Raw genomic sequence first — 72,089 nt, forward strand, 5'->3', positions numbered from 1 at the left:
TTTCTGAATCAAAACAGCAGACTTAATAATCCAACATAACTTTAGATTCAGATAGGACAGTAATTACTTGGGCCCTAACCCACAACATCATACAGGTTGATATATTCCTGTTGACTCCATTAGGAGTTAAACAGCTAGATCTCTCTATGGATCTACCTTCACTGATATACCATTCTTAATATTCACATTTTAAAAAAATACTTTTAAATCTAGGAATCAGGTGATTTATACCACTCAGAAAATATTAAACTTACACATCCTACAAAATAAAAGGGTGCATGAATCTGGTTTTAAAGTTTTCACAACTATCTTCTCTCTTCACTTGCAAGAAAAATGATGTGACCATGAGAGCTAGAATAGTCCATACTCCTCATAAGACTTACTTAAGTTGGCAAATAGCAGATCCTCTTTATTCCGTCACTCCATACATGAGATGAAAAAAAATATCAGCAGCACCACCCCACAAGGGAAAACACTCTCTTCCCTCATAGCCACCTGCTTATCAATAAACATTTTTCTTCTTCTGTGCCTTAAGCACTTACGATGCCACTCGCTGGCCCAGGGACTAACACTAGCTACATGAAAAGCTGAAAACCAACACGAGGGCCACCACAAATACTTTTGCCAAATTCTTCTTTCTTACTTTCTTACTTTTCCCTCGTTCATTAATGGTCATAGTGAAAGGGTGCAGTAGGACATGAAACAGAAACATACTGAGAAAGCTGCAAAGAGAAGAAAGAATGGAAAAACTGAATAACGTCTTACTGTGCCTTTAAATTTTTATGTTTTCTATCCTGTTTTCTGAGGAAATGAAGAGTCATAACTGTATTGTCAGAGCACCCCCCTTCCCAAAATCTCTTGAATCTTACCTTTAAAACCAGAGGAAATTCAATAGTGAGTCAATAGCCTCAGTGGTTTCTAAACACTGAATTTCTCAAGGTTTCATGGAAACAGAAGCGTAGAAGAGACAATGCATCTGCATGACTCTTCCCTCAATAATCCTTGCCTTTTTTCTACTAATGACAGAGAATCAACACAGGAATTTAAATAAGAGAACCCAAGCTCATTAGGACTTCCACCTAGTCCTAATCTAGTTTAAAAAGACATTTTCTAGAAATATGTGCTTTGATGTTTTGTCATTAAATAGAGATTCAATAATGGAAAAGAATTACTAATATATTCTCCGAAGTTGTATTAATTGGAAGTGTTCATGATTACATTGCTGTAAGGCATTACGATTTTTAAAATCTAGTAAGGAGTACCGCGTAGAAGAGACCCTATGTATATACACGAAGGAGTACAGAAGAGCTGCCAAATATGAATACAATTAACCTTGTAGTGAACATTCAAGAAGATACTAGAAAAAAATAAGAGCATTGTATACTTCTGAATGCTTAACCACACTACATCAACCACATTAAACTTTAAATAAATGCTTACTGCAAATTAAGAGACCTGCCAAGTTATTCAGGTCTTCTCAATACCTGCCTGCTTCAGCTAGTATGAAACATTCACAAAGTAGTCGCAATCTAGCAACAGAATACATTCTGATTCAAACGTCTCAGGCCTGAAGAAAAAAACCCTCTCCAATTAAAAAAAAAAAAGGCACTTTCTTAACTATGAACACAAGCCGAAAACACTGTGTAAGATATTATAACAGTGCACTGGTGGCTGGTTTTAACCCTTCCTTGCCTTCTTTCCCTTCCCCAACGGTAGCTGATTATCCATCTACTACATAAGAATGAGAACACTCTGCTAAACTCACAGTCGATCTTGCTCCTAGGCAAATAAAAAATAAGAAGTTTAAGTGGACATCAAAACAAGTTCCAAAAGCTACAGCACTCAAACAACTGTATGATGAGGAAAGGTATGTGGTTTTACAAGACCATAAGAAAATATTTCAGGGAAAAATTAAGAGAAAACATTTCTAACAAAGGAAAATCTAGTATTGTAATAAAACTGTTAAATCGCAGACAGTAATTAAATACCTAGCCAGATCTCCCTTATTCCCGAGAAGGTACTTCAAATTATTAAGTCCAAATATCCTCTACACATGTATGTTCTCATTTTTCTTCGTGGATTCCAATGGAATAAGAGAAGAAAATGCAGAGTAAGGAATCTAGTCAACCTTACAAGAAGCAGACTAAACTAAGCCCCTGAGTTAAGCAAGCAGAAGAGTCATCCTTTCTTTCTGCATACTGTAAAAGAATGACTTTTCACAAGTTGTACAGGCTTTTAAAAGTATGTGGACAGTTTCCTTAGACTACAAAAATATAAAATGCAATTCTTTTTTACTGAGTTTCTATAATACACTCAGTAACTTGTTAAACAGAATTAGACTACTCAATATAAAATGTTTCTTAAAATTCTTTATTTTAAGAATAGCTCACTGTGCATAAGAATCAGATACCTCATATTCCACAAAACTGTATTACCAGCTCAAAATGTGAGTTTCAACTATATCTTTATTAAAAGATTTATTAAGAAAAGCGTTCAGCAGCTGTTTTAAAATATCAGATTAGGAACAGATATGATCTTAATTTAAGAAGATATTTTTACATAATGTACATTTCCAGACTTCTGACAAGTTAGGATGACACTCATCGAAAGGGAGGAGGAAGTAGCTTGGCACTCATGCCAACTGATCTTCACTATTTGTACAGGATCTAACTTCAAAAACATCAGCTGTGCCAGATCTTTTATTATCCATAACATGCATCTGTCCACACCAACTGCATCAGAGACCACCAACTTGTCTCATATACCACATCAAACAAAAGACCAGCTTAACAGTTGAGTGCTATTTAGAATACAAAGTATGTATTCTTTCCCCAGAACACAGACGTTTCAGCCTATTTTTCAAAGTTATTTAGAAAATATTAAGACATTTATAAATAAATCGAAGCCAAGGCATTCAATACACTAGTTTCTACAGTGATTGTTTTGAAAGCCAAAATTTTGTTTAACTAGTAAATCTACTTTCAACGGCTTGATCTATAATGGATTTAGTGGAACCTGCATTTTTATTGCTGTTCTCCTTTAAAAGTTTCACACTTCTAATAATAAATGTCACATTGTACCTGAAAAGTGACTATGGTATAGGCATCCCTCTGTTATTATGGAAGAAATAAGGTACGCTGGAAGTCTTCAAGGCAAGTGACACACATTTTAATAGTATGCATGAAGTGTATGAAAATATACATTGTAAGATTTTAAAATTAGTTTTTTTAAAGAAACAGCAAAATAGTCATGAGATAGACATCAATAAATACTTCCACACGTGCAAAAGCTGGCTCGCAGGATCTCACATTAGTAAGAAAACACAGAAAAACATGTTTTGAAATTCCAGTGGTCTGTTTTCTAGCCTCTGCTTTTCTTTAAAATAACCTGCAAAAAGAAAAAAGTATATTTATAACTGCTTTTATTACTACAATCCGGGCTGCAGTAAGAAATCCAGAATGCTAGGCTGATCAGACCAAAGCTTCACCTAGCCAAACAATCCGCTTCCAGGAGTATAGCCACCAAGGATAAAAGACTAGGGAAAAGGTTAGAAACAAAGCACATAGAAAAATGCAGTATCAGAAAGTTTGGTGGGTTTTGTTTGTTGGGTTTTTTTGTTTGTTTTTTTTTTTTAATAGGAACATTCATAATCAAGAACTCTGTAAAAGAAAAGGCTTATTTTAAAAATGAAATGCTGAGAAATACCAATAACACTTCCAAGCTCTCAGCATATTCCTTGAAGCTCTTACCCTGTTAGGCCTAGACAAAAAGAAAAAAATAAGGTTTGCGATCATATGGCTACTACGCTCAATTTTTGTTTGTAATGCCTTATTTCTTTCTATATCAAGAGTGCCCAGACCCTTGGAAGGACATTTTTTGGTTTGGAGTTTAAGTTGAAAAATGAACTTCAAAGCCCAAGTGGGACCATTTAAGTGTTAACGTTATTAAAATACAGGCAATTTTTCCTTTCTTCTCATCTTAAAAAAAAAATTAATAATAAATGGAGCACAAAAATGTTCAAATAATGTTAAGATTGCAGTTAAAAAGAAATCACAAATGCAATTCCAACTGTAACATTCACTTGGCTACCCTACACATCCTGTATATATTTCTGTTACTATAGTAATACAAAGTATCAAACTAAACACTTCACCAGAGGGAAAAAAAAAAAAAAAAAAAAAAAAGAAGATAAACAGAATCCAGGGGACCCAAATATCAGATAACACTGTTTTGTTCTTCCAGTTTGCCCAGCAGTAAATAGGTGGCTGAACAGACAACAAATTAAAGACCGAGTTCCTTCATGAAACCTAAAGCAGATACATCCTAGCGAGTGAAATGAGCTACGGAATACGAAGGATTTCAGTCATACTTTGGCACTACTCAAATCCCTTCTAGAGAAAGCTGCATAGTAGCTTCCTCTTTCTCTTCTTTTGCATGTACACAAAACTTACCATGCTCTGTAATTCAAAGGGTTCCTCCTTCACAGATATTCATAGAGCAATTTTTTGTTACGCTTAACTACCCATATAACAACCCACAGTTTAATACTCGCTTAGTCCTTCGCTTGCCGAACACATCACACGAAGTATCTCTTCAAGTACCATCCACACAATGCTGCAAGAAACCACTTCAAACATCTTTCAGACTAAGCAGGTAAGAACTGAAGGTGTAATGTATTTGAACCTCTTTGAACTATTTCTCACTTGTTCCGTAAAGCTTCATCTATGTTACTGGAGTTAAAACAGAATGTTTCCTTGATATAGTACCATCTGAACTCCAACTTTGGAATTTGCTCCTATTCCCTGGGCTTTCAGGATGCCTGCTGGTAGACTACTGTGTAGACTTACCCACATAATGAAACTATGAACTTAAACATGGAATAATCAAAAATAGGGCTATATTTATTAGGGCAAGGAGAGTTAATTTGATGTCTTGGTAATTGTGAACTATGCCAACAATGGATTAAAGAACATTAAGTCTCTGCAGGTTTTGGACTATAAATCCAAACACATAAACACTAACACAGAAAACTTTTGCATATGCTTTTGTAATACATTTTTACATTAAACAAAAAAAAGAAAAATATTACAAATGCTTTATTACCTTTGCTGCAGCTATAGTGTGCTCAGGTTTAATTATTTTACTTCTGTTCTCAAAAGCCTTTGTCCTGGCTTCTTCTGCTAGCCGATGGAGAAACAGCAAGAAGCTCAAGTGTACCTTTAAAAGAGGGAAAAAAAAAAAATTATCAAGAAGGGTTCAAACTGCTTGAGTTTTTTTTAAAAAAAGTTCATTGTTTGAGACAGAGGATTCACATATCAGACTGCTTCCAAATTCCTGAAAGGTGTTCTCAGGAAAATGAAGTACTACTCAGTTCAAGTCCCAATAAATTCCCAAGACATTCCTTACTGCAAGACTCCGGTAAATAAAGTTTAAATTTGGTATACTTGAATAGTTGAAGTGCTCTAGAAATGATCATACAAACAACAACTGATCTAACAGAAGTCAAATCTGATTTTTATTAGTATTTTTATAACAAAATATAAATATCATAGAATAAGATGAAGCCTTTTTTGCTTACTAGTTAGTATAGTCAGTTTTCAGTCACTACAATGGCCAGACTTTTAACGAACAGCAAATTTATTCCTGCCTTATCAGCAAATGGACCACAGACAAGTTCAAGGACTTCTGCCCCTTTCCAGTGTAAAGAAGCACTAACATTAATTTCTCCAGAACAAAAAATTCTCCACTGTCAGCAGGCTCCATCCATTTTTTTCCCAGTTCATTGCTTACTTAACCTTTTTACATGAAAAGAACTGATAGGGCAGTATTCTGTTCAATACAGAATGCTACACTGCTAGTACAGAGGCAGCAAAAATTTCAGCAGGCAAGGAACTGCTCTAACGTGGACTAAGAACTGCCAGCCAAAAGCACCCCTGTGCAATAAGTGACCTGTAATACAAATTTTTAGCATTATACAAACATTATGTGAACTGTTCTAACAGTCCAACCTGAAAACTGGTAATTGCACCTTTTGTAAATTAAACTTTCAAACAATATTAACTTTGCTATGTGAAGTGTACAAAAATACATTTTCAATCAAGAGTGCATAAAAATAATTCTGAAATATATGAAAACTGTATTTATATAAATTTATATACTTATTCTGCCATACCTCATCTGCAAAGCCTAGAAATATATAATAAGTAACAAGTTAGAGTGTATAGGAAATACTTTGGCAGTGGGTTTGCAGCACAAAGAATCTGTTAGAGGACAGGCATTTCACTGTCCATATGACAAGCAATTTAGGGTGGTTTTTTTTAATCTCCTGAATTAAATGAAGCCAGCATGCTATAGATAAATTTACATAATATTTGGCATCATTTGGGAGCATCTACAACACAAAAAGCAGATGTTCTTGCAGATTTATTTAGGCAAAATATCAAAGCTATTTTTAAACTACTCTTTAGTTACACAGAAATAATCTCCGACAGAATCAAGCAGTGGCACTAAAATAGTGTTCAACATTAGAACGCTCATTATTAGACTTATCAACATGGAGGTTAGGTTTCTGGAAAAAACTTGGGGGAGAAAAGGGACATGGAACAAAAGCTTCCATACTTGCAAGTCCTCCTGCTGAGAATCCTAAAGGCAAAAGTATTAATTTTAAGACTGCCTTTAGGAAACACGTCTTCTCTCAGAATCACTGTACCTTTATCTTGCTATTTTCAAAGCGAATCGCTGCATGTGGAGAAGTTTCCCCTGCTATAGATTTAAAAATAGTCACATAACTAAGATCAGAACGTTCCACAATAAAGCACACATGTTAATAAATATTCCAGATTATTCAAGGCAATTGAGAGAGGCTAATGAAAGGCAGAATGACTGAATAGCATGAACAGCAGTTACTGACAAGTACCTAAGTGATACTGTATTTGTTTAAAGACATTGCTTTACTATGTATTATTGTCCATCTACATAAAATTTAAAAAGTTTTGAACTACATGTGAAAACTACCTTACACAACAGAATGCTTATTTCCCATAAAAAAAAGATTGCAAAGTTTTAAAAATGTATGTAAAAACTCACAACACTGCTTGCACAGCAGGTCCCACACACCTGTTCAACAGAACTAATGAATAGCAGGGACAAGCACTGTAATTTTTTTTGCTGCCATAACTTTAGAACAATTCTTTAGACTGATATTTTGCCTTCAGTCATCATTCTGTGCTGGTAACCAAGAAAAAAGGTGTCATTCAGTGCAATACTTCAAGCTTTTCCTGCAATGTAAATATAAACCTGCCCTTACAGAATAAAACAAGCAGCTGAGCTCTTGCTTTTCTTCTGTAATTTCAAGCAAGAGCAAAGTCTGCAGCTTTTTCTTCTCAGGCCGTTGAGGAGGAGGGAACAGCTGAACTTCAGTACTAAAATCTTTACCTCTTATTTTCAAAAAGGTAACTAACTGAGTTCTAATAGCATAGGGAAAACCTTAAAAGCTATTCCTATCTCTTCACTCAAAAATATTATCACACTCCTTCAAAAAATCAGCTTCTTGATAAATTTTGATGAAATTTGTTAGCTACGCTGTGCACAGAGAAAGATAACGCTTAAGAAACAGGTTCTGACAAAGCTTCAAATTGCAAAGAGATTTGATTGAAAGAATCTGAAAACCGAAGAAGAAACATTCAAGTATTTAATAAAATTGTCTGAATTCTTATGTCTCTCAGACTTGTTAGTAACGATGACATAGATAACACTGATTTATTGAGGAAAAATAATCACTGAAGGCCAGGAAAAGGAAAACAATCAGATTAAGTCATAAACTAGGTAGGAAGACCTCCTCATTAGACTGGTTAAGCACCACAGCAGATTCAAACACAGAGCATGGATCATTCAGGAAGACAACCCAGAAACCAAACTAGTCGATTCTCTATTCCCCCACAGAAGACACAAGCACTTTACTCAAAATGTATATGGTTTTGTCATGTTAAGATAGCTACTGTATCAATTTCTAGAGTATGCCATCACTCTTACAAGGTTTGTAGGGAATAACAGACACACTAAAAAAAACACTCCCAAAACTTACTACTTGTCTAACTACAGAACTAAACTTTCCCCTCACCCTTTTTTTTTTTTTTTAAATAAAGCAAAACTGCAGCTGTGTTAGTTATTTATTCATAGAAATAAAGAGCTAAAGAGCTTTTAGCCACATGCTTATTTGAAGAATATATTGGGCAATCCCCACCCCTGGGCATTCCTGTTTAAAGGTAAAATAAAATAGCCAAGCCTCCTAACATAAAAGGCCATTTAATTTTACATCACCTGAAGAGATAATCCATGCTTCCACCACATTATTAAAATTCATTCTTATCTCATCCTTTGTGTTAGAATGAGTATTTGCATAGCTATATTTTAAGCTAGGTCAGATTGTTGTTGTTTGTTAGTTTCAGTCAATTCAATTCACTGATTGTCTTTGCAATCCACAGGATGCTGGTGCCAGGACAAAGAAGAGATGGGAACCAATGCCCAAGATCTGGATGGATGTCCCACTTACCCCTTTTCAGACAGCTACACTACCTTGAAGCCTAATTAACATGACCATGGAAACACAGACCAACTGTTACTAACGTCTACAAAAGATGTTATTAGTGATTATGTAAGTTTGATTGGTTGACAATAAATGACACTGAGTAAGCTTTGAGTAGGTGTGAGCACAAGCAGCAAGGGGCCAGGTCTTTAGTCCATAAAATACTCCAAAGATAGCGAAAGAAGTAGGAAAAGATCATATTTTTATTAGACCAATTAGAAAAATATGTACAGCTTACATTCAAATGTAAATCCCTTCATAATTAGCATATTCATTTCATTTATCTTTTTTTCAATTTTGTATATCTACATTTAGCCTCATATACCCAGACACCAACCTTCAAGATGCTGCAAGACAACTTTTATACACGTAAGAAATACAGACTTACAATTCAAGTCAGGTACCATACTAGTATACAGCATGCATTAATGTTCTGAGAATCACACACATTTGTAAACAAGAGGGCATGACAGTTCAGCAAGTCAAGCCTATGAACACACTTCAAAGAATACTTTTTATGCACAGATACTTTTTTTTTTTTTTTAACACAGCAGCTACCACAAGATCTCTTGAGGTCAGGTATTCTTGCTGTACTCAAGTAATTTCTTGGTGAGACAAACCCTTCCTGTGCCACAAATCCCTTATTGCAGGTCAGAAGGAATCCAAATTGGTTGACCTGTTGTCTGAAACTTGTTTTGATGTGGTTCTGTTATGTCTAAACCTTTATGACAGGTGTTTTAAAGCAATGAACAGGATCTCAACACCTTATTCTCATTAGATAACTAACAAGACTTGTCATTCCTTAGTTTTGGGCAGATTACTTAGATGTCCTTCTACAAAAGTAGGATCGATTATTCAAGATGACTTAATGGTTTAGCAACTCGTTGATCACAATTAAGTTGATTGATATCCGCACACCCGACCTGCCCTACATAAACAACAAACGTTACAGCCACGTAAACCAAATTCCCATTTCTCAGCCCGTTTACATAGAACTCTTCGAAGAGCAGCGTGTACATATAATGACACAATATTTATGCATCAGCCTGTCCCTGAATCCCCAAATTCGGTCAGAAATCTACAATACAGCAGGCAGAAAGCTGCAGCCACTATTTACTAACGTTTTATTAGGCTAACCCGCCCTCCATCTCCCCACAGATTTTGCGCCCCTCTGCCCGTAGGTCACCGCAGAAACACCCTGAGCAGTAACGTGACATCCCATTACACACAGCAACTACAAAGCGCTCCAGCACGCACAATCCACCGGCCCGCGTCTTTCAAGCAATAAAACGTTTCGAAACTAAATGTCCCCACTTAGGGACACCTGTCCCTAAGCAGCCAACTGCCCCCCCCCCCCCCCCCGCCCTGCGCTACCACCCCCAGGCTCCCCGGGAGAGCGCGGATGGAGCTGAAGGACTCGGCCCTCGGGCTCCCCACACGGCCGGAGCGGCCAGGGACCGCGGCCAGCCTCCGCCTGCCTCGCCGGTCAGGGGCCGGGGGCAGCGCCGAGGGGCGGAACGGCCCGCATCTCCAGGCCGCCCCCGCGGCGCCCGCCCCTCTCCTTCCTCACCAGCAGGTCGGTGTTAGCCGCCAGGCGTAACTGAGGCTTGTGCTTCTTGATGATTTTCCGCAAAGTAGAGCGGGGCGCCGTGCGCTTCATCCTTCCTCCTCCTCCTCCTCCTCCCGCCGCTGCCACGAAGGGGCCCAACGGCTCCCGCCCGCCCGCCGCCGCCGTTCAAATCCGCCGCCCTGGCGCAGGCGCGCGCCCGCCGTGACGTACTTCCCAACGGCCGCCCCCGAGGAGGGCGGCGGTGGCGGGGGCCGGGACCGGGAGAGGGGCCCGCTGCCTCCCTCCCGCCTGCGGCGTGCGAGCGGCAATCGAAATCGTAGTAATCCGGGGAGACCCTCCTGCCCTCTCGGCGCACCCCGCAGTGGCCCGGCCGCTCGGGGCAGAGGCGCCGTCTCACCTGCGCTTGCGGCTCGGCGCCTCCGTGCCCGGCGCCCCAGCCCGCGGCGCTGCCGGGCCCCTGGGGCGCGCTCGGCCTGGCCCTCGTCCGGCCGCCGGTGAGGGGCGGGGGCTGTGGCGCCCGACTGCAGCGATCGCCGGGGCGAGGGCCGCGGTGCCGCGGCGGGGGCAGCGGGCGCGGGACGGGAGGAGCCCGCCGGGCGGGTGCCAGATGGACGCTGCGACAGCCGTTCCTTCGCGGTCCGCTGTGTGTCACACCGCTTCCCCCGTAAGCTCGCTGAGACTTGGGTTTAGCACTAGCTTTAGCAAGCTGATCAAACCTCCGCCCAGGCCTTTTTTAATCAGCGGGAAAGAAAATGGACGCGGCGGTTCCCCGAGTGCCTTTACCTGGTCTTCAAATCTGGCTGCTGCCAGGTGCAGAGGTTTCCCGAAAGGGAGGGAACATGGCACCGGTGCAGTGCCACCTGAGCAAGCCCTAGGCCAAGACCTGTGGATTTTCAGTTGGCAGTCATCTCTTGAAGTGTGATAGGATTTATTTGCTGCAGAAGCAGAGGGAGCTGTACAACACACTTTTTCTCTCCTTCGTTGCCTTGCGTGACCTTGCTGGGAGATGTGACACCAAATGGGCTAGTCTGGGCCGACGGCAGGACCAGGAGCCTAATCAGCACCGCAAAGCACACTAAAATGAGCCCAGAGTGACAGTTATGTTCTGCACATAAATCCGCATAAAATACTGCGTTAGTACAAGCATGGCATTGCCTTAATGGTACACAGAAACACACTCGTTCTGAAATCCGCCACCACTTTGAAGTGTCATCCTTTCTCTAGTGTCTGTCCCTACACTTCTATTTTGGCTGACGGATGCTGCTGACTGAAATACAGGTTTCCCCACAGAGGGGCCCCTGTAGCTTGGCATTCTCAGTGTATTTGGACTGTGTGTACTTAGTTGGAGAAGGGGTCAGGATTTCATACTGAGGTATGGGGTTTTTCGGCATATTTATTAGGGTTTTTGTTTTCTTTGGCGTACGGAATGTTTGCAAATTTAAATGTTAATAAGATAAATATATTGTCTTAACATACTCAAAATTATAAGCACCCAGATGTGAATCAGTTTTACTGAAGTATGTTCTTAAATTGGTATGATTTGGTATTTTAGTGAATTTTGCGATATGCACAAAATGTAGTCCAAATAGAAGTATGATATCTGACAGCACAAGAGAATTTAAGATTTGCCAGTTCTTCATGCTCTGTCAGATATTTGAAAACCATGCTTTGTTCTTTCAGCTTTGACTGTCACTAGCCATTAATCATCAACAGTGATGCAGATCTTAAAATCAGAGTTTTAATATTTTTTCTGTGAAGGGATAAGCACACTAAAATATGGGGGGGGGGCGGGTTCTGCAGTTTAATAATAATCACTGTTAATAGTTCAGCAGCACTGCTGGAAGTAAACATTTGTTTTTTCAGTTACCTAGATGGCTATGACTCGGGAGCTACATAGGGTCACATAGTGTAATGCTTTTAATACACACATAGAAACTTGCATTGGGTTCAGCCATAATTCAGTGTGTCAAGAGATTCAGATCTACAGCTGGGATAAATCAGTAACACCACTGGACCTAACTTGAGCTGAGAATCAGGCCTTGCGATCTCAGACTCCGGGAAAATGGTATGGGCAAGCATTTTATAAACTGTGTAAGTTGCAAAAGTGCCTCCACTATAGGTCTAAAACTTAAAATACATCATACAAATTTGAAACTGTGCAGCAATGTGCATAAAATGACAGATACTGTGACTCAAGACTAGTAACTATATATATTTAGTAATGCACTTGCTAGATAGACAATGACTGAATCAAAATCTATCGTTAAATAAAAATTATTAGACTTTTGTTTGTTCTGATAGTTTTATATTTCTAGTAGACTATTCTTTGGGTTTAGCTACAGAAAATAATAATTGAAAGTGCTGTCTCAAATCTACTTATTTACCAGATTTCCTTTTCTCTGATGTTTGGAAAAATTTATGGCATCAGCTACTGCAAGCAATTGGTAACAGAGGTCCAATGTAAAAATGTTAAATTATAGGTTCTGATTTACTGAGCAAACATGAACTTCAATAGCTAAAATTTCTCATTGAATATATATGTTAATCTCTTTATCAGTAAATATTTCTGTAAATATGATTTTTGAATAGTTTAATACAGGAATATTGTAGAACAAGAAAAAATTATATCACTGTACATTATACATTACAATGGACAATTTTAACTAAACTAAATCACAATGTTTAAATTATTTGATTTATATTAACACATGAATTAATGATTACATTACAGTGAATCATAGAAAACTGCAAATTCACATTGTTTCTGATTTTGAACATGACTTTTTTGTCTCTCTGATAGAATCCATAATGTTCTGTTATAGTGCTATTATGCAATGTCATTTAAATAGCTAAAAGAATAATGTGAAATGTATTTTAAATTAATTTTTGAAAAGTTGAAATTGTTAATTTTGTCATGCTCATGCAGCATTACAAAAAAGGCAGTTCTGTGCCTTATAGCCACATTTTCATGTTTCGCCTCTTCAAAAGCTGCAGTTTTCTGCATTTTCTATTTTCTATTTTATATCTGCATTATCCATTTTCTGCAAGCAGTTACCTTATTTTCAAATAGTGTTTCAAGAATTTTCCATTTTTAATGTTTTAACTTGCAGGTTTTAATCATGCATTAGTTCATTTTGTGAACTGGATGTGTTTTCGTGGCTTCAGCTGCAGCACAGCATCTTCCCAGTTTTCCAGCAATACTGAACTGTGTCTTGGAACTAAATAAATCATCTGGTACTGACGATAAGAGCTAGGAAAATTCTGCTATTAAAATGTCACCATCCAGCTCTAACTTCTTCAGGAAAACAAACCACCTTTGCAGTGATTTTGAATAAAAGCAACTTCATTGACATTGTTTTGTCACTTTTACTTCCAGATTATGTGGGTTTCTTGAAAACAGTTCCATACATTTTAGTTACTAAAAAGAGGCCAAGCTTGAGGCCATCACTGCTGAACTGCAAACCAGTAAACATTTTGTCCTCCGTTTCTGTAAGGAAAGAGATTAAATTAAAGACTATTTTGTCCACTCCTCTAATACACTGTAAATTAAAACAAGGCTAGTATTTGGAAATTAAGTTAAAAAGCAGTGTTTCCTTTCTGACCTGAAACTTTTATAAACCCCTCTTAATTTGTTGAATTGGGTCTCCCAGCTTGTCCTTTGTAACTATTAGTTTAATTGTTTTGTTTGTAGATTTTGACATTATCCTCAGTCAGACTCTTCATAAATTCTTCACCAATTCATAATTTTAGAGCCAACCTTCCCAAAGAACATTGAAGAATTCCATTTCAAATGTGTGGTATCTTGAAATTAATAGATTTATAGATTTTATAGATTCTTACTAAGCCAGAGGTCCCTCAGTTTTTTCTCTAGTGAGGTAGACTGTTAAATACTTTCTGGTGCTAATCCAGTTTCAGTGGTTGATGAAAGACATTGAAACTTATCCTGGATATGAATGTCAAAGCCTAAAATCTTTTGATGTTTTCTTCAGTGATGAAAAGATATCTTTAAAACAGAACATAACAATTCAGCAAAAGTAAACTCTTCTATAATATAGTTGATAGGCTTGATCATAGTGGTTGGAGTACATAGACTGACTCTCCTGTTACATCTGTATATTCTTTCTGTTTTATATAGGGTAATTCAGGTGTGGTTGAGTACTTTTGTAAAGAAACGGGAAAAGAGAGAATACAAAGGAGGAAACTGTATATTTCCCTCTCCTCCATGGAACTTAAGCAAATCTCTTGCTTGAAAAAGAAGGTGGAAATGGCAATTTTAACAAGAAACTTTCCTCCTGTGGCTGTTGCTATTAATATAATGGCAGTAATTTTATTGCAATAGTAAATACTAGAAGCTCAAAGATTTGTTTGGCATTCACCTTTTATTTTCATGAAGAAAAGAAGGAAGTCTGTAGGATCAATTGTTTTTAAAATTTATTTATTTATTTACTTACTTAGCTCTGTTTCTATCTGTTTTCAGGCCCAGTGTTGAACAGTGAAAAATAAGAAAGGCAAAACACCATAAACTGTATTTGAAATTCAGACTATTCACTGAATTTAGGGTTTACAATTTAAGTTTCAGTCTTGTTTTTGTAAAAGAGAAAAGGCATATAAATCACAGCTCAGCTGTCACTTTTACCTTCAGAGGTATTCCTCATGCACTTGGCATGCCATCAACTAAAAGTGTGTCAGTTTCACTGCCTTTGAACTAATTTAATGCAGGATCAGGTTGATATATATGTCCAATACCTAATTATGTAACAGAAAATTGTTTATTTTTGGTGTTTCCAATGAAATCCATAAAGATGAAAAAATAACACCAAAAATAAGTACTTCAGATCACTACTTCCTCTGCGTTCATGTAACTTTTCCCAGTACTTTTTTAGATTTTTACATTGTTTACATTTTACTCTCGGATCTGATACACCCATTTCATGCCAGTCGTATTTCTTCTCCCAAATTCCAGAAGGAACGGTGTTATCCTCTGCAGAGGTCATCTTTCCATGACTAGCTACAAGCCAGAAGGATCTTCTGGCACCTCTACTCTGATCAGCTAATCCAGACCTGCCAAAAGGACCACGTTCTCTGAGAAACTTCTACAAACCTACACGATACTCTGAAAAATAACTGTTGTCTGCCATCCAAAAAAATATGTTTTATGCAGATGTATTACAAACAGAGAAGAAAGGAGATCACAAAGCTTAATGACATTCCCTGGGATCTTCACTGAAAACTGGTCTGATTAGCATAAAATATTTAGTAGTAATGGGCATCAATGGAGAATTCAAGCAAAGATTAATAAAGAATACGTATTACCCAACTGCCAACTTTTTAATCACATTTATCAGGAAGAGTAGATCATAAGTGTTGACCACAAGAAGGCCTGAGAGTAATGGTTTTTCTCCGCTTTGTTTTTCACATGAAGGGCAACACCACCTTTTAGCCCCCCCCCTAGAAGAGACATTAGCTTTCGCCTTCCACAAGGACCACATTTTTTCCCCATTGACTTCTCCTTCAGTCAGAAATAAACCCTTAGAAGTCTGATATGCAACAGTGTGTCCCCTACCTCTTCACTGATTTCCTTCAGGTTATGTCAACTCTGAAATGCCAAATGATGTGCTACAGAATGGCCTGCTTAGCTGTGCATCTTTCCACCAGTTTTCTGGCCGTGGCTGCAGAGGAAGATGGGTGATACCAATTTGAGGTGTCAACATCTGTAGCAAAAAAATTAGCCTCTTGCTGGTGTTCTGATTGTCAGTAATCCTCAGCTCTCCTAAAGTAGTTGAGGAAGCAGTCTTGAAGCTGCTGTAAATGAAAAACCCACTTCTTGCCTGGTACTGCCTGAATGCCCTGTGAATGTACTAAAACAAAGGGGCATATATGCATATTTGTTAACATTAATGCTAATTAGACAATGGATCACATACATATCTCAGATCAAAAACATAAATACAGTTTATTTGGGTTTTATTAATAAACAGCAGGTGATAACCAGCGGGATGCCTATCTGCCAGCTGATTTACCGTGATGCCCCTGATGATGGGTTACAGCCAACAGAATGCAAAGAGGACCAGTAAAGTGGCAGAGAGGTTGTGTTTCAGATGAGGTGAATTGATTGCTGGTTACTTAAATCTCACTTCATGTGACAGAAGCCAAGCCATAACAGTATTGTTATATGGGAACATGGCAGAAAAAAGAAGAATAGCAGCAAAAGTGGAGCAAGAATTCAAATACTGACTTTCAGGTGTGTGGAATACACCTATAATACAGTTGGAGTGGTCTTGAGTGCACAAAGTTGCCATGTATTCTGCCATCAAGAAGACAGAAAGGGCAAAATTAAGTAATTTCTATTCTTTATTTTACCATTATAGCCAGCAAGGAAGTTAAAAAAAAGATTCAGATAAAATATGAATAATTCAGAATAGGCTGTAGTTAGAATATATTTTTTCCATGCAGGTGTCCAGAAGTGAAGAAGGTTTCACAACTGCCAAAGGGAACATGCAAGCACCTGAGAATGAAGTAGTATAATTTATGCCAGTTTACCACAAATGGTTCCTCAGTGATCCACCTTTCTTTAGCAAGCAGACATAAAATTATTGGCCCTCAAAATTATTTTAAGAAATTAATGATCTAACACAAGTTGTCGAGATTGGGATGCATGGAGTTCAACTATACTTTTCTGGGGAAAAAAAAGTGTTTGAAAATGTTAATGTCAGTTTGTATTAGTAAAGAATAAACACTCTGGAGAACAACAGAATTACTTTTTAGTTTCCATCATTACAGAAACAGTTGCATTCCTTTTGAGTGCACAGAAATCTTCCTGAATTGACTATGTCATGCTTTTTTCAAATTTGCAAACACCTTTTTAAAACAACAATAATAAGCAAAATGTAAAACCGTCTGAATATTCCAGATTATATTGAGAATCAGTAGCTTTCTGAAGGTACCTAAAAGGAAAAGGTAAATTTTAAAAAATTGCTGCTGCTGTAGCATAGATGAACAAAAAATACTTCTTTGGAGAAAATCACGAAGTATAGGAATTACTAAATCCTTTTCCTTTCAGTTAGTTAACTGCAAATTTTATTCTTAGGAATGTAGGTGTGGGGTTTTTTTAATATCTTGCTATATAATGTGTAGAAAGGTTTCAGATATTAATTACCCATTGAGCTAAAATATCTCTTACTAGCTTAGAATCATTTTGCCTTCTGGGGACAATAACATTTGCAGTTTCAAATCTGAGTAAATGGAAGTGGTAGTTTACAGAGTGAAAGACAGTGTATGTACTTCTTTCAATGTAAAACAACACCACTAAGTATTGCTTAAATAAATATAACTTTGACCACAATTTTGTAAATAAACAACTGCTGATACAATCTTTTGCCTTTCCTACAGAACAAACACACTTTCTTCAAACAGTGCTTGACAAAGAAAAATAGCGAGGGTGTAATGCTTCAGGTTAATAAAACTAAAAGAGCAGCTGTAGCCGCAGCCTTGCATGGAAGCAAGACGCTGCTCTCTGCTGTAAGAAACTGCATTGGAGCCTTAACATAAGAATAACCATATTGTCTGTGGAGAAGAGAAGCCGTATCAAGTTTTCTTCATCGCCCCCAAACTGCTATTTAAGCCTATTGTTAAAACAGAAATGTACGTGGAAGCACAGTAGCTAGTAGAACTAGTTTAAGAAGTGGAGGTGCCACTCTGTGTTTCTAGACACAGGGAGGCTACCTGCCTGAGCTTGCATAGTGTAACTTGAGTACCACAAAGGTAAGAAAAAGGTATTATATGTTAAGCTGCAAGTCACCCCTCTTGCATCAGCACAAATGCAATTGTAAACTAACCCATAAAAACACAGAGTGAGTCATAACACAAATGCAAGATTTTTTGGTTAGTGCATACTATAACGTTAGCTGGCACACTTGGAAAACAAGTCCACTCTGAGGTCACCTTTATCCCAGGTATTGCAGATAGGCAGTTTGTATTTATACTACCTAGCCTGAGTATTAGCAAATGTTAGGCTTGGTGTTTCAGTGTACAGTGATGTTCTTCATAGTAGGTAAGGTTGCTGTGAAGTTTTTTAAGTACCTTTGCCTGGGTATGGGCTGTGGCTTCTTTATATCACCAGCGATGCACCAACATCCAGATGTACTATGGAACAGTTCCATTAGAGCAGGTCAATAGCCTCAAACATCTGCTTGTTACCATCCTGACTGATGGCACTTCATCCCTCTACAAACCAGCTACTAGTGCTGCCATTAAAGAAGGTAGAGGGAAACATAAAATTGCTGTTGAGAAGCAGCTCTTTGCCTAAAAAGGTGGCAGGTGTGTGCTTTTTGAGATTTTATTTTTTTTTTAAAATGGTAGTACACTGATATTGAATGCTGCCCTGCCTTTCAGAGCAAAAAAAATATGCTTATGCTTGACATCAGGACTTTTTTCCCCAGCATGTTTTTCAAACTAGTCTTAAGATATTTGCTGTTTTGGAAGATTTGTTTGCATCTCTCTAGCATTCTTCCCCCTTTTATCTGATGATGTAGTGATATCACTAGATCTACTTTCATGGGCAAAGTGTCCTGGAAAAGAGCCATCAGGAGAAAGATAAAAAAAGTAATCGTGTACAAGAATATGGAAAGCAGGGCCTAGAGGCAGGGTTTTTTTGGGGTGGTGGGTGGATCTAGTATAAACGTCATTTGGTTGAAGGCCCACACTTACGGTATGCTCAGCTGTTCTGCAGTGCTACAAGTAAGCGAAACAGCTGTAAACCTAGCTTAACTCTCCAATTAAGCTGAATTTATGACATCTTTACAATACCAGTGCAGAACAAAGCAGCTGGAGACAACAAGTAATTCTGATCCTAACAATCCCTTTTTAGGCTTTATTTGGCATTCTTTAGTCAGGCAAAAGTTTGCCAGTTTGTCTAAGATTAAATTTAGAGGCCTTTGAGAGGACTCTGAAGATTAAACAAAATTATACCATAGAACACATGTTCATAAATGCATAGACTTTAAATGTTTCTTTGAAACATTATATTTTGAGCAGATTAATCCAATTTGGGTGCTTTCTGAACTCAGAACTCTCACTGATTTCAATAATTACCAGTATTGCACTTGAATTAGTTTTGCCTATTACATTTCTTTTACAAAGAAGTAAATTGAATTTTATTTCCAAAATAAATTTAACAATTGCCTTCTGCCACAATTCTTACACTTGTGAATTCTGTGTGTGGATGAAAAATCTTCATTTGCCTTTAGCTACAAGGGTCCCAAAATATGATCCTGAAATACGTGTGTTTGTATAATGAAGCCACAGGCATCAGTATCTGGATGTGCAGTTCACAACCTTACTACTTTTTGTTGTGATTTCCAGCACAGAGGACAATTTGAAATTGTTTGTTTGGGTGGGGGTGGGGGCGTGCTGCCATCTGTTCTCTATTTGTGAGTCAGTTGTCTTTTTTGATCTCATAGGCTAGATCTGTACCTATGAGTATAATGTTAGGCCTAGTCTTGGGTCTGAGAGTGAGAGGCACGCTGCACCTCAGGTGCCTATGCCTAAATTGTCTTCTCCCTAAATACAGGTTGATCTAGTCAGTCCTCGCTACTGGGGACAAACCCTGCCATGCACCATCCTCTGGGCTGTGTCCAGGAGTTGGCTGGGACAGTGCTTGTTGGCTTGTTGGAGTTGTGCCTGCTAGTCACATACTTTAAACATAGTAGTTACTACTATTGCATACCAGACTTTGTGCCTGTCTCTTATCCAGTTTAGTATGCTGTACCTGTAGTCAAGTAATGCAGTAATGACAGCAGAACATTTGTCAGTGAAATTTAGAGTCCTAAACAAGAAGTTTCATGTCAAAGTTAGGAAAGCTCAATAGTCGGAACGTACAAGGAGGCTGGTCCATGTCAGGATTGTTTCTGCATTTTATTTTGTGCTTCAACTAGCCTGGACCAGGGTCCAGAACATGGATCTCCTCTGTGCTTGGAGACTGTCCTTACCACTGGCCTACAAGATCACCTCCTGGCACTTTTTCTTTCTAGTCCTGAATCATGCTGTTTGCTATGGCATTTCAACAGGCAGGATAGGAAGCAGATGTGTCTGCATGTCCACAGCCTGGTGGCTAGGGCATGCTTCTGGGAGGTAGGGAATGCAGTCTTCAGCCCCAAAATTTAAGGAGAAAAAGTACTGAGGATCCTTCTCCCAGGACAAATGTAGTCACCACAGAGGTATCATACAGAAGAGTGAGTAGAAAGTACCAGTTGGCAATTGGGGATACAGAGTCTGGTCCACAGGCACTGCCCTGTTCTTCATCCATTGTAAACAGTTATTTTTGTTTGCTCATTGTTCTGCCATAGTTTCATTTAGTAGTATCAGTTGCAGAACTAAACTATTCTTAGTTTTTAAGCAGAGCTACAAATTGTGTTGTCTGGCACTCAAACAGTTGCTTGATGTCAGGAGACAAGCACAGGGTAAGAAATCTATTAAATCTTCCATGAAATGGTTTCATTTCAAAATTTGACTTTACCTTATTCCAATGGGAAATAATAGTGCAGTAGCACAGCAACAAAATTAAACCTGCAAGTAAATGGCTACAGGTCTGAGCATAAATTTGTGGGAGAATGTGTTACATGTATTTGTATAGCTGTACACACAAAAGGTCTGAATTCACCTAGCAGCAGTGTCCGGATCCAGAGCTTTGATTTAGATTGTGTTCCTCTAGGAATGCTGTTCCACATGTATATAAAACTGAATTTAGCAGTTAAATGGGAACTTGGGCATTCTGGGCCCATGAATACCTACTGGTAACAAAGTACAAGACTGGGTTCGGAAGTTCTGTCTCTGGGAAGGTTTGATTCCGGATTTCCTGTTCTAGCATTTCTGATAGCTTGAAGTCTGCAATATATGAGTGTGCTGTATTATACATAGAAAAAAGTCTGACTGAACCCATCAGCGATATTAATTGCTATATGCATAACTAGATTATTAATGCAGTTTTATACAGCATTACCTGTATTCTGGCGTATCATAGATCAGTGGAACCAAGTACATGCATTAATATCACAAATACTGTTTTTCCAGTAACAGCCCTGATTTGTCTGTTATCTGTTCAAGTCAACAAATCTGTGTACACAGGAACAGAAAAGCCTCTCCTTAGGATACCTCCAGAAAGCTGTTGGTCCAAGTGGACAGAACCTCTAAATGAAATTTTAATACCTTAATACATTAAGAGCATCATGTGATTCCAAATATTCCTCCAGTTTTTAAAGTTTAATAAGCATCTGAAAATTATTACTGAAGTTCTTACGCTGTACCTACACAAAAGTCAATAAGTATACTGAGGATACTTAGCTGCTGGATAACTTTTCCACTTCCTAGTTAACACTTCTTCCCATCAGGAAATACATTGGTAGATTGTATTGGGTATTTTCTAATCACTTGCAATAGTTTTTTCATATACTTGAATTTTCCTCTTAGATGTAAACAAAGCAAGCTACAAATATGACTTAAGACATAAAATACCCATGACATTTAATTTTGTGTCTCAGAAACTTGGACTTTTTCAGGTGATACAGTTATATAAAGCAACATGGTCAGAAGTTAGTGAGATACAAGTTGAATACACGTTTGTGTCTTGCATTTCTTGTTAATAAAATTCATGTTTGAAATACAACAAATCTTTTTTGTTGCTTAAATAAAGGTACAGTCTGTAAAAGGATCAGAATCTTTTCTGATTTCTGTAGGATTAATTGCAACCTCAGCATCTATTTTCTTTGTAAACCAGTATATGTAATATGTTAAATAAATATAGCTTTTTCAGAATGTCTTCTCCCACTGACTGCCAACTGAAGTACAACAAAAATGTTTTAGAAATCCTCAATAGCTGCCTGAGTAGTTGCCCACTTACTCCAGAGATCAGTAACATGGTTGTCAAGGAAAACATGGACTAAGCCCTAGCTCTCATTCACATATCAAAGCCAAAATAGAAAGCATAGTTCATAGCGGAGTGCAAGGACAAGACTGCTGGAAAGGCATTTTTGCAAATATGCATTACAAAATGATATCATTCTCCACCTTCTCTGTTGTTGCTTTCACATACAGCTCAACTACACTTCAGTAAAACAGTGGGCCCAAATGCAACTCAGGAATGTGTGTGTCTTCTGCTATGAACAGATGCAGAGCCAAACACCAGCCCCTCTATCACTGCATGGACATGTTGCACAGGTGGAAAAACAATTGCTGCTATTAAGAAAAAGTATGTGTTTTTCCTACCAGGTTATCTGAAAGCTTGATTTGTAGTGTGAAAGTGTGTTTTAAACATGATTTTGACCACATTAAATTTTGCAAACTAAAGACAATGTAAATTTAGTGGTGGCTTTTAAGCTCTCTGAGGTCTTAACTCAATGACATACATTAGCAGTCAAAAACAGGTGATTAGTTCAAAATCAAGTTGTGTAGAGATCTGATTTGAGTGATTTAAGAGATTTAAATCACTTCCTGACATGTGGGTACCCACACACTCAAAAAACAGTGGAGGGAGCTGAACTCTATTACCTGCCTAGGAGTGCATACTACGCTGTCAAAATCTCTATCTAGAGGCAATCCGCGGTGCATAGCGTTGGTGTGGGAGCGTATGCAGATTTTAGGGAAATGGGATTTCGAAGAGAGACCTTAAACATTTACATACATAAAATCTACTTGTTTTCTAAAATCAAGAGTTACTGCTGATCTAAGTTTATATTTTTTAAGAAATTGGAAAAACAGAATGATTATTAATCCCTTCTGAAATAAGAAAATTGAAGGTGCTTCAATCCTGTCGTGAAATCTAGTCCTTTCCCCCCCCCCCCACACACACACACACACACATTGATGGCATTAGCACTTATCAGACCTTTACAAATACATATCTAGGCATCACAAAACTACAGTAAAGTTGATACAGAAATCATGATCCTCACTTTTTGGACGAGGTAATTGACTCTAAGATATTAAGACCATACTGTTACCCTAAATTTGATCACCTGCAGACATACTTAATAACAAAGAGGTGATGTAAGAGTTATCAGGACCGAAACCATCAAAGTACTACTTAAGGTCTGTGGAGGTAGATGCCCAAGTCTGAAAACACTGTGTAATTTCATGTTTAGTTTCCAAACATTTAAACCGTGTAGAGTAGTGTTTATTTATCTGAATGTGTTTACAAAGACTTCAAGTTAATTATTTTTTTAGAATTTTTTTCCATGAGACAAAGTTACCCTTATGCAGTAGATTTGCCTTTTGCTTCTTCTAGAAGAGGAGTTACTTCTGGGGTAACAAATTTCCATTTAATAATGCATTATTTTTTCTCTTATGAAGCTAGATAGTTTTTCCATCACTTGTACTTCAGTATTTCTGAAACCAGGTGTTAATTTTCAGGGGGATAGGAGGTTTCCAGGCAGCTGCCAGGACTAATATAGCAGCCAGCAGTAAACGCTGAATAAGCTTAGGTACAAAATCTATACCATCTGGTTTCAGCAGTCCTCAGCCAAAAACTATGAGGCCAGTTCCTTTCATGTCCAGAAATCTTCCTGTTCATTGGGAATTGTGAAATGGATCTTACCGTTGCATTACCTTTTAATTCACAACTCAGAGGAAGATTCAAATAATGGTCTTAAGAAAACATTGCATAACTGTAAAATGGGAAACTAAGTAATGTGCTCAGGTTTCATAATAAGAAAGATGAACACTATTTGACAAGCTGTGATCAAAGTCCTTGCTCAGCCTCACAGGAGTACAGTTTTCCAAGCTGCTGTTTCTCAAAGTCGATGATAGCTACCAGTCTCAACACAGAAACAAAGTCCCTCAGAGAAAAGGTCTCCCTAGACCAGTAAGTCAATAAGGAGACAGAAAATGAAGCCCTTCAGTTTGATTTAAGACCAGGGAAGTAAGAATGAGGTCCATCTTGGCTGCCAGTGAGGAAATACTTCTGGTTCCTTAGGTGTCTGAAGACATTAACTATGTTCTACATGAAAAATTGCTATACTGAAAATTTTGATAAAAGAGTACGTTAAGAGTGACTTTGTTCACAGTCATGAGTATGAAGGCATAGATACAGCTTGGCCCACTCTATAGATACCCAAGGAGATCTAAGCAACAGAACTTCCACTGAAGAAGTGTGGAAAAGAAGTATTTCCTGCAATTTTAAAAGTCCATATCATTTCACCCTCTCTCTCAGACAGTCATTTACAGCTATACGTAATCCACAAGGTCACTTTCTTGTTAAAACCCTGAAGGTACCAAGCTATCATCCCAATCCAAAGAGTCATTAATATCTCTTAGCTTTTTGTGTCTGGGTTATACATAAAAAAATACATATCATAAGAAACCATGCAAGCCTGTTTTTCTTTTACTATCATCACTGCTTTCAACACACTGATTAAATCATTGCCTTAACTGGATGATTAAACCCTTTTGAGAAGGGACTGCCATGTTACTGTATTTGGCTAGAACAGAGTATAGTAATTTCCCAGTCCATAGGCACTATCACAATGCAGATAAAACAGCAATGAGAGTGCTGTTGCATTCCTGGTAACTGTGGGTTTGCCTACGCAGCTGTATAGTAAGATTGCCCTGAGCTGCGTACAGCAAGTTAGAAAAGCTCTAGCAACTGATCTAGCAGCAGGTTTAACTGGAGACACTTTTAAAGATAGGCAGATGAATGCAGATCAGACTAAACTGAGTTGGAAAAAATGTAATTTTAAAAGCCTGATGTTTCTCCAGAAGACTTCATGTTCTGAGGATTCATTCTGACTCCTTTGTGGCTCGTTGTCAATATCTTGTTTTGTATCTGTGTCTAAGTAATAGTAAAGTGATGATCCTTCTGATCATATGCACTGCAATAGTGTTTGATCTTAGATTCCAGCCAGAAGGCATTCTGAATTAACACGCATAACCAGACTATTTTATAACACACTGTTAATAATAATTTCAGTAAAGGCAATGATTTTGCTGTGTTCATGCCATGGAACAATAGTGCTAGTATAAATCCCAAGGTAGCACTCAATGTACTTCAAGAGAGAACTTTAGTCACCCTAAAAATGTTTAAAAGGCTGTGGTCCAAAGTTCCACTTATCTCTGAATGTATGATAAATTGTTGATCCACAGACAGAGAACTCTCCTGTATTTCATCCATGAAGTATCTATAAGTGGTAACTTATGCAATCACAGTGCACTGATATTTTTCAAAATGGCAACAAAACACACATCAAAGACCATGTTTAGCTTTGTTTACCATTGCTAGCTGGCCATTATATTCCAGAGCAGTGTTTCCTCACTGTTGAAGCTGTAGGCTCTACACATAAAAAGTACGACTAGCCCAGAGACTGCAAAACCACTTAAAGAGCAGACATGCCACAAAGTTCTACCAGATCCAACAGGCTTTCCTGTAACTAATTTCATCCATTTCATTATTTGATGTATTTATTAGGATCTTCCTATTTGACTATTTCTGATATTATGAAAGGTTCAGGGACTAAATAATAACAAAACCCATGGATCTTTATTTCACATTATCTGGTCTAGTTCCCAAAATAAGCAAATCACTTTTAATAGCAAAGAGAAAATATTTCAGTGAAAGCAAGCACATGCACAGCCTCTATCCAAGAAGAAGCAGCAGCAGCATAAATTTTATCACTCACTCTTCTTCAGTGTTAACAGCCAGAGGGAATACACTCTGGAAATCAATTTTCTTTTACAGGAACTTGATGTGGGTAGTTGCTTGATGTGTTCAGCTTCTGTATGGCCCCGATTCAACAAGACACTTAAAAGTGTGGCTGACTTTATTCATGTGGGTATTTAGGTATGTGCTTAAGTATCTTGCTGAATTGGGGCTTATGTTGGGTCATAAGTATTTACTAGGTTTTTTTCCTAGTTACACTACAGATAAGTGCAGTCACAGCATATATTTGGAAGTGCCTGCAATGAATTTATCAGGTGATGTTACACAAGGCAATGGAGAATACATTTGTTCTGTTGGAGAAACATATTAATTTGCCTCCTCAATACAGACCCGGCAGACTGCTGAGAATCTACATGAGCCAAACTTCAAACATACAGGATAATAGAGTAACAATTTATTTAAATATTTATGCTGCTGCGGTATCCAACAGTTGAAGCCAGTCTTATGCCCTATTGTATTAGGCGCCATAGAGAAGCTTGAGGTCCCTGCTCCAAGTAATTTACGTTCTTAAGAAGCATTGCACGCTAGGGCTAATAGGAGAGCCATACATTTGCCACAATGAAACACTTATCAAGATAAATCAAAAAGCAGATAATTTAGGAAGGAAAAGTTAAGTGCATGACTGCTTTTTTCCTCTTTAACTCTGGCTATTAGCCCAGACATTAGCCTATCTAACCCACAAGTGAATAAGTTGTTTAGGAAACATGGTGATTCCAAGCACTGAGGGAGTATCACTGAGCAATTTTTTTCTGTTTTCTTGGAAGAGAAGATGTGATTAAGATTGTGCTCTAGTCTGCTCATCAGCCCTCCCTCACTGACTTCTTACTCCATGGCACATTTTAGACACAAAGATATGAAGTTCCCACGTGTTGTTTGAGATCCCGTGGCAGAAGAGTAGATGATCCTTGCAGCTCATAGTTGTTGCAGGCCCTGCTAGCAAGGCATAGAGCTTGGCTGGGAAAACTGATGCCTTGCTCAGGCTTTGACAGTGTTTGAAACTCATACTTACTGCAAGTGAACCAGGTTCTTTTCTCTTCTCTGCCACGGTGTATATTTTTCCCTGCATAAACTGCAGTATCTCACTCTGCACTTTCCTGGCAAAAATACTTAGAAAACCTTGAATTAGTGCTCTCTCTGAATAAAAGACTGTTACAGCTCCACCAAGAAGATGTACCCATCTAATCAGTCTATGCATATAGAGGAGCCAGGCGGTGCATGCCTGGCTATAACGGAGCCTGAGCACATGGGAAAGAAAAACTCAGAGGTATTGAGAGGGAGCTGCAGTCCCCCAGGGAGAATAGAACAAAACCTGGGACACAATTCCTTGTGAAACCAGGTTTCACCAGTTCCATTGCTCACTTACGCATAATTATCTTCCTTGACTTGCTTTCATCCAGCTGTAATCAGCAGAAGTGTTTCTTGGTGTCTTGATTTTACCTCAACATCAAGACTTCAATAATTTGGTTTTTCCAGGGAAAACTATTTTGGGACTGATTGCTCCTAAGTAATTCAGCAAGGTTGAACATTGGTCTTGTGAGTTGTTGTGGTGTCTTTTTCTTTTTCTGGAACCAGCTCCTCCCCAGTCATAATATGCTGAAGTTAACTTTGTGAACTGAAATGTCACTCTTCCAATTTTCATTCAGACTTTCTGTAAAATTTGATTGAGAGAGTCAGTTCATGTTATAAGGTTTATTCACATCCTAGTGGTATGAAAATTGTTTACTGTTTGCAAAAAGCCACAGATATAGCGTCACGGATTTTAACAGAGGTTAGGTACTGTTAATATTGACAAAAATAATTAGTGGAGATTATTTGAGCCATGTTTCTTTTTTAGTGTAAATTTGAGACAGTGCTGAAAGAGGGGAAATCATCATCAGCTTAGCTAAACTCCTGCCTTATATCTCACCCATTTTCACTGTGTTTTATTCCACTAATGGGTTCTGTATGTATTTTGAACTCTTAAGACTAATATAAACTGTGAACGTCTCTTCAGGAAGGGGAACACACAGCAATGAAATGATAGAACAGAAAAAGAATGAAGCTGAAAATTAGGCCAGAAGATTGAAATCAGGACAGATTTAAATCATTCTTTGCTATTTTATTCATCTTGGTTGTCTGATAAACTACCAGGCAGGACAAAGTTCAGGAGACTTGATATACTGCATGTTAAGTCTTTGTTGTTATAAGGTGAACTCCCTTACTCCAGCTTGCTCTCCTCGTCTCCCACACTTGTTGTTTTAATACAGAGGAAAGTTCAACTCCGCCTGCTTAACTCCAGTACCTCTTAATGAGGGAAGTGTAACACTATCCAGTCGTCTCACCACACTGCAGTCAGAATTTCATTGGTTTGCACAGCCTGACTTATGACAAAAAAGATGGTTAAAATTCACCCAAGTCCTGGAAACCCCATGTTGAGTTAAACAGACAGCATCTTAGCTACAGGAGGATTTTTTGTTTGTTTGTTTGTTTTGTTTTTTTAAATGTTCAAAGGACAAGAAGTATTATTTGCAAAAGGTCTTTCACATACCTGGTTCTTAGGATGCTGGCATCAGCAAGATGATTTGCATATCATATAGTTACAGACACAAGCAATAGAGCTTCACGTGCCAATAAAAAGATACACCATTTACAAAAAGTACAGTCTGATCATACAAAATGGGCCCTTTAGCCTATTGTGGTTAAGAAAATCTCTTAGAGCATCCTAATATATTATCTTTGACAGTGTGGGCTTTACAGTAACAAATGAGCAAAAATCAGAACAGGAGGCTCAAGGCCACTAGATTTGAGTCACAGGAGGTAATGTTATTTACGGGCAGCAGCACTTGAACCACCATTTCTGAGGCCTTCAGGGCAAACCTCCTTGGAGGCTCACATGCACATTGTATGGTTATTGCAGTTTCTGCAAGAGAAACACGACAAGCAAACATTTGCAGGCACTTGGCTTATGCTTGCTGTAGCTCAAGTTGTACCTTTCAGGAGTTTTTTTTAGACGTGCTCTTTTCTTTAGTATGGTGCTTCAGTTAAACTGAAAACCAGACACAAGACAATGCTCTATTAAACTGTGAAATTATTGTATTGCATTACAGGAAGCCTCCAAGTCTGCAGAAATAGGAATGGCTTTATGGTATAGGGGTAAAAGATTCTTATTACCCCTGTTTACAAGACAGTTCAAAGGATATCATAAACAATTACCTCTGAAGTGACAATGCTATGGATGTTTTTCTGTGTAAGTAGAGTCAGCACAAGGAGATGACCTTTAATAGTGGTGGCTCTACATCCATGACAGATTAATTATCCAGAGAAAAACATAAAATGCTTATAAGCAACAGCCCTAGAACCAAAAAGCAATTTTTTTTTAAATAGTGGCTCATTTAAAGATCATTCAAAGGTACAGGGAATGACTGAGTAGGCCAGTCTTCTTTGTTCTGGAAAAGAGACCACCAAAGGAAAATATGAAGAGTTTAAAGAATCATAAGGGCCACAGAGGTGAATAGGAATCAGCTGCTCACTATTTTCTCCAGTGCAAAACCAAGAAGGTGTCAAGGAAAGACTGTAAATTCTGAACCAAACACATGTGAGAGCGTGATTCTTTATGCAACATGGACAGTAGTGATGTTGTACACAGATGGGTTTGAGGGGACACTAGACCAGTCAATGGAAGAAAAATCCATTACAGGTGAGTAATTACATAGAAACTGCATCTGATTCAGGAAATCTCTCAGCTGGTGAAAGTATAAAACTGAGAGTCCTCAGGGCATACTCATATTTGTTTGCTCTGCTCTTGTTTTCCTTAGGCATCTGCTTTTGACCATTGTTTTCATTGGATTTCCCTTTCCAGACTTCAGATGATGCCTAATACCAGCTACACAGCCAGAGTAAAGTATGATGAAATTTTAAAATCAGCAAAAAATTACAGAGACATCAAAGAGAAAGGGAGTCAAAGGTTCAAAAGTAGAAAAAAGTAGAATGTGTGGATGGGGCAGAAGCAACCCCAAACAACTCCAAGAAGCACGTGCGAACAGCATCACCACTCCTTCAAGGCATCCCGCTCAAGGCACCCAAGGAGATAATTGGTATTGCTCAGTATTGCTCTTCCCAAATGGCAGGGACAGAACCAGGGAACACAGGCTCATCCTGCACACACCAGATCCCATCAAGTTTCCTTCCACAGAATCTGTGAATAGCCAGCATAGACAGGTCCAGGAGGAGGTTGACAATAACGTCTTCTAACTTTGTGGGTCTTCAGGTGAGGAGAGTATGAAAGAGAAGCTGAGGGGAGAAATGCAGCCATAACCTCAAGGACTGAAGGACCCTGAAGAACTACAGGGTTGTGCACTCAACATACACGTATGCCAGAGCCCCGCTCTCACCACAAGTCTGGGACCTTATGAACAACTTTGTGCAATGCTAATCAACATCCCTGTGCCAGCTTGCTGTGCTCCATGAATAGAGCATTCTCTGCTTTAGTATTTACCAGCAGTTCTTTCAGCTGAAATATCTAAGCACTGATTGGGTACAGACTTTATGGACAGGCTGCCCATCATCCATCCCAGTTCTGGTTCTCTTGGCACGTTTCACTCTCCGTGTCTCTCATGAGGCAGGGCTTACACCTTCTGAGAGGTGTGAAAATTGTGATACTCATTAGCATGGCCAACGGTGTCTGTGCAGGGGAGGAAGAGGTCCTTGTAGCACAGTGCACACTGCTGATGTGCAGCAAGGACAAGACATATCCTTCCAAACAGCTGAGACTCAAGTAGTGTAAAGTAAGTTAATCTGACCTCATTTGATCAGGAGGCACTCTTTGGTGTGAATATCACTGGTAATATCAATGTCGCCTATAAATAAAAAGAAAAATATAGCAATGCAGTTCCAGCACCTCAGAGTTCAAAACTCAACATTTAGACAAGGTAGACAGCATAATTGCATGGCAGATAATTGAGGTGAGTCCAAACAGTGCTGTCCAAATAGCCAGTGCTTTTAACCTTTACCTCAAATGCAAGTTCTTCCACATACCATACATATTACCATAGTTAATGCGGTAGGGAAGAAAACTGCAGCAATTCCCTTGTGCAATCTGTGTGAGAAAACTTGGACTTCTGGGTGTTCTTAGGGTGTAAGAATTATGGATTTCTCTCAGAGGAATCCAGCTGCATGTAGAAGGTATCAATGACTTGTTATGTGCAAATATTGAAAACTTGTTTAACGTTATTTGTTGGTCTTTGGGTATGGTCTGTGCTACACAGATTTATGACCCACAAAGCCACATGGTCTTAGGGCAGGCCCAGCTGTGCTTTCAAGGACAGTGTGATGTCAGACAAGAAACTTTAATGTATACAGGCTGTGTTTAATTTTCTACAGGCACTGCAAACACTGGCAAACTTGTTTTCAGAATGGGAGAGCCATGTTGCCCAACAGGTTATATCCATCTATGTCCAAGGGCAAGGCTAACTGTTTGTCAGGGCTCTGCATGCAACTTCTTTCCCCGCTGCCTCTTTGCCAGGGCCTGGCTGCCTGGTCTTAGGGCCATCTTTTGAGACAACTGTATAGCCTTGAGCCAGAGAGCTGTGGGGAAGGAGCTGTGAGAAGCGGGTTTCTACCCTTCTTCCCTCAGGAGCTGCTTTTAAGCTCAGACCCTCACCCTTGATTTCTGCCCCAGTGACATTTTCAGCTGTGCCTGAGCCTGACTGTTGCCAGCTCACAGACTCACAGAACATTGGTTTGGAAGGAACCTTCGAAGATCATCTAGTCCAACCCCCTGCTGTGGGCTGGGACACCTTTCAGTAGATAAGGTTGCTCAAAGCTGGCTTGACTTCCCAGCTTGACCTTGAACCTGCCTCCTCTGTGTGGATGTTTCAGGTAATCTGGACTCTTGGGTGACCCCAGCTGCAGCCACTGGACATCACTGCTCTTGGCACAGCCTGGAGAACCATCCTGTGACCGTGGCACCAGCTTTGCAGTTCCCACAGACAGGCAGCCAATCGGCAAGGTTGGCCCCAGGTGGTCTTGGAGACCATCTCAACAGGTAGCATCCCACAGCCTTGATCTCACCACCTGGTTTGCCCAGACAGGCTGTCCCTGAGCTGCCTGGGAGGCAGCTGTGTCAGGGAGCATGCTATGAGCGTGGTTTCATGTCAAAGTTTGTATAGACATAGGCAAAGTGATTTACAAAGTTAAGTGAAGAGAAAGCTAAGTCTATTCAAATATCAGATACCATAATTCATCCTGATTAGCCTGAGATGATTCAACAGCTGTAACCATTTAGGCTACATTTCAGAAAGGCAAATACTTTAATCTAATGCTAGCAGGGGATTGCCAAGGAAAGGGAGGAACTGAAAAGAAAATATATCAAAATTTCAAACTTCATCCTGGAAACAGAATTCCAAAACTTCATTAAAATGCTGATGCTGAATGTATCAAAATATAACTCAGTTATACAAAAAAAAAATTGCTTCCAATTACTTGAGAAGGATTGAGAGCACCCAAGATAGATGCAATGTAGACAAAACTTGAGTCAAAGAAAAGTGATAAAAACTATTATCCAGCAGTGCCTCATCATGAAGACATCTAAAATTTAGTGAGCGACTCTATTATGCCTTTTCATGGTTTTAAAGCTCCCTAAGTGCCTGCATGTCCACAGTAGAGCCTCAGCTGTGGGGCACGTTCTCGCTTATGCTCTAGCATGATCCAGAGATAAGGATGTCCATCTGTGGCTGCAATCCGTTACAGCCTGCTTCTAATACACATAGAGCACTGATGTCAGCTTGTAGCACAGCATGGCCACCTACTCCCAAAAACCTGGCCAGTGGGCAGCAGCCTTTCCTCCAGAGGCCCTGCCAAAGGGCAGAAAAGAGCACAAGATTAGTGCAGCCTGGAGAATTCTGACTCTGTAGGTGAGGTAGAAGACATGGTCATGATTTTTACCAGAAAGGGGCCAAGATGGTTCAGCCCTCCACTCCCATGTAAGCTCTCTCTTCAAAGGATCGGAAGAAACTGCATCTGCTTCAGCAAGTCACATTGCTGGTAGGACATGGAGCCTCATCTCTGACTGAGCAGTTTCCAGGAACTTGGTTCTGCTGTTGTGGTTCCTCATACCCTGTGGTAGTTCAGTGTTACGCAGAACTGCCCCTCCAGTGAGAGGAAGGGAAGGAGACCCAGGGTCTATGAAGACTCAACCTGGACATGTAGCATGCTGTAATTGTACTATTACTTTCCTCCAGTGTTGCAGGCTTTGAAATAACATTCATTTTTCACCATCTAACTGTCAGTGTAATGCAGCCGAGTCATTGAAATGTTATTAGAGTTGACTTAAGCCTTCACTGTGCAGTGACCTTTTGAACTACTTACTAATCACTATAAAAAAAAGGTGGACAGGTAACATCTTTCTCCTCCTTCAATTCACAAGATTAATGAGACTCGTGTAGCTCTGGGTTCCGATTAGGGTGGATACTTTTCCCAGAGCAGCAAAGGCATCAGTAATTGCAGAGCAGTGTTAAGAGACATTGCCACTGAAAGTGAGGATACACTGATAAGATCTGTGTATGAGAAGAAGTGGTCAGGTCCTTTTTTACTCAATTTGTTCTCATAAATTGTTTACTGTTGTTAAAGTAAACAGGTTTTAAGATAAGCTTTCTTCTAAACTTTTTTCTATCAAAGGCAAAGTGAGTAGCCATGGGGTGCAACCATTTGGTTAAGGCAATTTGATATAAGCTACTTCTCCTGCAAGATACTGTTTTTTAGTTGAAGAGGAAAAGCTGACCACCCACTTGCACACAGTCAAAACCAGCAGTAGGGCTCAGCCTCCTAGGTGTTCATATTTGGCATTAATTGCTCTGTACAAATGCAATTACTATCCTTACACTATTTCCTGGCTACCCTGCATGATCATTTAAATTATCTTTTTTTAATCAGGTAATTTCCAAAATATAGTACAATATCAATATATTGACATCTATGAATATGCTAAAGATATGTCTTTTGTGTTGTGTGAACAGTATAGCTATATAGCTGCAGGCTCTGGAGTTCTCTCCACCAGGAACAATTTTCCAAATTTACAGCTTCAGAAACCAAGCAGATGCATGGTACAATGTTAAAGTAGTACGTTTTAAAGGGAGCTGGGCACCTTAAAATTGAAATTAGCTAGAAAAAAAATTACTGAAGATTAGGTAAAACTACTTAGATTATTTCTTTTATGTTTAATAAGCTACATGGAAATTGGCTAGAAGCAACTTGTGGTATGCCTGTGACTGTACTGGTACACTGGCAAGAAGAATCAGGTAAGAGTTCCACAACTGTGACACATATAGGTTATATTTTATGTCTTCTTATGAGAAAGCAGCTTCCTTCATAAATTGTGTTCTTAAAAACTGAGCATAATCTAATATATGTAGGGAAAGAAAACAAGGTGGGACACCAATAGAACCTGATTCTTAAACATACTCCAAACTTTTATTCTTTCAATATCAGTAGGGAGATTTAAATAAAGGCACATCTTAATTTCTTTATGTTATTACAGAGCTAATACTACACAGACAGTGTCAAAATACAGCTGATATAAGCTATCATATTGTATTTTGAGGGTTTATTCAAGCAAAGTCAATCAAGTAGTGCCAACCCAAGTTAGTGATGTATGACAACACGCAGACTCAGAGAAACTTCCGGACCTGAGCTGGCTCAAACTGAGCTGAGTTTGATGTCTCTGCATGAGTTCCATAGTTAATGCACAACCTGAAAATCCACTTTTGGATAATCAAAAGCTGACTAAATCTATCATATGCTCAGAGGTGAAAAAAAGCAAGGTTCTGCCACAGCACTTTCCAAACTAGCCGGCTGCAACAAGGTCTTTTACCATCTCATACCAGCATACGCTTCATGCTAGTCCCTCCACTGCCTTCTCCTAGCCTTTCCTCATCCAGTGTGTGCATTCTCTCTCCCTGTCTTCTCTCTGTTTTTTCCTCCTCTCTCTTTCTCGGCTGCTTTCTCTTCATTGGCTGCCCAACCTCTTAACAGAGCCAGCCACAGCTGCACCTTATCTACATCGGTCAACCCACCACCCCCAAAGCCAGCCCACAGTTGTATATTGTCAATGCTAATTAACCCAGCTTCATTCCTCTACAAGGTTCCAAATGCTGACTAATTATAGCAACAACAGACAAACTTCAGGGCATCAGAGGATAGCTGAGATTGGAAGTAACTACTCACAATCGTCTAGTCCATCCTCCCTGCTCAGAGCAGGGTCAGCTACAGCAGGTTGTCCAGGACCTTCTCTAGTCAGATTTTGAAATATCCAAGGATGGATATTTCCATATTTCCACAGCCTCTCTGAGAAACCTGTTCCAATGTTTAAGTATCCTTACCATAAAAAAGGGTTTTTTCCTATGTTTAAATGGAGTTTTCCATACTCAGTTTGCACCCATTGCTGGGCGCTAATGAGAAGCTCCCATAACACTAAATAATGTGGTTCCCCTACTCTACCCTCTAGTCCAAATTTTTTTTCCTAATATCCTCCCAAGCCACCTTTTGTGTCCATTGACCCTTCTTATATACTTTGCCACAAAAGATAAAAATTTGGCTCTGTCATCTCTGTAACTCTGCTTTTACTACTATTAGATCACGCTTTAGGCCTCTTTGCCAGCAAGAAACATGCCCAGCTCCTCCACCTTCTCCTCAGAGGTGATGTCTTCTGGGCTCCCAATGAGGTTGGTACCCCCTCTCTGCAGTTTCTCCCTCCTGAAGTGGAGCCAAAACTACACCGTACCCTATGTGTGGCCTCACAAGCACCAAGTAAAGGGTAGTTATAACTTGCCTTGATCAGCTAGCCATGTTCCTCTTAATATAGTCCAATATGCAGTCTGCCTTATTCGCTCATTTGTTCTTCAGTCAAATCCTGTCCTTGCTCTAAAACATAAATATCTAGCCATTGTTTGAAATGAGTCAGTTAGTGTAATGGCATAGTTAACCTATGCTGCTCTTTCAAGAGTCCACCATTTCATGTTCCAGTGGCAAACCTCGTGACTACAATAAATTAACATCACAGAAAATAATAAAATAGTTCAATCAAACTGAGTGTTGCTGAACCAGTCTGATACTTGGCAAACCTTCAGAGTTTGCACTGACTTATCGTGCTGGTCTATGTGATGCATCACAGCAGACTTCTGCTGTAAGAATGGAGCCCATCTGAAAATCAAAGCTCGGTATTTCTTAGTCAAGGAGGTCAGGCAGTAGCACAAATTCCAGAATCAGTGTGTGGTATAGGCAGAATCTGCTTATCTCCAGAAAAGTACTTCAAAGCCAGAGCATGACTTTTAGAAGCTTTGACATGGACCTCCACCCATCCCTTCAAAAACTCTCAAAACCCAAACCTTCCACCCTGGCCCAGATGAGAGATTTTTGGCTGAAGGCCCAGCAGTCCTTGCAGTCTGCCTAAACCAGGCTTGGGTGGACCCTGAAATGAGATACAGTCTCTCTTTTCATTGTAAAGGCAACGGTTTAAAGATAAGCAGTGAAAAAGAAGGAAAATTGAGAGGATTGTATTCAATCTGACTTTTAGAAACTTCAAGAAAGGGTAAGGGTTGGTGAATGAAAAAATTAACCTTACCTTTTTAGAATAAAAAAGGATTAAACTGAGAAAAATTACCTTTTATTTAAACACTAAGCATCCTCTGCAAGGCATTTAACAGCTTCCACCCCTAGTAGCTTCAGTGGGAGAGGCTGTACTTTGTCAGCTGCTCTGCTCTTCTTTAGCAAAACCATGAGCCATCTGAAACACTTAGCTCATGTCAAGTGATCACATGCCAAGTATTGTGATGATGACTGATATTGCTGCTTAAGTGGAATGACACAATGAGCAAGAGCGCAAAGAAGTTTAAAAGTACTCGTGCTCTTAAGGACATGGGTGTGCAAATCCCTGACTCCTTGAGCTATGGCACTGTTTGAGAAAATGCTGCTACCCAATGCTACCTTTCCCCTTGACTGCCACCATGGCCATTAAACCAGGAGCTTCAGAGGCATCTGTAATACTGTGGCATGACCCACATGACACGGAGAAAGTGTGCTCCCAATGAAGCAACACAAACATGGCCCTGGAGCTTGTACCTGTCAGAGGCTTACAGCTAGGGAGCAGCAAGATCAGGATTGCCTCATGAGGGAGGACAAGTCAGCAGCCAAGGGTGACCCCAGCATGGGCGCCATCCCACAGGGGCTGAGCACAGCAGGCAGGGCCAGGGGCTGTAACAGGGGCCATCAGCAGCCCCCAACACAAGTGATGAACCAGGGGCAGCATCCAGCCAGGGGGTCCAGTCAGGAGCAAAAGGAGCTAGCGGCTGGGCTGTAATATGTATGACTGAGGGGCCCATCCAGGATACAAGCTAAGTACAGAGTATGGCCAAGTTCTACTGGGGAAGCAGGGCTGGAGACAGGCACACTTACAACATGGCTCGGGACAAAACCAGGTGCCACCTCCTGGCCTTATAGAGAACCTCCAGGCAGAGGAACTGTGGGTGGGTGTCCCAGGTGAGGCCAGCTGGGACCATTAAGGCCTATCAGTGCCCTTGAGGTACTGACAGTTACCTCACATAGTCCTAATTCCAGTATGAAAGCACTGTGTTACAGAAGGATGTCACATCAGAGAGCAAGCCGGAAGAACAGCAGCCCAAGCAGGAAGAGCAAGCCATCAGCCTGGCTCCCTTGTTCATAAGGTCTAAGCACATGGGCTCAGAGAGACCAAATCCCATTTGTGAAAAATCATTAAATGTTGTAACGAGACCAGCTGATATTAGTAAGGCCTCACAATCCCCGTTGTCAACAGCTCATTCGCATAATTCATGGCTGCCTCCAATTATCTGTAGGAGATTTGCAAGCCAGACTCGGCCTGTGAAGGAGGTTCCACATGGGCAGGCACTTAATGAACAGATTGGATTATAAACACTAGCTAATCTTTCCCACATGTACACCTGAAGAATATCACAAGTGACAGCTGTTTAAATTTCCAAGGAAATTAATGATTCCTAAAGAGGCAAGGCTTATCAGGCTTTGACTGGGCCTGATAATGGACAACCACCAAGGGGCAAATTGTTTATAATAGTCTATAAGTGCCTCATTCTATGGGTTCATCTTGGAAACTTTTATTGACGTGGTCCCTTTTATTGATGTTTGTGCTGGCAAAGACTAGAACAGCTTTGTTCAATCTGCTGATGATATTAGGCTACTAAGGCCTCTAACGAGCATCTCATATCTTCAGGTCACAGTCAGTTTAAAATGACTGGTACGGGGGCCGGTATACCATGTGCTCAGCTGAACCATACAAGGTGGCTACGCTGTGCCTGCCCCGTGCAGAGCTCCCATCCTTGCAGGGCCCATCTGTGAGACTGCTAAAATATTAACTTGTGTGTGGTGGGTCATTTGCTGCATTCGCTGTCTTGGGATTTGGGGGTGGGAGGGGTGGGAAGAGGGCAATTGAGGTTTACTGTGAGACTATAACCAATCTTTTCTAGTAGACCACATATGGAAAAAGGAAGGCATTTTCTCTATCTTCTTTTGCAGAAATCCTGTACCTTTACATTAGGACACAAAACTTCCAACAGTCACCCTGGCATTTGTTTCAATGCAGTGTGTGGCAGGACACATTCTCATTTCCAAGAGGATTTTTCAGAGACTGGTTCTATTTCAAAGAAGGCATCGTGAAAAAAAAAAGCATCCATGCTGGTCTGTGAAAGTGGCAACACGGTAAGATCTTTGTTAAACTCGGGTCCAAAAAAAAAGGAATTAGCTACAGCAAGCCATTCTTAAGCTACAAGTAATACAATTCCTGTGCAAAACTGGGTATCTACGCAATTATTTTAAAGTTCAAACGTTTCTTCCTGGTCAACGAGAGTTTCACAAAGGAGCATGGAATTCATTTAAATTCAAGACTACAGACAAAACAAATTGCTTATAAATAGTTTACAAATGTTTTCTTCCATAAGAATAACACTGTGATCCAACACTGCTGAAGTGTCTGCCACAGCAAGGGACCTGTCCTTCCTGCCACACTGATGTAAACCAGAATTGATTTAGTTGAAACAAATGTATGAAGGTGATGGTGAAAGTCAGGCTAAAGCAAATGGGAGGACCCTAACCTGTGTTTTATCTAAACCCATGCTAATATTATTGTCTAACCCATTGCACTCAATTAAGCCAATTTTGGATTTATGTCATATATTCTGCAAATCAGCTCTTTCCCAGTTTATATTCATATAATTACACTGAATCTGCTTGCTGAAGGTCTGGCCCAGTATTTGCAACTTTAATTTCTCTGTCATTCATCTTCAAAATTAGTTGGGAACTTCACTTAAAGAATATTGGAGCCTCCAGTGACTGGATAAATCATTTCTGTATGGGTTATTTCTTGTGCTTTCTCTAACTAGCACAGCATTTTTCCTGGGAATAAATATGAAAGAGAAGTAAATCACTGACCTTATGATTGGATTAATAAATAATGGATATTTTAAAATACAATGTCCAGGCATAAGATGATCTATGTCCTCCCAGTGCACATGCATACACACACACATACATCATTTCCTCAGTTTTATTTTAGGATTTTGCATGATTGGGCTTTTTCTTCAGATGCTGAATGTCTGCCACAAAGAATGTTCTATTATAACCATAACAATATGATACTATATTAGGAAAGGAACTCAATTTGCAGGACATTTGGAATCTTCGTTAGTTATGATTAAAGCCTGTCTGCTTTCACGAGGTGAAGAAACCAAGAATAGCTAGCCTACGCAGGAGATGTTGCTAGCAGGTAACAGGACTGCCCTGGCCAAACTGACTTTACTAACTTTCTGCTGGATTTCTAACAAAACAGGATTTTTGAACAACGTAGGCAAGGATACAGCTGTTCACTTGTCTGGGTTGTTTGAACTTTTATTTTTTGTTAAGGATATTTCTGCTGCAGTACATGGGTCCCTCAGTAGCTAATACAGCACTTTTTAATCAGCTTTTAATGCCTTTTTCCTTAATTAACAAAGCAAGAGTAAAGAACACATACAAAATGAATGTGTGTGATGCCAATTGGTTTAAGGTGGACAAAGAAGGTGTTGAAGCCATGTTGAACAAATCAGTCCTTTTTCTGAGCTGCACCTTGCTTTTTCCTCCCATTATTCTAATATTCCATGTGTCTCTTGAATTAAGTGCCTGACTCCCCCCACGACCAAGAGAGACCACATCTCCAGAAGCTGCAGAGAACAGGCTGACTGGTAGGAAAGGTATGGCGGAGAACCCCTGGCACAACAGGCAAGAGAGAAAGAAGTGAGGAAAGGAAGAATGACTTTCCTTCTCACCATGTCTCTGCATCTTTGCCACTGTTATTAATGGTATATCAGTTCTGTCTTAATGCAACTACTTTTATAGTACACCTACACACCACTCCAGCAATTTCTTTCTGCTTTCAAGGACCATTGTTCAAATGCCTATGCCTGATTCTCAAGGTCAGATGGCTCTATCTGATGAAAGTCTTTCTATGGCAAAAAGTTTAAAAAAAAAAAAAAAAAAAAAAAAAAAGCATCGACTGCATCTCACGGATTCCATAGAAAGAATGGAGAAAAAAGACTCAACAAAACCCTTTTCTTACAGGACTAAAAATTTGCTCAAATGGGCTGAGAGAGCTCTTAAAAGACTATGTGCAACAGTGCCATCTGATGGGCTCTACATTTACAAAAGGGCAAACGAGTTGACAAGTCATCGGCAGGCCTTGCAAGCAACCTCCGGTCCCAAGCAAAATGATGTGAGCAATACTGGATTTGATTCAAAGAAGGTGCTGTCCAATGAGTTCTTTACATAGCCGTTTCCCATGAGCCTATGGCATACTTTTTAAAATTAGGTTGTGGGATTTTTTGATAAAGGTAATAGAGTTAATAATTTCCATGGTGGGATATTTGATTTAGTGCTGTGGAATATTTTGCTTGAGACACTACAGCAAATGAAACATACAGGTCAAGTTAAATGCACTAATTACTGGGAAATAGACACTCAAGTCAAATTTCAAAGCAGGAACAGTGCAAGGGAGATGAGGATCCACAGGTCTCAGGAAAACCAGGTGTGCCACAGGGGCAGACTACATAGCTGCCTATGATGACAGGGAAAAAAAAAGGAAATATTGTATAATTGGTCAGCGTTTGTGTGTTGATATCTCTTTGACAATGTAAACAGCTGTGGGTTTCATCTTTGCAAAATACATTGCCATTAAATAGTGGTTAAGAAATTTGTAGGACAAAGTTAACACAGTGTGGGGTTTTTTAATATAATTCATTCTTTTCCAAGACCCCAGTCAAGTTGCTTTGTTGTGAAGAATGAGGCATGTTCATTACCTGTTAAAATAAACGTAGAAAAGAGGTTTCTGAGTTTCAATTGTGACTTCTAAGTGCTTGGTGTGGCTAGTTACTGCTAGACTGTCTTCCCCCTAAGCCCCTTCTTCCTGTAGTGCATGAAGTTATTATTTTTATGTCATTCATTATATAAAAAAATCATTATCCTTAGATCAATTCAAAATGTAAAGGTGACTATTTAATTGATTTACATTTTCATTACTGTATTACAGTATAGATAAAACGAACCAATTTCCCCAGGTCTGAATTCCTGTGAACGTGCAGAAGTGTACAGCAAAATTTCTTTCTTCCTTTTGCTGCAGTGAAATGGCAAGAGCCATCCCTGGCCACAGAATTCAGTTCATGGCCCTGTAATGTAAACAGCTTTTATCAATGAGCAAGGAGAAAACCTTAAGTCATTATTTATATAATCTCTAAATAACACAAATACTGGAAATATATGTAAATATTGGAAAGAAAAGACTTTTGAAACAGACCTGGACCTTTGGTATGTAGGGTTCAGATTGGTGTTATATTGTTCAGCATAGATAAATGAAAAACTTGGGGGAAATATAGTACATCATTTTAGGACTCACTTTATTTTCAACAAGGAGTCTGGTAAAAATGTTTGGAGATTATGATAGATAACTGGTTGAATATTAACTACATTCTTTTGTGTTTGTTTTCAACTTTCTTCCCAACTCTTAACTTTTACAAACAAAAATCCCAACATTTTTTTTTCCCCACAAATTGATTAGTCTCAGAAAGCAAAAGCAATGCTAGATCACTGTCATGCAAAAATAATGTTTTCCAGAGATGAAAAATGGTATGAAAAATTTTGCTTTAGCTCCTGATTTTCTTTGGAGTTCTAGCTCCTGTCTAGGGAATGTTTGTGGAGGAAAGCCCTGTTCAAACATCTGCTTCGGAGGGGGATTAGGTGGATGAGGTATGAAAGGCCAGGGTAAAAAAAAAATTGTTTGAACCAGGAAAGGATTGTTTCATTTATGGCTGTTTGGAGGGAGAGAAGGAAATGGGAATGATGGCAGGGGCAGAGGGAGTGGGATTGGTGAGATGTAGGCATCTCACACATAAAGAAAGCATCGATGCTGCTTTTGGAAAACTGAAATTAAATATGCAAACTCTGTGGCTGAGGCATCTTCTCGTACTTGACATTTCCTGGATCTACCCCCATCAGTCTTTGATATTACCAGGAGAACATTCAGTTCCATGCCAAAAGCTGTTAATAACCCTGTTAATAATCCTGTTTCATAGGAAAGCTCACTTTGTAGCAGTACCTAGAGATAATATTGATAGAGTACTTAGATTCTATAAATTACATGTTGGTCCTTATTAAAATCCAGGAGCTATTTTTCAGTGAAGGCATGATTGAAAAACTCAGGTAACCAGACTTTTCTTTTGTGTATGTGTATTATGTGTGCAATTTACTTATGCAGCTAAACCGGACCAAATCCAGGTGTCCTCAGCTGACATAGCAGACTATGACTAAGAAACACCAAGCTTTGCTGTGAGCGAAGCCACGTTGCTGTAGCAGGACACAGAGATATAATTATCTGTTTTTAGCTTCATGATCTGAGGAAAAGGGGGAATGCATGTGCTTTTGTCTACTTTAGTTATTGATCCCAAAATCCTCTGGGAGCCGTTCAACAATGACTGATATTTAAATTGATGTATAGCAGTTAATCTTCTGTCTGGTATCTCCTTTGTCAGAAAGTCTAGGCCCAGTTATAGGCTACAAGGCAAGATGGAAATGAGAGCTGCAGCCAGTAACATTGTCAGAGAGGCTCTAAACCTGCTGAATCAATAAAACTAGAGGTGAAGGCTCATAAATCCCTCTGTGTGTGTGTGTGTAGCTGCCGTGATCCAGGTCCTTCTGGAAGCCTGCATGTGGCCTCCAAATAAAGTTCCTGGCAGCTCATCTTTCTAATCTAGAGGTACATCTGTGATAAAGCAGATTTAATGGGGAAGACCTCACAGTGGAATAACATAAGCTGTATAGTTTCTTTCTTCCCTCTCACCAAAAAGCTAATATTCAGTTTCTCTCCTGTCTAAGTCAGATTAGCTTCCCATAGCAGCACTCACCCATGACAGTCTCCAGTATTTTATTTCACGACAAATTGAGCTACATGAACTAGAACACTTGCTTTTGGAGCTGACTACAATGGATGCTGAAAAAGCCTTGAGCATTTGCACTTGGAAAGGGGCAAAGCTGTGTATTTATATTCTAGCTTTCTGTCTGCCTGTCTGAGTGTATATGTGATCTGATGCCAAACAAGAAAGTTCAGCTATGAATTGCAACACTAATGTAGTATGCAGTGCATATGGAAAGGAACAGTTTCATTTGTAGAGCATGAAACACTGATATATGTAATGCTTTGGTTTTGCTAGACAAGAGGAAAACAAATCTTGTGACTTTTTGTTTGTGAGGAATCAATTTTTTTAGGAGTTTCTCAGCAGAAATATTATACCTTGTACTTTACTGACACTGATTTTTCAGAAAAGCTATCAAGTTAGTCCACCGAGGTAAAAAGAAAACATTAGCATATTCTTTTTTTTAAGTTGTATCCTTTCTTTAGTTTTTCCAGTCATAAATGCAATGTTTTGCTGCATACTTAGTGTAAGTTCTACAGTTTCACGGGGCTGTTCAAAACATGAAGAATTCTTATGAAATAGGGGCAGGAATGAAAAAAAAATTAACAAGGATTCAAATGCATCAGAAGCAAGAAGCATGGCAAACAGTCTGTAGAGTCAACAGACTCAGCTGTAAAAAAAGCTTTCCAGAAAAAGGCCATTAAAGAAAAACGAAATTAAATCTTTACTTAGTAAGGGAGGTTTCCACCACAGCCTTTCTTTACAGAGGGCTGAGTCTGAAGGGCTGTTTCAAATTGCAGTGTCAGAAGAGATCTTTGAATAAAATTTATAAAATGAGAAGTAGGAAATCAGAAGGACCAGATGGTGCTCACTCAGGCTTTCTGAAGGAACACACGTACCAATGTGAAAATGTTATGTGTAATCTGTCACTTAAAATCAATCTAATTCCTAGAGAAACAGAGAGCAACAAATGTGACGCCATTTTTAAACTGTCAGGAAATGTTTGGGGAACTATAGATCAATAAATCTCACTTCCATATAGGGTAAAATATGGAAAATATAATAAAATCTAGAATTTGTAGCCACATGGAAAGGTTTTATTTAGTAAGGAAGAGTCACAATTGCTTTGTGGGTGGAAGTCACAGCTCAAATATTAAATATTCCTTTAAATTAATTAGGGAGCATCCAGACAGCTTTCCAGAATGCACAAGGAATAGAGGGGAAAATTAAAACCTTATAAAACCACTGTATGAATCCATATTGAGTGCTACATGCAGGTCTAACCCTTGAATATCAAAGTGTCTAGCAGTCTTAAAAAATGTGTAGAGAAAGAAGTCATGTTAGTACAGCAAAACTATGAAGAAAGGACAGCTGTCTTCTGACAATGCAACATCACTGAAAATCAAGCAGATTAATTTTATTTGAACAAACAATTTAGATTACTGATGTTAGGAAAAAATCTTTGAAGTCTTATAAAAATTTCATACATGTCATACATGTTACTTACATGTCATTTGCATGTCATACATGCAAACCTCACAGACAAATAGATTGCCATCTGTTTCAGTCTTTTGTTGTGTTTGTACTTAAAATATAGCCATCAGAATAAAAAATATCCCCAGGATCTCTTGAGCTGTGAGCAGGGGATGAATTTCTTTAGCATAGCAAAAGGGCTACTGTTAAATAGAGCTTGAAGACAGTTATTGAATACCTTTAGTGAAAAGAAAGGACAGCAGCTTTTCTCCAGATGGAAAGGAAATAAAAGACTGAAGTAAAGTTCTGCAGTTTGGAAGAGTTAAAACTCCAGTGAGAATGGGTGGTTTAACCACAACTTTTATTCTACACCATTCTTAGCACTTGTTTCTCATATTTCCCTTCTCGTCCTTCAGGATTATCTTCTGCAAAACCTGGTTCTTGCAAACACAAGGAACTGCATGTGACGATTTGGGGGGAGATGCTAAGTCAGGTAACAAGGAATGGGAGTGGGTGGATCCTTGTTAGCACAAATGAATTGTTCCCATGTGTGAAAGAAAAATCTGCGGTGTAGGCGATATCTGGGCAAGCCCAAAATTCCTGTGCCTGTTTCCCCAGTATTGAAAGATCATGACACTCAGGGACATAATTTCTAAGATTCCAAAATCCTGTAATTGAGTTTCATGGAGCTCAAAAGCATCTATAGCTGCTGGGGGGATGGAATTATAGCACCTGTGTTACTAAAAGGAATCAGATTTGCAGCAATACCAATTTTGATTGCTCTTTCTTTCCTTCCGTCTTTAGTTTATGTACATGAGTAAGGATCTATCTTTATTGTGTAGGGGAATTTGTTTTTAAAATGGTGTTATTTATAACACCATATATATTTTTTATATTTATAACAAATATTTAGAAATAATACTGTAATGAGCAATTTTAGAACACCAGCCTGTCCTCCCCTTCCAGCATTTTCTCTGACCTCTTTTACAAATGGGTCTTTCAATCTATCCCAAGGCTAGTTACTATGACAATCACTTTTTAAAACAAAGTTGCTTATGGCCAGCATCTGAAAACCATAGATATGTCTACATCTAAGAACATCATACGCATACAAGCACACAAGCACTCATAACACCACAGGTCACATTATAACAAGAAAGTATTTCTTCTTTTCCTGTTCTTGTGCACCAGGAAACACCTCCTTATATACACTCCATTCCCCCTGACATCTACAGCAATTATGTGCACAAGGGATGGATGTCCCGATAATATTTCTAAACCTTTCATTTCACAGGAGACATTGCTGAGTGTTTTCTTAGCACAAGGCAAAGCAAGTAGCCTCTTGTCCTGATTAAAACCCTCTGACTTTTGGAATCTTCTGCTAAATTATATTTGCCATACAGGAAGGGTGTAGGAGGAAGGAAAAAAATTAAAAACTCCAGTCTTGTGTCAATTATCAACTGTTTTAAATTTAGAGATTTTCCCATCAACTAGAAACTAAATCCACTTGTTTGTTGCCAGGGAAAATGGGTGAAGATGCCATTTGTAAAGTGTGTAAAGACTTTGTGGTTCATTTCACAATAATATTTGTTGAACTTTTGTGGCACGCTTTCAGAGGAAGCAAGATGGGGCTGTGTTAGTCATGATTCGCTAAATACTACATCTTAATCCTTCCTAGTTTTTGTTTATTCATGCCTTGCTGTGGGATTTAAAGTGTTAGCTCATGGAAAGAAAAAGAAAATCCCATCAGATAGAGGAATGCAGCCTTCCAGTCCACTGCTTGGAGGCAGGTTTGGATATTTCTGATGGGATGACTTGCTTCTCTTCTTACAGAAACCCAAATGCACGGGCAATGGGAAAAAAGAGCAGAAATAGTTGTTTTGCTTCTCATGTGCAGACATTTGAGATCTGGGAGACCAGGCTCCACATGTGAGATGACCTTGAAATCAGAGGTACAGCCTGGCAAGGCAATGGGGGGAAGAGCTGCGCCTTTCTCACACAAGCCCATCACACCCCTGCCCATCAGCTCTGACAGCCGAAGTGGCAGCCATGTAGAGACCATCTAGCTTTGGGTACCCAGGGCACCTGCAAGCAATGCCATGGTGAGGAGGGGGGTGCAAGCTGTGCTGGAGCTGTTCCCTTGAGCCTTAGGAGGTTGTTTCAAAGGTGTCTTTCATTTTCCACCTCTCCAAGCTGAGCTGGCTGATAAAGGAGCCGCTCTTATTTTTTCTCACCTGCTCTGAAACAGGATCTGTTCATTGTGAGAGGCCCTTTCATCAGAGGAGGGGTTTTGTCTCCCTTTTTTTCTTTCCTCTTGACTCTCACTGGCCATAACCTCGGTGGAGCTGGAGGAGGGAGCTGTGGCACTGCTGTGGGTGGTGAAGCCCCATCCTGCCAGTGGGGAGCAGGCATGGAAGGGCAACGAACAAGGGAGTGAATGTGTTGAAACCCTGCCTGCTCTTTTCCAGTCCAGGTGATCCTGTCAGTGACAGAGCTGGTCTGAACCTCTGCTACCGCTGAGGAGGGTGAGGGTGGAGGGAGGGGAAAACCAAAGCCTGTGGCGCATAATGAAGTCCTTATGCGCTGAAAACTCGTATTCAATATGCCATAGGCGGAGGTGCTGACAGCCACGATCTGTGCCTTGCAGGAAAAGGTTTTGAAGAGAAAATACACTGCCTTTGCAAAAGCTGGCACAGAACCAGTGTGAGTCTGCAGAGCACTGGGTCTGTTCAGTGATGACTCCCATTAGGGAACTAAAGAAGAAATAGTTTTCTGGATTTTTTTCCTTTTGGTTTGGTTTGGGTTTTTTTGGTGGTGTTTTACTGTAGTGTATAGCTCAGTTGCCTGGCTTGTGGAACAAGGACCACAGCATCCAAGAAGTCTGTATTTCTGTTCCTCAGCCTGTCATGGTCTTGGTGCATGCATTTATGCAAGTCTTCTCTATTCTGCATGCTTTGGTTTCTTCGTCTTATGTCTTTGCAGCTCTTGGGAAGCTGAGTATGAAATATTGTTATTATTAACTAAGGTCACTTGATGCTGGTTTTAGTCTTGGTCAGTCTGTCAATCCTCAAGAAAAGTCAGTTTCTACAAATCTTTCCTTTCCAGTGAAAATGCATTTTCCTGCAGAAGTTACTGTGAAACAGGACGCATATATGTTCCATGGCCAACATACAAGAGAGAAGAGACTCCAGCTGCTTCTTCCTGAGCTGCTTTGAAGCAACTAGGATAACAGGACTCAAACCCATGTATAATTCATTAGTTTAGACCTGACTGTACCTTGCAAATTTTGTTATGATCCATTAAGCTGGGGGCATGTATTCTTGATAACACAGGACTTTAACATGCCTTTTGAGTTGAAGTAGGAACTTCTTTTGGCTCAACTACTCTAGTACACTGTGTCCAGTTCACTCATCTTTTACCAGTAGCCATTGCTGATGTTATCTCACTTCATTATTTCTTTTCACTTATAATATTGGACTCAGATTTGCAGGACCCTACTTGTGAGCACAGGTTACACAATCTCTTTCTAGTTGGCATGAGGTGAAGCAGTTATTCTGCCACTGCAAACTGCAATACAAGTATTTTCACCCAGAACTGGACAAACAGAGATGAATCCCTGAGACCCCAAAACCACAATTAGCATTCATACTGTATAAAGACTTGTCTGTCATATCCATATAATTTTATCCTCTCATTCACCATATTCCTACAGGCTGGCTGTCCTCTACACTTCCCTACAGTGGGCTAAGGAGTACGGGAGACACACATCTAGCTACCATAGGTTTTACTGATCCAAGAATTCTCCTCAGGACTTGCGTAGTGGGTTTGCCATGACACACACATCAAGCTAACACGTCCACAGGTAGCTTGGCTGTATCAGCGTGGAGATACATGTAGCTACAGCTATATCTCTTCTGAGAGGAGCTGTGTCAGTTCGCAGCTGCAGGTCTGCAACCCTGCTATACTTGGGTATATATTCCAAAAGTAGTTCTTTCCTTTTGCCGTGTCCAATTTCTCAAAATAAGATATTGAAGTAACAGAAGTCAGAGATTAAATTTTAAAATGGAATCCCCAAAGAACACCCTGCCATTTATGGTGGCACTTTCATTGTGCATTGCTGTGTCGGTGATTCCTCAGATCCCTCCCCTTTTGTGTAGGCTTTTTTTAAAATATTTTTTTGTTGAGTATGCCAATAAGGCACAAGATTTTTTCAAATTGAACAAGATCCAGCATGAAAGACATAATTTTGTACATAGGAATGAGGAGCAGGATGGAATTATACTTTTATTAAAGCTGGATCTCATTTTAGGTTGTTCAAACCACTGTGACAATTTTTGCAACAGCAGAAGAAAGAAATTGAAATTTATATTTGACATTATTTAATGCAGTTTTTAATTCTGTATATTAGTCTGAACTTCACTTCTAATTCAGGAGAACAGAAATAAACAGAAAACTTTTGTTTTCAGCTCGTTTTTGCAGTGTTGTTACTTTTGAGTCCTAGAACAGATTTTTCTATTACTGACAAGTTATAACTTAAAGAGCTAAATGCAGAGTAAACATTAAGTGCAGAACTCTCTAGGCTGCATAATAAAGTGTATGTAGTAAAAAAAGCGCCCTCTTTTCTCAGCACTGCAACTTCATATTATATTCTTCAAAACATTGTCTTGCACAAATTATATGCCAAGTCATGTTCTCTTCAGCTTCATCGGTTCCATGACAAAACCCAGGGCAATCTCCAAAACCATGATCCTACCTATTAAGACCGTGATACTGAAGTCTGTTGTAATTTCTACTGTGAAGCCACTGATGGCCTGACAGGCCAAACAGACAGCTCAGTTCTAGCTCAATGCTGTTTATTTCAGCAGTTTTCCTTCCAATTTTCTCCTCTGTGCAAAGAAAATTAGACACACATACTACATTTCTGGGTACAGGCAGCAGTTCTGTTGTTTTCAATCTTAAGCATTGTCATGCTTCATTCAAGGTGGTAGAAAAATGTGCACAAAATCATTTGGGTAAGCATTCCCCATGTTTTGAGTATTTTCATATACCAAAACAAAATCTGGAATGTTTTTGGGTAGCTGAAACTTGTACAGACCCACCTGCAATTTTGGAAATTTTACTTGGATTACATGATAGCATGGCCTGCAGAGCTTATAGAACTGCATTCATTTCCATTACTCTCTATTCAAAATTCAAATGCTTTTAGCCATGTCTTGTCTTTCAAAATTATCTCACAATACCTTGCACCGTTGCTGCTGATTTATGTTCTTATGAGGAGGAAGGAGTGGATTTAGTTACATAAGAACTATCTTGTACTTCTGTATGTACTATGCAAATTTTAATTATGAACTACCTTCTCTGTAGTACAAAATGTGTCACTATGAATATAGTAGCAAAATAAAATAATAGCTACATTAAAACAGTATCTAAAATCATATCTCACTCTTCACAGGAATGTCATGGAGTAGCCAGTGGCACCTACCTTCAGTTCAGCTGGTGAGCTCCCATCTACCACTAGTCCATCCCACTGGGGATGAATATTCACAGGCATTTGCAAATCTAGACCTACCTGACTTCAGAAGTATGAATACAAGGGAGAAAGTTAGCATTTTGCTAACTAGATCAGAATATCAGATTCATGTCTACAATTGAGACAATATGTTTTTACACAAAGTTTTCATTTTGGAAAATGGGAAAATAGTTGCCAAGCTGCAGAGGGAGCGACAAAAAGTGGCAACACAAATATGTCTTGATTATCTTTTCCCTGAAGTGTTCCTACCATCCACGTGTTTCTGGTGACATCTGTCTTTGCTCAGTGGACATGTGTCATTGCACAGTCCCATCTCCTTATGCTGAGTAATTGAAAAAACCAACATATACTCAGCTCAGCAACACCCTGTTTACAGGAGAAAAGCTTTAATTTCATCACTTTCAACTTGGAGTGCTATTTGGAAACATTTAGCTCATAAAAAGTCTTACAGTTCATGTTTTGACCTCATCGTGACCTGAACATTTTGCTAACAAAGTACCCTGTTAATGTTTTGACCAAAAGAACTAATGTACTTGGGGCTGGTTGTGTTGCCAAAGTGGTGCTTGCTCCTAAAAAGGGAAAGTTTTGATTCTATTTTCAAAAGCAATGTCTTACTCCTAACTATATATGGAAATGTCATCAATCAGTCATGGAAACAGAGTGTGCACTGCATTGCATTATAATAGTTCATGTTTCTGCATTCTGTGTAACAAATCTCACTATACCGTAGCTCGCAGCGGAAGTCTTTTGCTGTTTCTATTTTCCCTCTACTAGCTCGAGTAGATGTGAATATAACTTCTGTTTTAATCACCAGCATAAAGTATAAAGTAACAAGCTAATTGAAAAAGGTGATAATCAAATGCATAGCCACTCGAAGTCAGACAATAGAATTCTTGATGAAGGTGGTTTTGCTTATTTTTGTTTTTTTTAATTAAGATGTAAACCACTTGAACCCTTCACTCTCCACAGGTGCAACCTTCTGCTGCTGGCTCTTTTTTAATTTAATAAATAATAATTTAGCTAATAAATGGATTATAAACATTTTTATCAGTGCCCTATTAATACCTACTAAAGGGCTTCAGCAACCGAAAACCATATCCTTACTTAAAAAAATCTGTTATTTGAGCATAAGAACTACCAGGAATGCCAAAAAGTAGGTGTTTTGAAGAAGGCAGTGAGCTCAGACTGTTTGGTCTTCATCTTTGTAAGCCAAATCCCAAGAAACCCCTGACTGATAAATTCAGCAGCAATGAAAGCAGCAATCACATGGAAATACTGCAACAGTAAAGAAAGGCAATAAAGAAAGGTTGTATTAGACAAATCAGAACTGAACCCTCCTAAAAAACACGGTGCACTTAACTGTATTTCATCTTTTAACTTTGTGGTAAGTCTTGGTCAAGATTAAAAAGCAATATATACTACACATATTTTAAACCAGTCATATTAACTTTTTTTTTTTTAATGGAGTTCATCAAACATTTTATATTCTTTTGGTTTTTTACTGTCAGTCATGTAACTAACTACTGCCTCCTTCATATGGGAACAAGCATTTCTAGGTCCTTTCAGAAGTGCATTTTAGGAACTCAAAACAGTCACACTTGATTGGTTTAATATGCAAAAGGGGGTTCTACAAGCCCCTGGTAGAAGAGTTCTCATGGAAGAAAATATCAGTCAAATAGACAGGATGCAGGAAAAAAATTGAAAGAGGATAATAAATGGGAGGTTTTGTGGCTTCTTAAAATATTGCCAGCTAAATGTAGGACAGCAGAGACCTTGTCAAAATTAGCAGTCGACATGATGTAAGTGTGTAGGATAAAATCTGTTTTGTTGGTGAGGAAAAGAAGACTATTGTAACTTATTTAGCTACAGGATATTGTTTCTGACACTTCATCATCATGTTCTTATTAATACGGAGGCTGAGCATTATTTGTGTCAAAATCATCACTTGGAGCCTTTGCTTTCCAGCAGACTTCAGTTTCTAAGTAATCTGCAAACTCACGCACTTATTTTTATTTTGGGGTTCAGACTCTATTTGATGCCAGAGTAGAAGTGGCAGATAAACAGAAACCCTCCACAGAGCTCAAACTATTGAGCAGAGATTCCTAGATTTAGAGTATTTTATGCAGGAAGCCTGGTGATCTATGTGGGACATTTCACCTGATTAGAAAACAGGATGCACAGCTAGAGGGAATTATTTGGAAAAGTCTTTACCCACTCTTGCAGTACCCCGTTCCTTGAAAAGATTATACTATATGTTTCAGAAAGTTCAGCTAATTAAAACGCTTACATTAAATAGAGAATACCCTGAGTTAGAGTAGGCAGATATAGGAGAACAATTAAATGTGTTTTAGATTTAGGCCAATCTCTGTTAACCAGGGTTTGGGGGAAATCTTCAGTAAGCATGTTTTCATGAACAGTCTAGGTGATGGAAAACAGAAAGTCCTTATTAATCTGCAGACAATAGGAAGGGTGGAGCTTCAGACATGCCAAAGAGCTCAGAATGATCCTGAAAACCGAGGTTACATGAAAAAAATAGGATGGTATTTAACGAGGAAGAACACAAAGTACTACACTTAGCCAGGAGGAATCAGCTTCTTGGATGCAGGATGCAGAACAACTGGTTAGGTGGACAATGATGGAAAAGGATCCCAGGGTTATAAAGCATTGCTGGCTGTGTGTATATAAATTGTGTGAATGATGTATGAGAATAAATTAGCCATGTCATCCAGCTCTGGACAGGCCAAACCCTAAGCTAGGACAAAAAAACAGGAGAAAAGACATGCAGCAGCTTCTGTTCTACTCAGAAAATAAAATTTGTTATAAAATTTGTTGTTCTGCCTTGGTCAGTTTTCGTGTCTCTGCTTCCCAATCCACTCTAGCTCTATTTTCTAGCATGATTTTTACCCTAGACTTTGCAATACCTTCTTCAGAGGACGTGGAGCCAGCTGCTGTTGGTGATGATGTGTGGGATGAGCGGGGCTTCTGCAGTTCCTCTGTCCTCTGCAGCTCTGCTGTGCACAGTGCCCCAGGTAGGGGACTGGGCTGCTCGTTCTGCACAGCTTTTTTTTTTTTCACTTTCATTTGAGGAGATGGGCCCGAACCCCAGATTTGACAATAGTTCTGAAATGTTTCAGTTCTTAATTTCTCCCAAACTCTAGGCTCACCTCCAAGTCCTTTTCAGATGGGAAAACGTCTATCACATTTGTATTGTCTTTACCTCAGCCATCCTGCAGCACCGCAAGGCCAAACATCTGTGGGATGGAAGGGAAGACAGAGGAAGGGATAAAAGGTCGGATGTCCAAGCATTGCACATAACTCATTGAGGGGAATGAAGAACTGTTACATTCATACTGTTACTTGAGCTCAGGCCAGTCAGTAAACAACCTTATTCTGTAGAATATGTTGCACAGCTATTGAAATTTCACATTTTGTTCTGTCAGCTTCTAAAACCCTTCCTTAGATTTGCTTTTTCTAATTTGTTTCTGCTGAGAACAGAGACATTTGCTTCGTCTGACTTATTTTTTCATTATTCTGAAAACTGTATGCCCTTCAGAAAGCAGAAACTGGCTAGTCAAAAATGAATTATAGTAGACTGCATGGGAAATGCCTTTGTGAGGAAAAGCAGTCACTGCTGAAGTCCAGTATTGCCTTTTGCCTACAAAAGACTTAAAACTTTGATATTTCTGTCGCAAGCTAGTAACAACACTGGTTTCGGTTCCACCCTCCAGACAACACACCACCTCCCTCAAGTGGTCAGCAAAATTAGGGTTGTTTTCTCTCCTTCAAGGGCTGTTTTCTGGCACTGCCCTAAGAAGTGTTGAAGAAAACAGTTTTAAAAAACATTATTAATAGATCAAGTTTAAGCTGTTGTGCAAAAAGAAGTATTTTGAATCGTAGAATGAGGTAACAATCCCAGAAACAAACACTTAGCTGGCATCACTTGGCCACCATAGCCTTTTGATGAGAAAAAAACTTAAATAGCTGTTTTTTTGTGGATGGGCTCTAATAGCTTTCTGCCTGCAGTTACAGGCATTCAGTTACGGTCACTGCCACGGCAGGGATTGTATAAGCACATAAGCTAATCAAAACAGTGGCACATTTGGAAAAGCAGCATTGTTAATTCTGATGGCTTGCTCAAATCCTCATTGGAATAATTACAGTTTTCTTCTTTTGTTCAAAATGCTCCCCATTTAGAAACAGTTCTTTTGTGATTTGCTGCCTAATGTGTGCTTGCAGAACCAACAGGAACAATGCTGGGGAAGAGCTCACAGGAACTCAAACCAGAATTACATAAATTACAGAAACAGCAATGATGATGGTAAGATAAAAACAGAGAGGAAATACAAAACTCCATACTTCAGGAATCACCCCAGACATGCACTGCCAGAGTTCAGGATAAAATTTTCCCATGGAACAGTATATTGTAGAAGTGTCTTGTGAAGAGGTGTATACCTAAGACGTGAAGCAATGCCTTTGTATGTATGCTGACAATATCTGCCATGACAATGGGTAAAGAAATTCCTGTTCATGCAGCCAAATCAGGCTCTTCTACACATCACTGGACACCTGCAAAATTCTGTAGGTATTATCCAGGACGCAGCCAAACATTCACACAGACTCCTACCCTGCAGTGCCCAGACACTGTGATTTTCAGCCCTACCTCATATGAGCAAAGCCTGATAGCAAATACAAAAGGAAAGCAGTTCAGGTAGAACTGGGTGAGCAATGAAAAATCAGGAACACTATAAAAAATATCTTAATTTATAGTCTGATAAAAAATATCTAAATAAACCTATCTAACAAAAGACTACACAACACACAGGTTTAGGGAGGAGAGAAAAACGGTGATGCCGAGTCACCAAGCAGTTAAATTAGCTAGTACAGGAAACACAATCCTCATGTTTCAAGGCCTAAGTCAGTCCCCAGCAGGAATCTGGAGTAAAATTGTGAAGTACAACACATACAGCCAAATATATTATAAGCATTGCTCTTGCTAGAGGCAATGTTCTGTTGTAGGATGTAATTTTTGTGTTTCTTTTGCTGGGTAAAACTGCAACCAGGTAGTTCCAACCACTCCTTTTAACAAAAGCCTGCTAATTAAAGCAACACTACCCAGCCTCCTTCTTGGCATTAATGAAGTGCCAGAGGAAGGAAGTCTTAAGCATTTATTTTCCTCCCAGAGCATCTAATATCCCACACTACAGCTGCTGGAAAAATGGTAACACATTTCCTGACCAAGAAAAGAAAAGAAAAGAGAGAACATATTTATCACAAAAGTCTGAAGTACAAAGTTTGTTTTGCAGTCTGTCTGAAAGCTGTTTAAAGGATTTTTAAGGTCCCTTCCAACCCAAACCATTATATGATATGATTCTATGATACGATATGATATGATAATGTCGTCTGCATATTTGAAAGAAACATAAGTAATATGTAAGAAGGTCCTTCTTGCCTTACGACAGCACCAGGGTCATTTAGGTTGACTGTTACACTTCTCCAAAATATATGGCCAAATCAGACTGTACAAAACTTGCAGGTGTTGTGTCAGAAGCATGGCTAAGTACAACAGCCACTGACTTGTAGTACAGACTTGAAGAGATGCAGAGGAAGAAGATAGCTTCAGATGACTTGCAAGGTCATCATTGCTAACTTTACATGATTAATCTACAGCTACGACCCCCATGCAGTTGTCTGCTATTTTCCCTTATTCTACTGCTCCCACCTAAGAGCTGCCTTTCATTCACTCTGGTGTCTGAGAAGCCTTTAGAAAGAAAAGTGGTTCCTTGGTACCAGACACAAGCCAGACCAAACTCCCACCTCTAAATATCCCTGAAGTTTAGAACTGGCTGAAATTTAAACTCCTATCTAGATCCAGATTTGGCTGCTTGAGGTCATCTTTACACATTTTCATTTAAAATATTGTCTTGTCTGATTCCCCCTTTTTTTGCTTCAGTCTTTTTGGGTCATGGTCAAATTGGCTTACCAGAGGCTCTGGTAACCTACCATAGACATCTTATTCCTCACCCCCCTCTTCATTTCATAATCTTCCAGAGATGAAATTCAAGATTGCCTGCTAATTGTAACAGGACAGCTTCTCAGACAGATGACTTTCCAAGTAACCTTCTCATTCCACTCATATTAGGGGAAAGAAAAAGTACGCCAGAGCGTTATGTGATGACGGATGAGGGCCAACATTACAATTTATGTTTGTGACCTGGCACACAGACGGAAACACAGAGTATGATTCCGTGGTTTTTGCAGTCTTAATCCCTACTAAAGGGTGGCTCTGCCAAGGTAAACGTGACATTTTAAATGAAACTGCTTTGCATACACTGCATGGAACCTGAGATCCCACTTTTGTACTGCGGTTTCCTTCTAAAATGTAGCTACTGCCTGACAGGGCAGAGTAAGTGTGCAGTCTGGGCTCCCCTATGCTGACAGTATTTAGTCTGCTTCAGCAAACGGCAGTGATGAGCAGACCGTGTAAAAGGAGCAAGACAAATATTTGAACACGTACATTCCCGAGGCTGAGAAGAGGAGCAAAAATAAGGGCTGGATCCCACTTTCCTTCCCCACCCAGGCAACTCCCAAGCAACAAAACCCAAATTAGGCCCCACATTTGTAATAACATCACATTTCCTTGTAAATCAATCATTAATGTACAGAATTAGGAAAAGCAACACATATCATTATGTCCACAACTCAAAACAAGGTTTTAGCACTGGGAGAAGTTTCCTCTTTCCCCTCACCATTGCTTCCTTTGTGCTTTTTCTAAAAATGAAATATTGACAGCTTTAAAAAAGGAGGAAAGGAAGGAATTCAAGTTATTCGGTGCTCATTATAGTACCAATCCAACCCAGTACAAAAAAGCTAGCCTCTGCTTTAAGTATACAAGTAGTCAGAATCAACGAGGTTTATCCAAGAGCATAAAGGTATTGCATGAAAGCCTGAATATACCTGACTGAGCCTCTCTGCACCAGTGTGGCAGGAATAGCACTGGTTTTCCTCAGGCAAAATCCCACCAAAACACCTCACATGCAGTGGGCAGAGCTATACCACAAAATACAGCTCATCTCCTCACTCTCTTGCTCTCCCAAAGACCTTGCTGTGAGCATGCAATGAGAAGGTTTATTTAGACTGAGAGCAAGTCATTTCACCCAAACACCAAAACACATCAAATGTCATCAAAGTCATCATAATCTCTGACTGCCACTGGCCAGACCAGGACCAAAGGCACAGCTTGTGCAGTGTGTAAATTACTTGGCTCCAAATGCTGCGTAAGCCTGGGAAAAGAAGGTCACAGAGATGACTGGAGACAATCAGCTAATACAGGCTTCCTCAGCCTGTTCATCTCTGCCTGGAGAGAACAAAAATCATTTAAGTGTGCCCTGTGTCTTACCTCTCATCCACGCCTCACCACTTTCTATACTTTCCTTCACCCAGACATAGCTATATGTATACAGGTCAAAATTTAAAACCCCCGTAAAGAGTCAGACATTGTCGTGGGTTCCAGGACTGAGCTACTCAAAAGCTTGCAGGTAGCACTGGCTTGCATAGATTTACCCACATGTGCACCTGTCAGCACTGGCTTTTGAGACTTCCCAGGAACTCCCTTGCCTCATCTCCCAGTCCCTGCCAGCAGGGAAAGAGGAATTTCTATTTATCTTCGAACATGTGGCTGTCCTACAGGGACCTGATGTTAAGACTCAGGTAGCTGGTTTTCCTTTGAAACTTATGCTTTACTGAATGCGTAGGTCTGGAAATAGCTGCAGTAGTAATTCCTGCATTTCTTTGATTAAATATAACCAGAACAAGACTATTTCAAATCATCTGTTTGATCTAAGCCTGCTAATGAAAACACTACTGCCTGACCTTGTCAGCCTCTTAATGCTGCACTTATGGGAGACAAGTGTTGCAAAATTCCTCTTCTTTCAGAAAAGAATAGTGGGGAAATGGCAAAACAGTTCATGAAGAAATACAAATCAGAAACTTTTGACAGACCTGATTTTCCATTCAACCTTCTTAAAAAGATTTTGAAGGACAGGAAAGGGAATAATCCCATGGATTTTTCTAGTCAAACAGGTATGAAATGGGCCCTTCCTAACATCCCAGAAGTGTCAGGGAGGTTCGGTATCTGCCTTCAGCATCCTAAATGTTTTAGCTTAGCCACTGTTACTCCACCACTGCTCTCCTCCTGTAGCTTTCCCAGTAAATCTGTCCCTAACAGCTGTAGGCAAATACTGCCTAGCTGGAATAGCACAGATTTCTGATCCTTTCAGCAGGGTCAGTTTGGACTTCACCCACATTTCTATGCAGCTAGATACAGCATCCTCTCTTGTGCAGCTATAAGCTTTTCCTAATGCAGTGGAATCTTCTACTATTTAAATATTTTTTCCAGAGTATAATTTAAACAGGATTGGCCATAATTATATGTGTTTTGGAAATTGGAAAAAATGTATGATAGGAAATGTATGTTTCCTACTTTCCATCACTGATTTTGAGGCTCTACAAATAGGTCTAAAAAACTTTGAAAACTTTTTTTCTGCTTTTACTGATCATATCTTTTTGATATTAAATGTCAAAAAGCAGCAGTTTACAAGTCAACAAGCCCCGCACATTTTCTTTGCTATGTAACAGCTTAGTATTGCATTGTAGGAGTTGCAATAGGACAAAGGCTAATTGTTTTAAACTAAAAGAGGGTAGATTTAGACCAGATATAAGAAGAAATGTGTTACAGTAAGTGTGGTAAAACACTGGCACAGGTTGCCCAGAGAGCTGGTAGATGCCCCATCCCTGGAAACACTCAAGGTCAGGTTTGACAGGGCTTTGAGCAGCCTGATCTAATTGAAGATGTCCCTGCTCACTGCAGGGTGTTTGGATGAGATGACCTTTAAAGGTCCTTTCCAGCCCAAACTATTCTATGATTCTAAGATTCTACCGGTCTTTAGAGAAGAAGTACAGACAAAATATAAGGTGAAATGCAACTGGCAACAAGAAGGAGAAACAGGTACACAAGGATGGATTAAAAAGAAAGGAGGGGGAAAAAAAAAAGACATAGGGACATAGAAGCACATCTCTCTGTGTGTGTCTTTCTCTTAACTAGCAGCAGATCATTGCATCATAGGAATACTCCACACTGGAAGGAGGGAAAAACTAAAAGCAACTTTGAAATATTGTTAGCTGTAAAGGATGTCAGGTACAAAGATGTATAACCGAATCAGGACACCCTCAGCTCGTTACTCCCTAAACATTTCTGCAAAGATAGAAAAAGATTGTACATTGTAACATAGGAAGACAATTTTAGTTGCTAAGCTGCAGTTTAAACTTTGTAAACACTAAGACAGAAGATGTTTGAAACCTCTGGACTGTGCATTAGCACTTCTTTGACTAGTTAGTAACTTTAGAAGCATATCACGCATCATAATATTTAGGAGCAATTTAGCCACTTTTTATTCATGTAAGAACCCATAAGATTCATGGGTCACTTGCAATTTTTCTTTCCAAGAAAAGAAAAACAAGAAAGTTGCAAACAAAAGCCCTGCCAATATTCAAACAAGGAGCAATGTAACCAAAGCAGTGGAAATCAGAAACCACACACGCATAGTTGTGTGAAGGTGCTGGCGTACAGAAACAGGTCTCCAAAGCATGTGCTGCCTCTTTATAAACCAAGAAGAATTCTTGTATGTGTTCCTGAGGGACTAAAACAGTGACAGGAACTCCCAAGGACTGGAGCACTTCAGGATGATATCCTGAGCAGCTCTGTCTGTGAAATTCTGCAGATGATCAAGGTGGCATCCTGTTCTTTAAATCTTATCTGCAGGCACAAGCAGGTTTGAACAAATGCTAAGCCAATCATACTTCCACTATTTAACCCAGAATCATTTGTTCTTCCTGTATAAATGTTCCTTGGGCATTTCCATCTTTATTCACTTTATGCCCAAATGTGCATGCTCTGCAGAGACAGGCACACAAAGCTCTGCTGAAGAATCGTTTCAGTGCATGAATACCGCACGTGAACACTGCACAAGTCTCTAGGAGAAGCAGGAAGAGTTAAAGACAGTCAGAGGTAGCGTTGGTATCTGCCTTTGGATAATAAAGGATTAAAGCAGGAAGCAAAAGGGACTGATCAGCCTAAGAGGGATTAAGCCCACTCACTCCCTAAGAAGTGCTCTAACCACCAGATCATAGGGTATGCTGGACAAGAACATTCCTCATTCTCCCACTTGAAACTGAGCCACAGTGCAGCCGGGCATGCAAGAGCTACAGATACAGCTGGAGAAAAGACAACAAGGAATTTGACTGTAAGCTAGTGGTTAGGGCACTCATCTTGGAGGGACAGGGTTGAAAGGCCTAGCTCGTTCTCCTGGGTCTGTTCTGGATTTTCTTTAACCCACAACTAGTCCAGTGACAAACTGCAAAGAAATGCATACTCATCCCAAGAAGTAGGGTCTAAGCCCTGCTTCCTCCCTTTACAGTCAGCTAAAGTCAACATGTCTCTTGCTGCTGTTTCCTGTGGTTCACCTTCAGCAGAAGGAAGAGTTATTCTAAAGTGTGATACAGTATGACCTTGCAGCTCCGTTACTTCTGCAAGATGAAGAGAGGAGTTTGCTCCTTGTCCAGCTGAGCAGGCCCAGCATTCAAGGCATCGCACTGATTGTGAGAGCACTGTGACCGCTGCTATGTGAAAGGAGCCTCCCTGTGTCCCTCTCTCCTGTTGGGTACCTGTCCTCAGAAGCAAGGCATGCATACAAGGTGGTTGAGTAGATACTAGCACCCAATATTTCCAAAATGTCCTCTATATTTTTACTGGAAGAGGTAGGTACCTAAATTAGGTGACCCTGACCAACCACAGCTCACACGACTGGCACTGTATGGAATTAGGAGGCTAAACATATGAAGAATACACCTAATGTGCTTTGTGCATATGTGTGCCAGTCTTTGAAGAAACACGAGCATCTTCCAGTCTACTGATCTCTCAGGTGATGACAGGAGAAGTTAAGACACGCACAGACACAGTGTAATGATCCAGCCAGACTGCTATAACTTTTGGTTTCTGCTGATACAAACCAGATGTTGGCAAGATCTGAATTTCTGAGTTTGTTTAACTCCTTGGAGCATTGTTTTAGAATAAACACGAGAGGCATCTTTTGTCACAGCTCTCACAGCTCTCTTTTCTCTTGCTTCAGGCTTACCTCAGCTGAACAGGTTAGTATTGTCCAGTGGGAAATGTCTGTTAGATAGCATCATTTGAAAACTTGGAGGGAGGAAGGAAAAGAAAATTACTGTGAAATTTTCCAGGCAAAACTGCATTTTTACCCTTCATTTGATCTGATACAGTGGTTTGCTACTGTCAACTATAGATCCATTAATATGTTTAAGCAGACCAGAGAAAAAACTCACACTATTCAGCATAGTAAGATAAATGTAAATTTAATGTATGGCTCATTGAAAACTGATTTAGGGTTTTAGTCAAAGAATAAAATAATTCTCCTCTTCCTTGTGATTTATTTACTCCATGAAGAACAGGTTGCTTGGAGAAGTACTTTAGAGACAGAGTACCTGGATAAAAGAGACAAACATCTGTCCCATTCTGCTTGTGTGAGACAGTACAGAACAAAAATCTGGAATTTCAACACCACCAAGGACAACTCTAGGTAATTTCACAGCTAACGTAAAATGCCTTTAGTTATGCTATCACAACTATAGTGCTATTGATGTTACAGTTAAATTTGAGAAGGGGCAGGTCATGAAAGGGAAGTTTCAAAATTTTAGCTTGCTGCCTTGCTCTTTGCTCCCACGTGGCAAAGCTACCCTTAAGAGTCTACCCAAAGCTACTCCATGGGAATAAAGAACCAGCAAGGAGGAGGAAGCGTGCCCCCAGCAATGCTGCTGAGGTCAGTAAGAACAAAGCCTCTCCAGGTTCTACCCCCTCTTATATAGAAGGGATAGCTGAGCTCTACATACTATTATGTGGTGCTCCCCACTACTCTTTAAACATCTCAGTCCCAAGAACTGGGAGGAAGAACAGGGAAGAGCTGGACCTTTCCTGTGCCAAGTCTCCCCCTTCAGACTAGCTGCCCCAAATCTACTTTGCCTCCCAGATATCTGCAGTCTGTGTCTCTGACTCACAGATGGGAAAAGCTACCTTCTTTCCTGAAGGAAATTTGCTTCAAATGTGGAAATCATGGGAAGAGGCAGCAGACCAGACATTATGGCATGGCCAGGTCTCTGACCAAAATAGCCTAAATTGCACTTGTCAAGTGAACAGAAGTTGAGGAAAAAAGAACATATGGGTGCATATAACAAACTTTCATCTAGGAAATAAAGTATTCTTTTTGCCATTTCCACTTATTACTGACAAAATCTGTTGCTCTGCAGTGCATCTACATTTACAAATTTGCACAGATGTTTAGCGCAATGCTCTGCAATAGCACACTGCTGCCTAGCTCACCAGACATACATGGGTGGAGGATTTGGCAGAACTGACTTGATTGCTCTCACTTGAACTGATCAATAGCACCAAAAAGTTTGTAGGAATTATAACTGTCCACACTGCAAGGATCTCTTACTATGTAGATTCTGAGTGTGCAGCTAGCTGTTCATGAAAACAAAATTCATCCTATGATCAGACAACCTATTCACATAAACGTTGCAAAATTCATTTATTTTTTTTAATATGAATCAGATCTCTCCCCTTCCCCCAGATCAGCAAGGACGATCTATCTATTCCAGAGAGAACAGCAGACTTAGAATTGCCTAGAAGAAAGCAAATGGCCACTTTCAAACTGGGAGGTACAAAAGCATACAGCAAGGCAGATCTATAGATCACTGGCTTATAAAGCCATGCAGGACTTTGGTGTAAGTGGATACAAAAACTGTTTGTAGTGCTGCAGATGTTTAATCCAGTCAATGAGTAAATAATAGTAAAATCAGTCTACTGAATGAGATGAGTCTGCAGGGATATATACACATGTGCAAGAAACACCCTTATTTTATTAGGATCAGAGAAAAGGAACCCTGAAACTCCCTCTTTTTGTGACTTGGGGTCGCAGTCTGGAAGAGATTGAGAACCGCTGTGTTAGAGAGCCTCAGTCTCTGGCACTAATCAGTCCAACATCTTTCCTGAGTGTTAGAAGAGGTGATAACCCACCTATACTGCCCGTAGATCACTGATAGTAGTCTAGCAGGCTCACTGATCAGCCAGGCATCTGAGTAATATTCAAAATGAGACAAAATAATTAGCTCCAGCTGTAGATTTTGAACACACATCTAACTAAAGCATCTCTCTATTTAAAAAATGTCCTCCTCCTGTCAGTGTTCTAAAGGCTCTGCTTGACAGCCCTGATCTCCCTGGTCTCTGTATGTCTGACAGCCCTGGTACCACCAGCTGCTCTGCAATCATTCCCATTTATTAGCTGGAGTCTGACAAGTCCATTGAATTCCACTCAGCAATAAAGCATGTAAGGAGTGACACTGTCTTCTGCTTCTGGGATTACTCACTTGCTTTGTTTTTGAGCAGCGCTTAAGTGCTTTGCTGGAGCAAACCAAACCACTCCGCACCATGCCGGATCTGGCACTGCAACCCTGGAGACTGCAGTCATACATCCAGCACTCTACACAGAGTTGCATTTAGGGTAGGAAAAGGTGATAAATATTCATAAATGAGCAGGTAAATCACAGAAGATTTGAAGGAAGACGATCAAAAGGACAGTTAAACTGGTGTAATCTTTAAAGCAAACAAAGAAAACCTTCAAGCCAGATGTTTTAAGAGATCTTACTTTACAGAGAATACACTGAAGGGAAATCATCCTGGTTTGACAAGGTACAGGACGTGCTGGAACAGCCTAACACGCTGAGATGATGAATTTAGGCTAAATATCAGAAGTTAACTCTAAAATCATTTGGGCAGGAGTGCAGACTCTCAAAAGAGGCAGATGAAACCACAAGATTTGCAGCTATGCAGGAACCAATAAGGTACCAGGCATGAAACAGGGCATGGTCCCACAAATGTGAGGGATCCTTTTCCAGGCATGAAACAGGGCATGGTCCCACAAATGTGAGGGATCCTTTTCTGGATCACCCAGGCTGATGTTATGTATTTCCCTATCCATTGATAGACCAAGCTTACTTCCATTGAAGCCAGTGGGAATTTTGCCACTGACTTCCAAGGGAGCAGCAGCCCTATGATTTGGCTGTGTACAATATCAATTAAAAAGTCTATGAATCACATCATTCTGACTTTGGCAGCTGAGAGATGAAAACAGCGGGATAGGAAAAGAGCAACTCAAGCAAACGGAAATAATTTTTCTATTAGATTTTTTTTAAAGGAAGATACTCGGCATAGCTTATTCCTTTTTTTTCCCCTGTTCTGTTACTAATAACTGTCTGGTGTGATTAAAGTGAATTGCTAACATCTTGTTTACTTTTCACTATCTACAGGTTTGATCCTGTGAGATTTATTCACCATGGATAAAATTCATTCCTATACAGAAAAAGCTGTTTTGTTCAGGGGTCGTTCAAGTCCTCACTTAGCTCAGGTTTGACAGTTAATTTGGGTCTAGGCCAATGGCACACCCTTGTGAACAGGGCATGGGAAGGCCTCTCAGAACTACTCTGTGAGCTTCAGCGATGCCAGTGGAGCTGACTGTTTAGGTTAGTAACAGATCTCTGCCCTTACGCTGCCTCTGCATAGTGAGCACCCAGCTGGTTTGAAACATACCATCCTATGTGCATGCCTGCATTATAGACTGTCTGTGCCGAAGTATATTCCTCAAAAAAAGCCATCCTGAGAACACAACTGCAGTTACACAAAGACCCTTCATATGCAGTATTTGCTGAAAGAATGTAGGAAGGACACAGGATCATGCCAGTGGATAAAGACTGATGTTCAGATGGCCTTGGCTCAGCGCCAGGGCATTCCTAAATGCCCAAGTACAAGTCATTAGGAAAGTGCCAAAGTAGGTCGGTAGACAGGTGACCTGCTGATTCCATTAACACTATATTCAAAACTGGATGAAAAACCCAAAAAACGAACCCAAACCCAAAACGCAGAAGGCTAGAGGAAGAGGGTACTGACTGAGCATAAGTGAACACGGACAGGGTAGCTCAGGCTACGAAGAGGCATTCCTGTGGGCTCAGGGCTGCCGCTCCACAAGCCAAGCTGCCCCGCACCCCCAGCATCCCCAGCTGGCTCCCTCCGCCGCACCGTGTGGTGCTGGCTTACGCCAGGCCTGGCAACCGATGCCTCAGATGCTCAAGGCACTTGGGCGTTTGGCTCACACTGATTTCAGTGAGACTTAGGCACATAAAGCAGGAAGCATTTTGGAGGATCTGGGCCTCAAATCCCTCAGTAAAACAGAGATATCTTTCTTTTCTCATGCTCCATACTGTCTGCTTTGATCTGTAAGAGACCTTTAGTGTACTTTCTTGGTTTGTGCATGTGCAATGTTCAGCACTGCAAGGCTGCAGTCCCTGCAAATGCTCTGTAAACATAAACTCAACATATTACTAGTGAAGCCAGAATACACATTTTTATTGTGAATTATCATTGACTTTGAAATAAAACTTCCCTAAGGCTTCAGAAGCAGTAGCTTGCTAGCTTCAGATAAGTACCACCAAATGATTCCAAATGTGCTAGGGTCTTTGCCAATTGGGTTGACTCAAAAGTGCTGCAAAAATCTTTTCAGAAGTGTTTTCCTAGAGATAAAATACTACTCTCTGCCTCTTTCTCCCACTAGCATCCTTACTCTGTAACCCTGTGACTTAGTCATTACATTGTAAATTAATAAAGGTATTAAGATAACTCTCCCACTTGTAAGAGCAAAAGCATCAGAGCTGCAGCAAACCTTAACCTGAGTGAAACCTGCTGATTCAAAGCTGAACCAAGAAAATATGAGATAAAACACTGAGTGCAGCAATAGCCAACAACCTATCTTGGCAGAGAAATATTGGTTGGGTTTTTTCTTTTATGAAGGCATGAAGGGGAGACTAAAAATCTTCCACTCTCTAAATCCTCTTATCCACAAGGTCTTCTTCATGTTTGTGCCATGTGTCTCCTGGTAGTCTTCCTATTTAATACCCATAATCCACGCTCTCTTTCCATAACACCCATAATCCTTTGATACTGCACGGAGCAGAGCTCAGAAGCTTTGCAAGCCAAGACATTTTTAAGTGATTTATACAGTGAAGTAGAATTTCCTTTGCCCACCTGCAAAAGCTGAAGCATTTCTGTGATTATAGTTCTTTTTTAAAAGTTTCCGTTCATGTAGGGTTTTTTATTTTAAAAAGAAGCACATTAAAGGGTTTCATATATGTGTGTCTGCTACTACATGTGTGTCTGCTGCTTAAATCTTCAACAGCTCTCACAGTGTGCCACTTGGAAGAACAAATTTAATTTCATTTGAAACAATATGCTTGCTACATGCAATTGTTTTAGCTGTAAATTGGTTTGTTACACTACAAACAAATAGAATATAGGAAAGGAAATTATCAATTACGCATGTAGAATTTTTCCTCTAATATCACCACACACACTTATTTTTATTGTAGAATGAAGTAGCAATGTGTTCATTGCCATTAGTAACATCACATTCTTAACAGCTATTAAAATTGCTTCTTGAGGATCAAATTAGAGCAAGGAAATAATAATTAAAAAAAATAAAAGAGAGAGAGAGAAACCCTCCTCATACAAAAACATTTTGTTAACTTCCTCAGTCTAGACATGGAGTAGCAAGGTAGTGGCAAACATTTTCATATCCCATTGCCTACTCCCTGACCCATTCTGTCCCTTGTTAACAAAAAAGAACCTCAGGTTAATCAAAAGAATAAGTATCAGAGAATATTCCATTTAGAACAAAAAGAGAAATTATTCGCAATGTCATAAAATCACAGCTGGCAACTCAAATGTCTGCAAGAATTGCAGACAAAGAAGCAATGCTCAAAACTCTAAATTAAATACAAATAAAAGGCCTCGTGAAAAATTAAAAGAAGTGCCCCCACATTTAAAATAAAATGTATGGAGTAGGATGTTGAAGAAACTAGCAAAAACAGCAGCCATGGAAGAAAAATTATTACAGGGTACATAAACACTAGTTAGAGGAATAGCATGGCCGCCTTCCATCTTGGAAGGCTGTTACATTACTAAAAGGCAGCAGTAAAAGATCAGAGCATTGTTAATCAGCATGAAAGGAGAAGATCAGCCAAGAACAGCAAAAAATAAATATATTTTTAATGGCTATTAAAAATCGCAGGTCTTCTGGCCAAGCAGGGAGTCTGGGATGTCTGGTTACCTCACTTTAGCAGGAGACATGGTAATTGAATTTACCCTTTAGTGCTTACACAGAGGAAGGCAGTTTTAGCAGCACCTGAGGTATGTAGAATTAGACAGCACTGGGAAGCGCGGACAGCTGCTTTTTCTGCCCTCTTGGTGTTGGCTTTGGTAGGCAATGGCTTCATCTGTTTGTACAGAGCAGCTAAATAACCCCTAGGATGCTGTGGCACTGAACCACCATTCATAACAATAGCTTAAGTCCACAAAGCGTAAGTTCCACCTACATATAATATAGTAGGTAGCATTTCTTACGATATATAGAATTTCCTACATAATTCCTATGCAGCAAATACCATATCTACATCTTTCCAGCTGTGGCTGGGTCTTTCAATGCACTTGGACAATAGAAAACAGTAGAGTTCAGTGAATGAGCAATATGAAAAGCAAGACATCACTGTTTCAGTAACTGTGAGCCACGCAAATCAATGATGTACCCACTAGAGGAGCAGGACATGGAGTCATCATGTTAATAAAATATTATCTAAATCCTACCTTCTTGGAGGAGGATCTCACTGCTGGAATTTTGATATCCCCTGTGGTCTTTCAGAAGCTGCCAGACATCTCTCCAATGAAGCTGCAGGCTAGACTTAAACACCATCTCGCTGATCATTTTTGGCAAGACAGCATACAAAATGAGATCAGGCTGCTAGCTCAAAGGTATTGGGTATTGCTCACGTACTAAAGAGAATTGTTCTGCACATTGTGACTTTCCTCACTCACTTTCTAATGAAGAAGGATCCATCTTTCACAGGAATCGCTGAAGTGAAACAGAGTTAAAAGGCTTATTTCATAGAAATATTCAATAGTAACAAAGTACCTTATACCACATACCTGCTATTGCTTCAGTGGGACTTATCACTGTACATACAACACTCTGACTGAGGCGTTGCACAGAGCTGATGACATCCTACTCCAGGGAAACTGAAGACTGAAAAATAAAAAGCATCTAAAATATGATATTTCTGCCAACTTCTGCCAACAAACTCACCCATGGGTCATTTAATGCACAATTTCAAAGCAGATGTATTTTTCCTAATGCTATTTACGGATCTCTCAAACTGCAAATAAGTTGCTCAGAGTTTTTCCCAGTGAAACATAACACAAGTCTGGCTGTTATTTTAGGATGTCTCTAATCTTTTTATTTTTATCTTCCACTGCTTGTTAAAGTTTCTTTGGCTCCTGTTTAAACATCTGTGGAAAATACAAGTGGATTTACATTTCAATAAGAATCCTTCATTGATTGTTTTTTCTCCTGAATGAAATCTCTCCTTCGTGTTTTCATGGGAAGAAATCCAGTTTTCTTCTGCAATTCCTTAATTTTGTTTGGTTCTTTCGGAAACCTTTACATTACCTTTTATTCTTTAACTGGTTGGGAAAAAGGAGGAAGGATTCCTTTCTCACCTCGTATTTTGGCCATTCATTCTTAGCAGGATCTCAGAATTAAACAGATTATATTCTCAAGTAATACATTGTGATATTTTTTACTCAGGTAGCAATTACTGAGACAGCTTTGGAGTTTTAAAACTCTGTCTGCTGTTCAGGCATGAAATTCAATGAAATTCAGAGGGTAGTGATTGCATTGATCTATGTGAAATGCAGCACAGTCTAACCAAAGGCAGTTCAAGAGAGCAGCATTTAAGATCCATGGTATGTTTCAGCTGGGGTTCAGGGTCTGGTTCTGAAACTGAACCAAGGCCAAGAATAATACTCCATTTATTTCCATGGCTTTATTTCTCATTTAGATTAAAAAGAAAAAGAAAGAAAACACTGTGCTTTAAATCTCACAAATCTAGTGTAGTCAGAACTGTAAAGTATAATCCCCACAGGTTCAAATTCAGGAACTAGAGCTTTAATTTTCAAACACATGGGGTTTACATTTGACTGTGCACTTCAGATGGCCCAATCTAGCACTTCATTGGATTATCTGATCTTATTTTTTACCATAAATTAATAGAAAGGTGGGTCAAATGCTCTTGCCTAAAACAAACAGTGTGGTTGCATAATGTTAAAATCAGAATAAGTCTTTTCAGGAGCAAAGCATTTTGGCAATTTCTGTTAGATGTCATATAGGCTACAAGGATCTGCTATATATAGTATTGATTTAATTCATAGCACCAGCAACAGGCTACTCTTTGACAGTTCTAATTTCAAATCAGTTTTGAGGAATTCTCAAACCTAAGCCTATCCAAACCTACAAAACTCATACCATGAGATTAGAAACCTTTTGGAAGACTTTACTACCTGCTTTCTAGGACTTCATGAAGTCTGGGATTTTTAATAGCATCTCAGGACCTGTGCACCAGAATAGAAAAGAAATTTTAGAAGTGCTTCAGCATCTGTAGTGGGTTTGTGTGGCCAGGTTTTGGTAGTGGCAGGGCTACAGAAGTGTCTTTGGTGAGAAGATACCAGGAGCTTCCCCCAAGTCCCGTGGAGCCAATGCCAGCCAGCTCCAAGAGGGACCTGCCGCTGGGCAAGGCCAAGCCCATCAGCAGTAGTGGTAGCACCTCTGTGGTAGCATATTAAGAAGGAAAAAAAAAAAGAAAATAAATAAGTCTGCACCAGTGAGAGAGAGAAGTGAGACTATCTGACAGTAACAATTCTGCAGACAGCCAGGTCAGCGCAGAAGGAGGGGCAGGCAGTGCTCCAGGCAAAGATTCCTCTGCAGCCTGTGGTGAAGACCATGGTGAGGCAGGCTGTCACTCCTCAGCCTATAGAGGTCCATGGTGGAGCAGGTAGCCACCTGCAGCCTGTAGTGGACCCCATGCCAGAGCAGGTGGATGCCCCAAAGAAGCTGTGAACTGAGGGAAGCTCACGCTGGAGCAGGTTTGCTGGCAGGACTTGTGGACCCGTGGGGTACCCACACTGCAGCAGTCTGTTCCTGAAGAACTGCACCCTGTGGAAGGGACCTGCACTGGAGTAGTTCATGAAGAACTTCAGCCAGTGGGAAGAACTCATGTGGAAGAGATCATGGAGAACTGTCTCCCATGGGAGGGACCCCACACTGAAGCAGGGAAAGAGTGTGAGGAGGAAGGAGCAGCAGAGACAACATGTGATGAACTGACCATAACTTCCATTCCCCATCCCCCTGCACTGCTCAGGGGGAGGATGTAGAGCAATTGGGAATTAAGTCAAGCCCGGGAAGAATGGAGGGTTTGGGGAAGATGCTTTTTCTGATTTGAATGATAATAGATTAAACTAAATCTAAATTAAATTTAAAAATAATTGATTAATTTTCCCCAAGATGAGTCTGTTTTTCTTGTGACAGTAATTGCTGAGTGATGTTCCTGTCCTTATCTCGACCCAGAGCCTTTCGTTATATTTTGTCTTGCCTGTAGAGCAGTTTTGGTGGACACCTGGCATTCAGCCACCACCACAGCATCATACTATTTTATTCACTTCAGTTCTGGAAATAACCCGTATTTATTTTGCAGACAGAAGCACAGGGGAGTCCCCAGACTAGTCTATGGTCTGTATCACCTGACTCCACTGCTTAATAAAAACAAGTGTCATGTGTACTGTTAAAGGTGACTTAATGCAAATGCAAAATCTTATCACTTTCTGTCTGCTTGGGCTCCTGTCATCACTCCTTTTCAGGACAAAGGCAAAGATTGCACATCCTCCTGCTTTCTATTCTCACCTGCAACTTTGCAAAGCATCTGTAGGACAGAATCTGTTGGAACAGAGAGAAATTTGGTTATCCTGATAATATAAGGCTGTAAAAATTTTTGTCCCACGGGAGGAAGTGAGAGAAAAACTTATTCTTTTTCTCTGTTTTTTTTTCTGCAAAAGGATAACTGCACACAGAGAAGCCAAACTTCTGGGGAATCCTGTTTGAGACAGCAGTAAATGGGGATCTCCCGTGCGGTTTTGATGACAGCACGCTGTCTGCTTCTTCAGGTTTCTTTATTTAGTATGATCTGAAAACAGAGACAAGATTTCAAGGTTTTCACTTCATGAACAAAGTACAGAAGAATTTAAAATATGGTGTAGATCCTATGGGAAAAGAAACCTTTACATTATTGCTGTTCTTCTGCTTTTAAGACTTTCACCCAATTTATTCTGATTGTTTGACTCTTATAAATTAAGGAGCACATCTATAACACCTAGTAAATTAGTGCAGTGCAGCTAACTAAGTCGAGTTAATTTACAGGAGTCCAGATCTGAATCCTCTGTTGCCTTTGGGTATGTCTTCTGCAGTAAGTGATTTCCCCAAGCTGTTTGATCATTTTGGAGTGTTAGGATATATTTGAACTCTATTAATGAGATTAGCTTTATTAGATTTATCTAAAGTTTCAAAAGATGATGTAATTTTAAATTACTAAAGCAATAAAATGGAGGAGCTAGGGGAGGTTTAATCTTAGCAAGTTTGCCAGCATTATAAAATGAAAAAGAAGCAGTCAGAAGTGGCAAAAAAATCAATGTGGATGAGGCAGGTTATGACTGGGAAATA

The 72,089-nt window shown here is 39.7% G+C and overlaps 1 protein-coding gene and 1 long non-coding RNA gene across 2 annotated transcripts; one reads left to right on the top strand and one right to left on the bottom strand.

Moving 5' to 3' along the window:
- Window positions 1–3,152: 3,152 nt before the first annotated feature.
- Window positions 3,153–10,350, bottom strand: CENPW (centromere protein W). Its single transcript, XM_080389989.1, has 3 exons — window positions 10,155–10,350; window positions 5,104–5,217; window positions 3,153–3,387 (listed from the first exon to the last, which is right to left on the bottom strand). The coding sequence occupies exons 1-3, from the start codon at window positions 10,242–10,244 to the stop codon at window positions 3,361–3,363; spliced, it is 231 nt and encodes a 76-aa protein (XP_080246115.1). The 5' UTR covers window positions 10,245–10,350; the 3' UTR covers window positions 3,153–3,360.
- A 195-nt stretch (window positions 10,351–10,545) lies between these two features.
- Window positions 10,546–13,506, top strand: LOC308064846. Its single transcript, XR_013928566.1, has 2 exons — window positions 10,546–11,526; window positions 13,265–13,506. It is a non-coding gene; the product is annotated as an uncharacterized lncRNA (long non-coding RNA).
- The last annotated feature ends 58,583 nt before the right edge of the window (window positions 13,507–72,089 follow it).

This window comes from Falco punctatus (assembly GCF_963210335.1).
Source record: "Falco punctatus genome assembly, chromosome: 5".
In the NCBI taxonomy this organism is placed as follows: domain Eukaryota; kingdom Metazoa; phylum Chordata; class Aves; order Falconiformes; family Falconidae; genus Falco; species Falco punctatus.

What these genes read in the sequence shown, in the direction of transcription:
- CENPW (XM_080389989.1), bottom strand. Translation starts at nt 10,244, where the DNA reads ATGAAGCGCACGGCGCCCCGCTCTACTTTGCGGAAAATCATCAAGAAG. An exon ending in CGGCTAACACCGACCTGCTG is followed by an intron (nt 5,218 to 10,154) that starts GTGAGGAAGGAG and finishes CCTCTTTTAAAG; the next exon opens with GTACACTTGAGCTTCTTGCT. An exon ending in ACACTATAGCTGCAGCAAAG is followed by an intron (nt 3,388 to 5,103) that starts GTAATAAAGCAT and finishes TTCTTTTTGCAG; the next exon opens with GTTATTTTAAAGAAAAGCAG.